Source organism: Scleropages formosus, chromosome 2 (genome assembly GCF_900964775.1).
Source record: "Scleropages formosus chromosome 2, fSclFor1.1, whole genome shotgun sequence".
NCBI lineage: Eukaryota > Metazoa > Chordata > Actinopteri > Osteoglossiformes > Osteoglossidae > Scleropages > Scleropages formosus.
Window position 1 is genome coordinate 17,094,264 of NC_041807.1, and position 66,593 is coordinate 17,160,856.

A 66,593-nucleotide genomic window follows, 5' to 3' on the forward strand; every position below is an offset into this window, starting at 1 on the left:
GCCTCAGATTACTTCTTTGAATTGATTTATAACATTTAATCCCTGCAAAAATGAACCCTTTTGTTATTTTGTACCCAGAGTTTTATTTGATTCAGGCATTAAGGTAAAACTAATTATGATGCCAGATATTAGTGTTTACCAGGTACAGCAGGAGCCTGAAAAACAAACAGTGTCACCTATTAGCTGAGAGCTGTGGAGTGCCATTGGACTCATAGAAGTCCCATGGTTTCCATGGGAATGGAGGGAACGCTCCAAACACTCTCAGCTGGATTCGAACCTTACGCTTAAACACACTGAGGCACCACTGTGACCTGTCATCGTACTACATTAACAAAAAGAATATGCAGTACTGTATTCCAGTCAGAGAATATGTAAGAGCTGAGATCTTAAGTTGTCTCTAGCGCCACCTCCTGGTGAAGACCAAACATACATTAACACGCACCAATAAAATCCACTACTGCCCTACATTACAGTCTCCAGTACTTTTAATTACGTAAATCTAAGTCACTCAAAGTTGTAAACAAATGGTAAATTAAGAGTCTTTTGTGAAAAGTAACCCATACATCTTAAGATCGCTGTGTCAGCATTCCCAGTGCCGTATCTTCCGACACTCCTTCAGTCTGCAGTCGGGGATCGATCGTTCTCAATTTCCTAAGACCTTTCTGCTGGTAAATATGACCCTTTTGTATCGCGGCCTTCTAGAATTAGGCCAATGAGTAACTTTTTATCATCAGATATTTCTCTAACGTCGTAACGCAGCAGGTGGTCCCCGTCCTTAGACGCCAATAGGCACTGAGAAGCGCTGCCCACTGCAGTGCAGCACCTGTAGTACCACTTACTGCACCAGGTGGCGCACCAAGCTTCTTCCTAAATGCTAAGCTGTTGGGGAATTTTCCAAATTGAGTAATGCGGACAAGTCAGCTGTTCGCTTCCTCGCTTTACATAATAAGTCACGGAAGAGAAAAATGGACCGTTTTTAAGTGGAACTGTATCCAGCTGAGCTGTGTGTAACAGTGGCGACGCCTGTATTGTGGTAAAAGTGAAAATGTTGAATGCGCGCGCACACACTTAACTCGTGCTACTCACTGAGGCACAAAGACTGCGACACTTGGGAAGTTTACTTGGAAAAAGGCAGAAATGTGGTGAAAATGGGGCGTAATGAATTTGATGAACCCCTGAGCTGTTACTGTGGCACAGCAGGTAGCTCTGGGGCCTCACTGCTCCTTGACCGCAGGTTTGAATGGGGTTCAGGCTGTTCAGCTCTCCCCATGTTTGCATGGGTTTCCTCCCACGATCCAGACGTTTGTTTCCAATGAAATGATTATTTTAAATTGCTCTCGTGTGTGTGTCTCTGTGTGTGTGTGTGTGTCTGTGTGTGTGTGATTGCCCTGCTGTGGACTCTCATCCACAATGAACCTGCTCACATTGTGCTTCCAGTTTAGGCTCTGGACTGCCATGACCCTTCAGTGTATAACATTTACAGTGTTTAATGTTCATGTATTTGCCCACAGCACCTTACATAAGTCAATATCTTATTGATAACACTGGACACTCAACTGGTTAACGAACCTCTTTCCAGGACATGGGGACAGTTGGCCTCCTGGGACTCTTAACTTGCACATTTTGGTGTGAAGTCCAGCTCACTCCTTATTCTGCGACGAGTCCCCTCACTTTACAAGCACGTACTGTACGCAAGGGGTATGGGTATCGCATCCTGAGGTCCCCCTGAAGGCCCCTTGATTGTTGGCATCCATTTCCTCCTCATTGGTCACCACACCACTGAAGACACAGTGGACATGAGTGGACCCATTTCTCAGCAGCATGTTACCACAAAACTTTTATATTATAGTGGAATTTATGACTTCTCTTTAGGCTGAAATGCATAATATGCGGTAACTGTTGAGAGCCGTAAGAAGAAATCCGTCAAATGAGATACTTCAGTGAGGCATGTATGAATGGTCCATGGCATAATGCATACATCCAGAAATTATTCCAATTAAAAGGCGTGGCAGTGTTGCAAAGAATGAACTTACATTTTCAATGGTACAATTATAAAAGAAACAGCACAGAAAAGTGAGAATTAATTCTTTTTATTGATTTCAAGTACCCTTAAATAACATTCTGCAGAGGTAACTTTTGTGTTGTATATTCCTTTTTTCCTTAACTGTACCAGGTTCAAACTTCTGATTTTACACATCACTAATGACTAGGTGACTCACTGTCAAGCGCTGTATTGCTGCCCTTCAGGGAAGGCAGTAGGTTGTATAGTTATCTTCTGATGGGGCAAAATCTCTACCCTGAAACCACACAACCTACTACCTCACCCCGTGCGAACATCAGCGAGTGGTGGTGCGGCACAGAACACAAGCAGCGGGTGGGTTTGGGGGTAAGAGAGATAAAACGTACCCAACGGCCCCAACGTATCAAGTGACAGTCCAAATAATGTTTGGGAACAGCCTCAAAACAGGAGCCCATTAAGTCCTGCTTGCTCATTTGGTACATTTAACAATAAATGCTGGAGGTAAATAAACGTTCAATTTTATACAGAGCACAGAACATACAAATATCCAGCAATGCTGGACACATCTCTGTTACACACATGGTGTGCAGTAAGCACACTGCTGAGGATCATAGTGTAGCAATTGTCTCCTCAAGCGATGACATCACAGCCACTTCAGGAAAGACAGTAAGTTGTATAGTTATCTGACAGGAAGGGTATCACCCTCAAACTATACAACCTACTACCTCACCCCAAAGGACAGTCGCATTCCTGCAGCCATTCCACCTTCCGGTTTTGCAAGGTCCAGTCTGCGTAAGGAGGAAACATGAACAAAAAAGAGAAGAAAAAAAAAATACCTCTCAGAGTCGACATGGTCGCACGGGGACGGCGTTCTCATCTAAATGAGCTTAGCTGTCCTGCAAAGGCTTTCATCTAGAGCTCAGATGAACCTGCAGAGGAAGAACGGTGAGCAGACGATGCCTTCAAAATCATCCCACCTTCAAATTAATTCCCAACAGGCAAACAGTGAGCTTCTGATAGAGGGAGACAAAACATGTAAACAAGTTTATGACACAGTTGTCATGGCAGTACTTACCATATGGCTACAGGGGACACGCAAGCAATTTTGTCAGCCTTGATATATAACTGCTTCCTCACAACAGATGCGTGACTTGAAGATGCACGACAGAGATGCGGAACATGTGTGGTTTTCACAAAGACCAGCGTGATTCCTCTGCAGCGACAGCATGCGTGGGAGGCTGAGCAACCATGCAAGTAAATCTGGATTTTGTTTTTAGACTGAGTATTGTGTTGCAAGGACTACACATCAGGGGAAAAAAAAGACACTAACACAAATCTAGAACTCATTGCTCCTTTACTTTCTTGTCTTACATTTCCATTCTCCCATCGCTTTCAGTTGGGATGCTTTTACTTTGACTACAGCCATGTGGAAATAGCTTCAAGGGGAACCCCCTGATCGTGTCGCTGAGGTACAAGCTGCTGTACCGGAACAGACCAGGCCGCCGTCCTCCTTGTGCCAACCGTTTTGACTGCCTGCTCCCCCAACCTGGTAGGACAGGCCCTGCACCTCCTACACAGCATATGTTGTAGAGGGAAAAAGCTCCCCTCACACAAGCCCATCTGTCACCATCACAGCCATCCCAGTTCCCTCAGTTAGTCCACACACAACCTAACGGTCTCTGCCATATTAGCGTTCCCTCCACTTCTATTTATGTGATGCTGCTTCCAAAGTTTACATTTACGTTTCATTTATTCAGGTAGCAGATGCTTCTCTAACACAACTTACAATGAGTACTCTGTAGTATTTAGCTGACACCTTCTCATCCAAGTTGCTTACAGTGCTAGTTACACTACAATGAGTACACTAAGTGACCGTGTTAAGCTACTTACAGTGAACTACCCATTTACACAACTGAGTAACAGCTACTGGAGCAACTTCGGGTAAGTACTTTGCTCAAGGGTATTACAGCAGGAGCAAGGACTCAGACCTCGGTCCTTCAGCTCCGAAGGTGGTGGCTGTATCTACCACACAACCTGCCATCAGTACACAACGAGTCTGTATCCCCCCTCGGGTGAGGGGACCGCTGTCAGAGGCGCCACGGGAGCGGAGCGAGCGAGGCCGAAAACTTTAATCCCATCTGGTCAGCCTGGGGTCAGCTGGGGGTCGGACCCTGCTCTCGTTGCAGTCCAGGCAGTCTGGGAAACTCTCTGCATTATTGACAAGGCTCTTGCTTACAGCTCTGCTGGGGAGGCGGCAGGAGGATTGGTGCCAAGCTAGAAAGTGCCATGTTAAAAGGGCCTTTCCAAAAGCCCCATTAATATTCATTTTATATGCACCGTATGCCACACCATTTGCAGTATAGTCTGGAAATCTTAAGTGTGAATACGAACCACGGAAGGAATCTTAAAATTTTAATTATGTGTCGTCTTTTTGAAGGCACAGAATACAGCGCAAGTTTTCTTTTTGTTTTACGTTAATTTATAAATTACATTGTATTATATATTTATAGTGTAACTCTTATCTAAAAGCCCTTGAGAAAAATGCTATCTATTCAGATACTCATTCCATCTTCACATCCATTCAATGGGGAAAAAAAAAAAATGCATAATTGATTTCAAGTGCCTTCATGACACGAACACACTCTATGACAGGTGAAGCAAAAAGTCAGTGAGTAGTATGTGGGCATTCCTACAACGCGTGTTTGTGCGCGCGCGCGCACACACACACACACACACACACACACACACACACACACACACCATATGCAGGCACCCTCCTCCCGCTGTTGCCAGGGCCCTGTTTAACGGGTGATCCGGTTCCGGGTGACGGTTTGCCACAGGCCCACTGTGTGACCGTAAATCTGAGCGTCCTGTACTGTGTGGTGGAGGTCTGTGGTCAGGCCAGCACATTCCTCTGTGGGAGGGCTGGATTGTGGTCTACCTCAGTCCCCACAAAGGTGAGTAAAACAGCTATAGTCTGCTGGGGTGGGAGATGGGGGGGGGGGGGCAGCCTGGCGTGCTCAACTGCCTTAAGCTTGTGACAATGATGTTACAAGTGTTCCCCCTAAACCCCATGTGAGTGGCAGAATCTTGGGTATAACCATGACAGAAGTTCATTAAGAATGAGAAACGTGCACGGCGTCACCTTAACTAATGTACAGTGTGGGGTACTTAATAGCTGAGTAAGAGCTGAACGAGCGCAGGTGGAAATCCACACATTATTGCAAAGAAATTAATGGCGGGACCTGGAATTGTTGTCTTGTGATGTCATAACTACTGATAACTATTCAATCAATGGGGCCATTTTAATGGAGTACGGGATATTTGAATAGAAACGGGTGTCAATTTTGGGCTCAGGAATGAATAAAAAGTTTTAGAAATTGGACTACAGGTAAGTACATCTTCGAGTTACAAGAGTTCACCTTATAAAGGGTTTCTCAGGAACAAATTCCCTTCATAAGTCAGAGGAAGACTATATTTACCTTAACCCGCTTCCATATCTATATTTAGTCTCTTGTCACCAGCATGTTTCTGTGCTACAGTGTATCCAAGAGGAGGAACTGGGACCAGACAGGGTTACAGAGGAGTGTAACTGGCCCAGGCAACAGGATTACAGCCTCAGAGCCAGAAGTAGTGACATCACAGGGTCCTCCGACATTGAACATGAAGCAGACAGGCATGACACACATACAGAGGTAGCTACACAATCACCATGGCAACTCGGCCGTTACCAAGCTCCTGGTCGTGACAACAATGTAACTACATGTATGAACAGTGTAGACTGCTCGTGGGCATGGGTTCGGGTTCATACCCTCGCAGGTACGAACAGCTGCTGAATGAGAACAATCATTTAAAATGCTAAGAACTATGGAGGGGAGTAAGGGAGTTAGAGTAAAGGGGGCTCAATTCTTCAAGGAAGCACAGAGGTCCAGAGTGTAATGGCACCAAGTTCAGCAGTGAACCAGCTGGATGCCACTGAAGCCAGTGACTCAGTGTGACAGATCTTCCAAGAGAAGTCCTTGAGGACAGCGGCCATTTAGGGACCTTAATTGAAGTCTGATGGCTCACTGGCCATCTCCTCACCAAAACAAATCTTTCAAACATCAGCTGCATTCAAACACTGCTTTCAAGCCACCGGGAAACACACTCAAAACACATAGGTTACAATAAATAATAAACTTTCGTAAAAAAGAAAACTGCTGCTTTTTCCAACACTACCTGTTATTTAGAAGTTGAAAGCTTCGCTAAACATGGAACGGGCATCTAATTCTACACTGACAGCCTGTACTGGAACTGGCTTTGCTGAAATCCCAAATAATCTTTTGAGATTCCTTTCACTAAAAAGGTGCATGAAAAAACAGGTACAAGAATTATGGAACGGTATAAAAATTAAGGGAGATTTGACTGGGTCCTGCTCTCCAGTGGGTCTGGGGTTCAAGTCCTGCTTGGGGTGCCTTGCAATGGACTGGTGTGTCCCCTCCCCCTCCAGCCTTACGCCCTGCGTGTTGCCGGGTTAGGCTCCGGCTCGCTGCAACCCCACCTGGGACAAGTGGTTTCAGACAGTGTGTGTGTGTGTGTATAAAAATGAACACTGTTCAGGGCGAAGGGAAACTAAATTCCTTAAACACACATGCAGTGAAATATCAGGGTGCTACTGTTACGTTTTGGTCTTAGAGAATTCTCAGGAGGGTGATGAGGCAGCACCAACAAGGTTCTTGTGACATCGTGACAGCTGAACAAATCGCAACATCCAGGGGTCTGTTCTGTGCACAGAGGGCCCACAGGAGCATTTCCAGAGAGCTGCTGTGAGAAGAGTCTCCACAGATCTTCCACATCTACTGTTCACTCTCAGCAAAGGGGACTGTGCTGCCAGTGTGCGGGAAACACTACCCTCTTGCACATTCTCCATTTACCACTTTTCTCCTATAAATAACTTTCTGTTTTCAGACATGCATTTCACCTCAGCATCACCCTGTATTTCTTTAATTACATGGGAAGGCCCCACTAAGTCCCAATTTATAAGGTAGCGTTTTATTTCCAGTCATTTGCAGTATAGTCCCAGTAAGGCCACATTCTCCTGTTTTCCCTTGTAAAGACACACTGATGGTTTCGATGCAACACGTGTAGTCCTATGTGTAACAGGTTCCGGCAGGGACATTTTTACACCCATTCCTTTCTTACATATCAACCATAACATGAACAGAAGGACCCCAGTCCAGTCGTGCCCGTCCACAGTGAGCCGGAGCAGCTTTTCCTCTTCAGAGGAGTGAGCAGCCTGTGGCTCCACAAAGCCCGGAGGCTGACGCTTCCAGGGCCGGCGAAGATGAAGTGCCAGTTTCAGGCTATTTAAAGAGCTGTCATGCAGCACCTCTTCCTCGGGTCGGGAGACATACACATTCACCGCGCTTCTCAAGACCCCGCCCCCGTCACAGCACGAGATCCGACAAGTGAGACTGCGTCAGTAGTATTCCTGCTCAGTTCTGTTGAGTGTTAACAGCGCTGGCACGCAAGACAGAGCGCTTGTGCTCAGGCACTCTTAATTTTATTTACCCCTCAGGGGGAACATGAGATGAGCCGCCACTGAACCCAGTGACCCACGCTGGAGACATAAGAGCAGAGGAGTTGCCTCTCCTCCTTAGTGGGAGCAGTACAAACAGGCGCTCCTTCCCACGTGCATGTAAGAGGAACATGGTTGTGTAGTGAAAGACAGCCTGGGGCACATATGACCATGTTCTGCCACCATCTGCTGCGTATAACCACATGCAAACACGGGCCTCCAGGAGACCATCCGATCAGAATCAGAGGCTCTCTTAAGGGGTGTGTCTTCACTAGAGGTGTGACTCCTTTTATAGAGACAGGAACGGTAGTGAAGTAAACAGGGAGAAAGGTAGGTTTACACAGTCAGCTTCAGCAGGAGATAGAACGTTTGTGTGTGTGTGTGTGAGAGAGAGAGAGAGAGAGAGAGAGAGAGTGATAAAGGCAGTGATGACAGCAGAAGCGATGTCTGCCCTCAGACCCTTGGCCTGATCCAGAGGAGACTCATCTCTAGGAATTGAATGCCACATAGCTGTGTAACCTGAAGCCTGGGGTGCAGCTGTAGGCATGGTGCCCTTAGTGGAACCACAGCCAGTCTACTGGGCCAGTGGGAGAGAGGGTACTGAGAAAGTGGTCAGTGAGGCTCACAGCTGGGGTAAGTGGATAGGAGAGGCACTAACCCTGCAGCTGTAATACAACCAAAAAAGTAAAAGGACATTTGATGGTGTCCACCTAACATGAGCTCTTTGACTGGATAACCTGGGCAATGGCCAAGGAACTGCAAAGCTGCTTGTTTGTAAGCAGTAACATTAAGCCTCCAAATAAGAAAGGACTTTGTGGTCCTATCGCCACTTAAGTGCCCGTCGGCTGCAGCTTACCCCTTTAACCCTGTGTGCACTTTGACCACTCTTGAATCCTACACCATATAACTTCTCTTACTCAACCACACACCTACCCAACAGCTGTGACAAAGAGGCACAATATGGGTGCAGGTAAAGCAGCAGCAGAAAGCAAAAGTGCAAGAATCCCATAGGCTGACATTCTCTTGACTGAGCATTCTGCTAACCCCGTCCGCCGCTGCATCAGCTGGACAACATGTGGAGAACACACAACAAAACAATGCTTCCTTTCTGACAACCCCACTGGTAATAAAGACTTTTTTTTTTTTATCCCTTTCAAATCGTGTGTCAGCAGAGCATAGCGTTTTAGGAGAATACTATGGTGCACAGAGCCTCTTCCTGCTAAAGCCACAGCACAACTGGCCATTTGTCAGCAATCCAGAAAAGGAACGATCCAAAATCTCCAGCATGGAGAGACAATTCCTGCAAGAACTGTTTAGGGTCTCCTGCGGCAACACACGTTCAGTTGACTTGATCAGCAGACAGCTGCACACCACGAGTAACGTGTGTTTTCGAAATCTATGAGTGTGAGTGCAATGCCAAACAGTGCTGGCTGGTGTTCTGTCCCTTAAGAAACACCTACTATATAAAAAAGAGTGCAACTACTCAATCAGATGGGCTGAAGATACTCCTTTCAGATGGCAGATGAGCGGCAATTTACATCGTCCACTTAGATGGGCCAAAGAAAGGGGTTTGTCAAGGGACACTAATTGCAGCTGAGGACAGGCCTTCAGAAGGGGGCACGGTGGTGCAGTGGGTTGGACCGGGTCCTGCTCTCTGGTGGGTCTGGGGTTCGAATCCCGCTTGGGGTGCCTTGCGACAGACTGGCGTCCCGTCCTGGGTGTGTCCCCTCCCCCTCCAGCCTTATGCCCCGCGTTGCCGGGTTAGGCTCCGGTTCCCCATGACCCCTTATGGAACAAGCGGTTCAGACAGTGTGTGTGTATGAGAGACATGCCTTCATTGCGAGAGTTCCTCCATGCATAGTGTTTTTTTTGGTTTTACTCTGCTGCTGTCATTGGTTACCTGGACATACTACTGATGGAAGTCAGTGTGTGGGACCCCTTGGACATAGAGGGGTCAGCAGGTACTGTAGTAGTTAGAGCTACTGCCTTTGCATTCAAACTATCCAGGTTCAAATCCTGCCTCCGGCAGTAGTAGCCTTGACCAAGGCACTAACTGTAAATCGTTACAGTAAAAGTCACTCAGGTGTATAAATGGGTGAACTGTTTTTAAGTAAGTCGCTTTGGAGAAAGACGTCAGCTAAATGAATGAAGGTGAACGAGTCACAGTGCAGCAGTTAAGCTCCTGGGCAGGGAAAGTACAAAGAAGCTCGGGAACAAGGAGGTGAGACTGACCGTTTCCTTCATGTGTGGAGGCACACAGTGCAACACGCATTTGCATGTCCCGTCTATGAGAATCCCTCTGTATCCCAGGATGGGTGTCAGTCTTAACGTGCTGGAGAGGACGGTAAAAACAGCCTCCCACTGACTCTGTCACCTTTGTGCTCTGTCCAACAGACTGACCACAAAGCTGAAAACAGCAGCATGAGCTCATTGAACACAAAGTAATGGATCTAATGGTGGGACCATCACAGCAAGAAATCTATATTTCATAGCACCTCAGAGATAAAATGCTCACTGTATGTGATTAAGCTCTTTATATGGTGAAAAAGGTGGCCAGCCCTAGTCCAATCAAAAAAATTACTTGGACCGTGGAACATAAGTGGACAGTATTGGAATACTTATGTCACACAGCGTAACTCCAAGCCCAGACTCTGGTTTTATATCCTAGTCAAACATATCATTTCCAAACCTCCAGTTTCTCGTATTTTCAATAATTGCAAGAAAAACTGCTGATAATTCTAGGGGTGCAGGGCAACAAAAAACTACACAAAAGTCTTAAATCACAAGACCACAGCTGCTGAGAAGTTAGGCACCCTCTTCACTCTGGATGAGCACAGTGCCGCCAGACTCTATCTTTCACCAAGGACAATAAACACCAGTTACCCATGTCCACTTTTGACTGAAACAGCCACCATGGTATTTCAATCCTTTATGCTCATTCCTTGATGCTTGGCTACCCAAACATGGCCCCACTGTGGGCCTGTAGACCAAGTACTGAGTCACTTGAGACAGTTCCCTACGATACAGCTTAGCCTGCGGCTTTCGGACTCATGTGCATTACAGTGCTGCCCACCTGCACAAAGGACCATGCAGCAGCATTAGCTCACGCACATACACAAATACACACACACTACCGTGCAGATAACTTTGAAGGTGATTTGCAAAGTTGACGTAACACCCCCCATGTGACTGTCACCCTTTTCTGAAGGACTGTTGCATGGAAAGGAAATGGGCACTGATGCTTCCACATATTGCAAGCCCCCAGATGATGTTTCCACAAAAAGGCAGGCCTCACTACCCTGAGCAGGGGATTTTCACATTAATTAGTACAGCTCAGTAAAAGAATATAATTTTATCAAAAGTCACTTTGGATAAAAAAGTCAGCCAATTAAATCCCCAATCCGACTGAAGAAGTCAAAGCTAATGCTTTCTGATGTACACGTGAAACCAGGAAGGAAACAGCCACATGGCTGAGAACACGCAGCACCAAATCCTTTTGCTTTGACATTCAAAAATCACTGAGCGCTTATTCCAGCATAGTGGGGACCGGAAAGCTGCAAGCTGCTAGTGCTGCAAGCATTCAGCTGAAACAAGACATAAAAGAAACAGAGAGAGCCATGACACCCACTGATGGGGTTGCCGGCCAGTAGGTGGCGCACTCCCCTGGGACGCAGTGACAATGGCTCCTTTATAGAGAGCGGGGTGCCGGACACGATGTCTCGGTGTTGCCTTTCCCATTATATTCACTTGACCTTCAAGGTGCTGGATTTCTTTTCCCCATATCCACGTTTCCACACCATTCGTACGATCTACACAAGCACAACACAGAGAAATCTCTTTCAAACTGCAACCTCTAAGCGTACGGATGCTACTTTTCGATTTTTCTCAGGCTCAATAAAATCTTGGTATGTGCATAGGTTTAATACTGTTAACCATTAGCTAAGTGGTATGTATTGGACACTGTGAGGGCAATGACCCAAAAGCATCACCGTATATAGCAGGCAGAATAACGTGATACATAAAGGTATCTGCATCGTGTGCAACTCAGCATGCAGAACTTGCGGTGCCACAGAGAGCCTCTGGCACCTTAACGTCTGTAATTTGAGAATTTACCGATAAACTTAACTGATGAAGTATGCGATTCCTCTGAAAAGACACGTCAGCTTTTGAGTTGTAGGGAAATACAGGGCAATCATTTCTGTACTCGGTGCCCCTCCAAAATTAAACTGACTTGGTGTATAAATCACAAGTGATCTCCTAATAAACGCATGTGGAACGAAGCAATCCGTGATTTACAGCGGTCAGCATCTCGAGGATGATGGTTTCCATCTGTGGAACAAACCAGGCCAGTCCCAGGGTTGGTCTGCATGTGCGCTCCCCTCGGTCCTCCACCCAGGGCTTGTGGGGAGAAGAAGCTGCAAGCATGACCAGCCGTAGCGGCCGCCGTTCCACTCTAACGTTACGCATGTCAATGGGTTTCGGGGGCAGATACAAAAAATTCTCCAGATTCTCTCCGACTGTCCTTTGAAGCACGCAACATGCACAAAGTTAAGTGAACAAAGCATCCTCTTAAAAGGCTAACATAATGAACACATCGAAAGCTATGCTTCATCTCAGCACATTTACAACATGCACAGCAAGACAATATTAGATCATCATAATCAACTGAAAGACCGTTACAAGTCTGAGAAGTGAACCAGAACTTCTACATCTATAACTGCGTTAAATTGACTGCCCATGCTAATCTTTGCAAACAGAACAGCCACTGGCAGGTGGGTACCGTCTGAAGTTTTACCTCCATTTAATCCTAGTCTGAGGTTATTTGAGCAGGAGCGAAAGCTCAGCAGTCACATTCTGTACGTGTTCCTGCCCCTGGTTCCACCTGCGTCAGGTGAAAATGTCAAAACAAGCAGCCCTGTCTTTGAACTACTGACTGGTCAGAAGCAACCCACGAACCCATGTCTGAAGGTGGGAGACTGCAGGCGACAAAATCAAATAAATACACCAATGCCGTACACAAAAATATGTTACAATTCAGGGTAGGATGGTTAAGAATACAATAGAAATTATCAAACATACTAAACCTGTAACTTATTAATATGTCCACCAGTGATATTTAAATCAACAATGTACCAACCCCCAGAACATCCAGTTCTTACAAATTAAATTAGAAAAAATAAGTGGACCACAGCACCTGTTTTATGAGGGAAAAATAAGAGGAAAGTTTAGTGGTAGGTGGTAAATCTACAAAAAGCTCCTTCTCAGAATTTTCACTGGAAATGATAAATAATATTAAAATGCTGACAGTTTATCAAAATGCCTTTCATTCCATATTTTTACATCTTCAAAATGGGCTGCATGGCCATTCTGCTTCAGTTCCACTGAATGCATGCATTTAGATACTTTTTTCCACCTTTTGTCACAACCCGAAGCTTCGATAATGCAATTACGCCTTTTCTCATTAACAAAAACGAGGGCAGCGTTTGTACAGAGCAGGGACTCCTCTCTGGGCATTCAATACAAAGAGACACTGAGATGAGACAGGAGACATTTACACACTCAGCAGACTGAGACTCAGACAGATAAATCTGTTACATCAAGTCCAACTGCTATTTAATCCCTTTATCATTGAAAAATCCAAATTTGAAAATTGTGTTCTTGTTGCTAGAAACATTCTCCAATAATTGATGCTTAAAAATATAGACAGAGAACAGAGGAAATTTTTGGACTTACAGCACAACACCAACAACATCACTGGTCTTACTCACACATACAGATAGAGACACACAAGTGCTTTTCTTCACTACTCAGTTGAGTGTTACAAATAAAAAATGGTATGGTACCTTAAATGACAGTGGGCCCGGACTCTGGCTGCTCAGATACGGAGTGTCATCATCCTGCAAAATACCACCATATTGTACGGTTAATCACTTCACAGAGCAAGGAGCATTTTTCACCCCGGGACAGCAGGACCTGGATGAAAAAAAGACATGCAATTGTTTTGTCAGGTTGTGTTTCTCTTGCGTGTTCGGGGGGTTGAGCTGGGGAGAAACTGACGTAAATAGCAACCCACGTTGATCGTGCTGCAGTTAGACAATCCCGATTCCTGCCCACCAGGCCAGAGGCCTTGGTTCCACCTCTGCATTCATGCTCAGATGGTCTGGTGCCAACAGGCCGAATGGGATAAAGTGACCTAAATCATGCCCAGCCAACCACTAGACAGTTTCTACAGCAAAGCAGGACAGCAAGGTGGACAGTGCACATGTCCACACCTCCACCTGAAAGCGACAGCAGGGTTATGTTAAGGAGATGGATTTGTAACCTGAAGCTTGCAGGTTCAGGCTCCACTCCATGTAACTGCTCCAGCACCCTTAAGAACATATTCTCTGAACTACTTCAGTAAAAACATCACACAAATGAGTGAAATGCTGTCAACCACTTTTGGTAAAAGCATTCACGAAAAAACTACTTAAAAATGGTAACGACGAAGCAAATTGTACTTGAAAACATTTGAGCAAAAATGTTTTGCTTATACTGGACCTATATTTGTCCATTTCTTCTGTTGAAATAATGCCCAAAGCTCTCCTTGGCAAGAATTTTGACTTGGAAAAAAAAAAAAATATATATATATATATATATTTTTTTTTTAAATCAAACAATGAATAATATTGCTTTAGGAAAACAGTGAAAGCTGAAATCAATGACTTTTTGCAAAAATCACTCGTTCTGGAAAGGGGAAACTATAGGATTATTTATTTTGCGTGCCGTCTATTTTGAGATGTCTAAACATCTAATGAGCACCGACTTCAGATGACGGACACTGCGGATGAAGAAAATACAAATTCCAAGCTGCACTGCATTCTTGAACAAAACAAGTTCGGCTGTACTTTCCACCAAGATGCTACACTAGTCAGTTTTACTGAACGACACTGAAGAAAAACTCACATATAAAGCTTTTACAAACAAACATCAGTTTATTTTGTTGAAATGTGACCCAACTTCATGTGTTAGTTATTCTCCAGCACATGTGTTCAGCCTTCATTACGCACAGCCTGTAACAAACTTCAAACACAAAAAACAGACCTGAAGAGGAAGACTGTAACAGCAACGTGTTGCACACAATGCACCTAAATCTCTGTAATAATAATTTAAAACTTTTTAAGATCTCCCTGCATCCTCACCAAACAGGCAGTCTTACAGCATGCAAAAGCTCTCTCTCTTACACGCACACACAAAGGAAAGTATGAGGATTTAACGAAGCATTTCAAACATGAAGGCAAAGTGATCCCTAATGCTCTGAACATATTCAACAGTTCAAAACTAGAAAAATTAGTGTTCAGACTTTCAAATTTGGGCCTCATTTATTAATTAGCTGGGAAAAATATGATATTGATAATGCTGATTAACATACAATGATGTAACACAAAAATCAGAACAGCAGAAAATAAAATCAGTTTATACTTAAAAATACAAAATATTAATATACTTCAAACAGCAGTTTTTTCCTAAAAAAAACCCTACCTCTGATCAACACCAAATATACTGTTTGGAGTTGCTCTGAATCAATTTCTAAACCAAAAATCAGTCCTACAATGTAATTGACTCAATGCCTTCATATTTTCAAATAAAAACTTTAATGTGCAGATTAATTTACACTCTTCTCTACTTTTTTAAGTTTTCAGCAACATTTCTTCTTATAAATATTTAAATTATGACTAATAACAAAATGAAAGAAAATTCACGAAAATGTTATGTAAAAAATATACATACAACAAAGTACAAAACAGGTCAGTTATGCTTAAAACTGTAGAAGTGTTTTTCCTTTTTGAAAAATTTAAAGTTATCAGAGCATAACAAGTTATTTGATACATGCACATAGAATATGATAAAAGTATTTAATAAATATCAGCCTCGAGGTTCAATTACCTACTACAAATCAATGAGTTACACTATATTTTCTTCAGTAACTAACAGGCTTAGTCAGATAATATTCTGAAATCTCTGTTAGGGACTTGTCTGAATTTCAGCATGAAATATATTTTCCAACTAAATTAAGCTTTGAGATAATGAGGTACACATTTTAGTAGTCACTCCTGTAAAAAAAAAAAAATCTAAAAATTGCTTAGAAAAAATATTCACAAACGCATTGAAATGCAACCATGGAGTTTCACTGAAAATATCCATTTTTATATTACATTGGTAAGTACATTTGTAAAGGTTTAAAATTTTCACACTTGCAATGGAATAAAATATTCATGTCATTTGCAACAATGCCGACATTTATGCGCCGTTCAATTTTTGTAACCTAGACATGAAAGATACAATTCAGTGTAAATTCAGTGTAAATTATACAAATCCAATACTAAATGTATTATTTTGATTAAAAACTTTTAAAATTACCACAGTGTTATGCATTTATGCAATTAAATTTAAAATAACAGGTAAAGGAATTGGGTAATACATTAAATAAAAACCAGTTTAATTTCCAATTTTAAAAGAAATTTGTTTTAAAATACAAGATGAAAGCTATTTATGCATTCACCAGTTTTTTTAAATTGTAACCTCACATTTCTAAAAGTCAGCTAGGTGAAAAAGCAGTTGTGCAACATCAATTCCTTGAATATCTTTAATAAATTGGGCACATTTCACTGGGCCATTTTTAGCTCAATGGAAGGCGGCTGGCAACGAACAAAATTTTCCTATCGCTTCACACAGCTGCTGGCCCTCGGCTTCACGATTGTTTTGTGGTTTTCTGCACTTAAACAATAACCACGGTCCAACCACTTTTGACTTTGATACCAAAACATGCTCATCTTTTGCAGAAACCTTCCCAAATTAATCAAGGGAGCAACAATCTCAGTGTGAGGAAAAGACTTCTGAAACATTTGTATTAAAAAAATGTATTTGAAGAGTTGGGGTTAATATTAAAATATGCATTATCTGCATATGTGGAATGACTTGTTTTACCCCCAAAAGGTACTTAAAACCTTGTCGAAATGAAAGCCATGTTTGGGGCGCAGATGGCAGCGGGGCGCTGGGGGGGGCACTGTGTTTAACATTCCGCTGCCACTTCGGAGTGGGTGTGTGCCATGAGGGGCGGTCCACTCCACGGGGCCCAGCTTTGTGGGCTGAAACAAAAGGCTGGCCCGGTGCTGAGTTTGTGGGAAAAAGGCAGCAGCATTTGTTTGTTTCAGAAGTCCGAGAACGACAACGGTGAAGAAAAGCAAGTCGCGTCACGTCACTCAGCCAGAGGGAGAACCCGACTGAATCGAGGGATGGCATCACGTTGGCAAAACGAGACGCCAAAACGACGGCATCACTCTTCCTTTCAGACTCTTCCTGGCACAATATTATTACTTAAACAATAACACGCTGCTAACTAGACGGCAGGAATATGTGAAGTGAAGTCGGTCAAACCTGAATTGAAATGAACCATTATTGTTGAAAAAACCCAGAACTGCCTGGACAGGCCTTGGAAAAGCCCTGTAAAATCACAACAAATAATCAGGTGGTCTTAATACGAGCAGGTGACAAACAGGACTAGACTGTGTGTGAGTGTGCTCGATTAGCAGGGGGTAACCAGCCCCCCTCAACCCCCCCATCCCATCCTTCCCAGGCGTGGGAAAGCATTCAAGGTTGATCACGAAGTCAACTACAGAACACACACTAACAGATGCTTCCCAGTGTGTTTGTGCATGTGCGGTTGTGTGTCGGTACCAGTGAGTCGGCACATACGTGACCGGCGCACCATTGTGATTCGGTGGACGAGTGTTTGCGTGCTGCCGTGTGTCGGAACGGAGCACTAATGCGTCCTACCGTGCCCTGCTACAGCGCTCCGTTCTGTGGTGCTGTAGGTGGCCGTGTGTGCCATTTGGGCTACACCTTTGGCACCCGACAAGGGCAACGGCTCGGCACTCTAGATGAGGCCACCTGTAGCCCCTGGCCCAGTCTGTGCATCCACACGTGTGAGAAGGGATCTATCGTGTAGCCGCATGGCTATCTGTGTCGGCGTCCACCCTGGTCCAACATGGCCCTTGTTCATACAGCGCATGAGTGTGTATAGTACAAACTGTGTGCTGCGCCTCAGCATCAACTCAGCTGCAACCGGAGAAAGGAAGGCTCATGCTTCTACGGACGTTCCAATCCAGGCCTAAGAGGATGTTATAACAATTAGGTGAAGAGAAGCAATGTACAAAAGCCCTGACATTCACTCAGAATCACTGCACAGTACAACTACAAAATACACACAGAACACAGTCTGGTATTACTGCAGTATTACATGCTCCATTGATCACTTTAGACCTTTTTCAACAGTCATACTGCTCATTTCAATATTCTAAAATGTTTTCTTTTTCTTAATTACTAAACATGGAGAATATTTTTAAAAAAAGGTTTGTAATATTGGCCTATAATGCCTAGAATTTCAAAAAAATAAACAATTTTTTTTCAGCACTGAAGAAATAATATTTAGAAAACACAAACCACATGAGTCAAAATCAACTGACCTTACGAAGCAATTTCAAACTATACGATAAGTTTCCAAGTATGTATTTTTTTTCAGATAACAGATAATGAAACTGAACATTTTATAATTTTATATCTTATAACATTGTTTCATTAATCTGGTTTTCAAACATGCTAAATATCCAGTTTCTTTCTGAAAATACTAATACACATAATTGCTCTAAAAATAGCACTTCATTGTACGTTAAGGGGGTTACAACAAAATCCTAAAATATGTCCAAAGTCATTACAGATAGCAACACAAATTTGTTTTACTCAACTTTATTTCTACAACTACCCCATTGTACTACATTTTCGCTACTATTCACTCAGAAATACACCTCAAAACATAAAACGTAATTCTGTAACTGTAAAATGCAAAGCCATTGAGCCAAATGAAAAATAAATCTTAGTTTCTATCTAATAAGATAATTCTCTTAACACATTAATTTATTAACACCAGTGCATTTATACCTGTAATTAAATTTACGTAATTAATTGAAACCTGGAGTTGTGAGTAAATAAAACTGTATGTCTGTGTGTAAGAATGTCCTTGAAGACTGTACACACGAGTATAAAACACTCCTGTTGCTACAGAAGGTAAATCGTAAAAATACACAAGTTGATATTTAGCTTAGATAAAATTGGAAAAAAAAACCTGATTTTCAAAATTAAAGAACCATGATCTAATTCCAGGGGCATTAAAGCGCTACGATTTCAATAGTGTAATAGAATAGAACGGTGTTCCACCGAAAAGGCACGGCACGGCTTCAACTGCCTGGAACACTTCCCAGACGTGCCCAAGCCTCATCCAGTACATCCTTTTCCACAAATAACTAAACAACAAATAACTAACTACAGCCAGAAAACACTTCTCTCATAACCCTACAAGCTCGGTAAAAAATTCAACTGGATGAAAAACAAGTTTTGAGTTACAATAGGACAGAACAGCTGCCGATCTGATCATGTAATTAAAAGGAAAACAAGAAAAATGTATTATATTGTCCTTCACACTTATGAGTAATTCAGAGAAAAAAGATTTTCTTATAATTTTTTTAATTTACTTTAAATTCCTAAAGCAAAATACATTAATGTCTGTTAATATACAAAATGTTACGATGAGAAGCACATTTCAAGTCCTTGTTTAAACACCATTATCTCCATGATGATCATGCCTTAGCATGTAGGACAACCACAGTTACTTGCAATCAAAAATTTATATCTTTGCGTGCGCGCGCATGTGTGTGTGTGTGTGTGTGTGTGTGTGTGGGGGGGGGGGGGGGGGGGTTCCAAATAACAGAACATGCTTAAAGCCTGTAGACATATTACACACGTACAAATACTGAAATACAGTGAGAGGGGGAGAGAGAGAGAGAGAGAGAGAGAGAGAGAAGCAAGCCCAGTCACACACAGGCTGGCAAATGCAGACACACTCAGACACACGCAGACTAATGCACAGACACACACACACACACACACACACACACAGACAGACAGACACTCACATGCAGATGTGTGACTTACACAAATTCAGAAAAAAGCTGCAGGTGCCAGCGGTCTGCGCAGGGTGTTTCAAAACCAAGAAACGCATCCTTTCTCTTTTTCCTTTCTTCCTCTGTATTTCTCGGGATGTAGGTCCCTGCTGAGGAAGAGAGAAGATGGTCAGCTCCAGCCCACAGGACGGCGAGACAGCCTCCTGCATAGCGACGAAGCTCCGGCGCCGAGCCGCAAGCCCGGCTGAGAAAGCCCCCGGCCCAGGGGCCGACAGAACGCACCAACAAAAGGAGGCCATAAGGGTGGCTGGAAGGCGCGTGTTAAGCTCGTCTGGTAGTTAACAAGTCTTTGAATGAAGAATGTTAGCAAACAGACAAACAGCATGTCTGGTGCATGCTAATGGCACTGCCAATCCAGCCTCAACACTGGCTGGGCCCATGAATTATTCAGCAGTCTGAAAAAAAAGACCCCCCCCCCCACCCCCACCACCACATGCACGCACACACACACACACACACACACACACACACACACACACACACACACTCGCACACACACAAACACACACACACCTCCCTCTTCCCAACTCAGATGCCTTCGGTGTTCGGAGAGCAGAGAAGTATTCAAACTGGAGCTCGCTCATTCTTCCCAGTAACAGACTTAAAAAAAAAGGAAAAAAAAAAAAAGAAAATGTAATACGCAGGAAAAAAGCATACAGAAGACATGCAGGAGTGGGACACGTCACTCCCTACGTTTCAACCTTTTTTCCCCCTTAACTCAATCTGCACATTTTTCCACTCCTTGCCTTTTTCTGTCTTTTGTCTGGAATTGGCACCTGTCCCAGAAAGAGCTCTACGACACAGGCCTCTCCCACCCCAGGCCGGCAAATGAGTCGACGATGGAGTACGCGACGCAGAGAAACAGAGAGAGCGAGAGAGAGAGCGAGAGAGAGAGAGAGAGAGGGCGGGCGGGAGGGAGGAAGAGAGGTAGGGAGGGAGAGGGAGAGAGAGGGCGGACATGGAGAGAGGGGTGCAATACTTCCTACAGAGGTGCCTGCACTTACAAACAGCACGTCTTCCACCTAGTGATGTGTAACGCACTTGGACAACACAGCCATCTTCTTCAGCAGCAGCACCACGGAGCAAACAGACTGACGGCAGCAAGACAACATGTTACCATAAAAAGTCCTCCATCATGGGCTGGAGAGAGCCGTGTGATCTGGGGGTGTGGGAGGGGAAAAAGTCCACCAACACCCACAACTACTATTAAAACGGAACCTAGTTCGATAAAAAGAAGAATCACAATCACTTATTGCAACCAAAAAAAAAAAAAAAAAAACGTTGGCCAAAAAAAAAAAAGAATCGCAAGCCATGATCATCAAAGCAGCAAGAGCAGAACTATTTTATAAAAAGCACACTGTTAAAAATGACTGCTGCGAAAAACAAGGTGCAGCTCAAAAAAGCCAACTTGTTGCAGGATTTTTTTGGTGCTGGTGTGCACACAACTGGAGGCAGAGAGTTAAAATCCCGGGAGTAGTAAAGGAGAAATCCCTCCTTCCCTGGCACCGCTTTCCGGAGGAAGGCCCTCGCTGTGGAAATAGCAGCAGAGTTTCTCCTTTTTTCCTCCCCCCGCAGCGGCAAGAGGGGCAATGAGCGAGTGAGGCGGGCGGAGGGGCTCCGCTGATGATGAAACGGGAGGCACGGCAGGGAGTGAGCGAGCGAGAGAGAGAGAGAGAGAGGGAGAGAGAGGGAGAGAGAGAGTGAGTGAGAGAGAGCACTGCTTTTTCATCATGCATCTCGGCGCCGCGAGGAATTGTGCTCGCACTTCATAAAAAGGGGGAGAGAAAAGAGAGAAGGAGATTGGGAGATAGAGGGTGGGAAAGAGAGAGCGGGAGAGGAAAGGAGAGGGGAGGGGAAGGGAGGGGAGGGGCGGGGGTACGAGTGACAGAGCCCACCCCTCCCGAGCAACGCCGCAGATGCAGTTGTGCACGCTCACGCCGTTCACGCTGCACCTTGGTCGTCTCCCAAAGAAAAGAAAAGTGAGAAGGAAAGCAAGAGAGCGAGAAGCAAGACTCGGAAAAGGGGCGACCGAAGGAACCTCGCAAACACACATGGCACGTCCGGGAGCTCGGCGGACACTGCTGTGTTTCGCAGCTCCACTTGCGCGGCGGGCGGACAGGAAAAAGGAGCGCAATTGCTCTCTCCCCTAAAATCACAGTCTATTAACTCATCCATGCACTACAAACGGGATTCAAACATCAGGGGGCGACCAAAGGAAAAGTGTCAAATCTGACCGACTTCATCCCTTCGATCTGCAAATGCGAATATGTCAGGTAGCCGAGAAACACCGTCCTGTAAGAGAGCTGTTCGCTCTTACCAGTTCAGCATGGCCCAGCCTTCCCAGCTATTTTGGCAGGGAGTCAAGAGCTGATAAGCGTTCGGGTGAGCCAGCTCTCCTGCCGCCGTGGAAGAAAAACAGCTGCCATGACTGCCGTCTGATTGAGAGAGCTCAAAAGAGGGGAAAAAACCTTCCCACAGGTCTTATGGTGCAACGCTGACAAAGTGCGAACCCTAGAAAACATTAAACATAGTGTCACCGAGCAGAAGAACAAGGGGATCCCAGGCCTGGCTAAGAAAAATAAACGTTTAAATAACGTGAAAAATCTAACTGTGAACCGTATTTTCAGTCGTTCCTCAATTTTTGACACCCCGCCCCATGTCCTTCTCCAAGTACCCCATTCCTTCATATCCCACCAGCCTGTTCTCCTGCTGTGATGAAGGATTCAAAACAGAAGGGACCTCAGAGGAGCGCCAGCTCTTTAGCAACACTGCGACCTCTTCACCGTCGCTCACGCCAGCCCCGCGCCACCGAAAGCCGCACAAAGCAGTCTGCGGGATACGCAGCACCGTCGCGAATCGCGCCTTCCACCGTTTTCTGCTGTTTTGTTGCTTTTTTCAAACTGCCCTCTCTCTTGCTCCTGCCACCTTCTTCAGTCCACGATCAACATTTGGCTTTTTCCGTTTGTGGCACATTACTGTGACGCTATTGTAAAATAACTTCCTGCCCCTTTTGGCTCTGCTGCCAAAAAAACATTGAGGCCAGGCGCAGAGTCTCTCTTCCCCGAGGTAGCAGGCGAGGCACAAAGGAGAGAGAAAAAGCTAGCTCTTTATCTCGGATCCAGCCCCTAGTCCGGATTATAGTAACACCCTGGTTTTACTCGTTTCTTGACCGAGGGAAAACATGAGGAACCACGCATGACCAAAACGATGGAGCAACTTTGTTTTTGCTCCGAAGCAGTTTCAGAGAGGCTCTGTGTTTAACGCTCCCGCTCGGTGCTCCGGGCCGAGGGGGCCGTGGGGGCCGTTGGCGGTGCCTTGGCAACGGCGAGACGGCGCACACGCACCCATTGCATGCTGGTTCTCTGCCTGGCCGGACAGACGGAGCCCCGGATAACTTTGCGATCCCGAAGCTGAGCGCAGACAGCACCGCGAAGCCAACTTCGAAACCATGGAGAATCAAAAGATAAGCAACAGAAAACATACCGCTTTCACAAAAGTTGTCTTACGGTCTAGATTTGGGTGTACCTCTGTTTTGGCGCCGGAACCCCATTCTCGTGCGGAGCTCCTCAACGTCAGATCTCGCCACGTCTGCTAGCCAATCGAAAAATCCATCGATGTATGGAACGTCCGCACACGCATGCATATGGTAAAAGTCTTTAAAACTCACATGCATATGCATGAATATGCAAATCTCCCCAAATCAGCCCTTTCTGGGAGAACCAAGGAACGTTTTCTCATTTAACAACATCATTTTTGAAAGCATTTTTGAAAGCTGCCGCCTGTTCGGTCTTTAACCTGCGACTGAGCTGCGGTGCTGGGCAGGCGCGGTGCTCTATACATTGCAGGGAGTTCATGCGAGGACACGCTTGAGGGCTCGGTCGGCTGCCAGCTCAAAAGAGAGCGCAGATCAACACGGCCTCGTCCCGCGTGTTGCCGCAGCGGGTTCCGTGACCCTGATCACAAGCACGTTCACTCCACACACACTTATCTCATTTGTTTTAATTATTGAAAAATCCCCCTCGTTCTTTTGGCACACACAAGTAGTCAACACAAAATTAAGTTGCGTTTTAGAGTTAGAGACGAAGAGTAGCAGATTCCTGAAAAGTCTGCCTTTCTTTTCTGTCAAGGAGGCAAAGTAACAAGGAGGCGTGCATTGATCAGGCGTGCAGTTTGCGCCGTCTACACTACTCTCTACATTTTTGGTTGTTTCTTCAATAATTAACAACGTCTATTTAACACATCACACTCCACATTAGAGCAGGGCGGACAGCATTCTTCAGCCATCATTTTAAAAAGTATGTTTTTAAAACCAATCCGGTGAAAGAAAGAAAATGCAGTAAACTGCCGTGTAAAAAATAAGTTCAGAAACGGTTTCCCATCAGCACGGCACAGAATACATTTCAATGCTCATGTATTTTACACATTAAGCATGAAAACAATGCAGGCACAAAGCCGAAAACTTGCACGATCTTGGGAAAATCTCTCTGCCTTATATAAATGTAACTATAAGAATGACGATGGAAAAGAAAGTAAAGGTGAACAAAATGGCTGCTCCACCAAGTGCTGCGAGAGCTTTGTACTTTACATTGAAACACCACTCTGCTCGCTGCAAGCACCCAAACCTACGCTTTTAAACACATTTAGAGAACGCCGATACCTTAACCCAGACGCAAGTCCGGTTTCATTCGGACAGACTTCCTGCAAGTACTCTTCTCTTGGGCACAACAAATAAATTTTGTTTTCGATAAAATACCACAGTTGTGGAAAATATAGTTTTCACTAACGCTGTCATTCCTACATATATTTAGAAAAGAAATTTAAATCCCCTTCAAAACATCTGAAAATCGCAGAGCCTATGTAGACAGCAGTCAGAAATGTTATTTTCAAGGCAAGAAAGCACTCTCTTTAAATTGTTATCCAAACAAAAACATGCAAACACTGTTTAAAATCAAATTGCAAATAAAGAATAACAAATTTAACCCTGCAGGGAAAATGCTTCGACGTTTTGAAATCACGGAAAAGGGGATTTCAGATTTTACCAAAAGAAACCCTTTTGTCAGTATTCAGAAGTCTTCAATAATTCAGACACTCTCCTCGCAAAACTCCCCAGCTACTGAGGTTCTCAGTACTATGAGCCCTGTCTTATAAATAAAGTGCATTAACGTTTTGCAGCAAAACAAAGTTAAAGACAGAACGAGGGTAGCGCGCTGTCCTCTTCCTTGCACTACGTGGCAGCGCTTCACCTGGAGTGTAACAGAACTAACAGCTGCCTCAACTTATGCATTAACACAACCACATGGTATAACAATATTTTACATAACTACTTAGAGACGGTAACAACTGCACACTCACCTGCCACACAGTTTCAAGCATTGTGCAATATTCACACATGAATTCACACACACATGCACAAAAAACATAACCATTTAGGTTTCAAATGTGTAAGCGTACTGAATGCTCTATTACATTCCCAAAAATTACAGCACGTAGTATTACACAGAGGGAAAAGATTTCTCTGCGTGAATTTCCTGTAACTCTCTAAAACATTACATTTTGCTCGACGAAATCAGACCACCACAGTAAAGCAAAATTTAATGAACCTAAGGCCATCATTTTTAATCAAAGGAAAATCCTATGGCAGATATCAGAAATTTGTATTTGATTTCTGAACCCCCCCCCCCCCCCGTTTTCACAACAAGCACATAATAATACACGGAACACTGAGCAGACTCGCTGCATGTTTGTCTGCGCAGAGGTGCGACACACTCATATGCTCTGTCCCTCAAAGTGAGCGAAAAGGACCGGCTGAGAGCTGACGTGGACCAACCGGTCAAAACGACCCGGAGAGGAGAGGGACAACGAGCAGTCGTGCGAACAAATGAAAAACGGCATCAAAAGAAACGATGGACAAATCATTGCTTGGGTGTTTCAACTGTGCCTCGCTTCCCAAGAAAAGCAGCCCAAGGTCGACCCGGTGGTCCTGCCGGAGCCCCCCGCACGTGCCTCAACGACTTCTCTGTTACGCCGGAGACCTCAGAGGGCACTCCCCATTGAGTGCGGAACAAAGGCCATGACCCTGGGGTCGGGAGAGCTGCACCGGGAGCAAGGCGGCTCCATTGACGCGCGCGGCTCTGTTTGCTTTGAGTAGGTAAAGATCACTAACACATCAACTAATGCGGATTAAGGGGTCATTCCCCCAGGGATGTCACTTAGCACATCATACATCATTCCCTACTGACACCCTGTCAGCGCCACTACGCACAGACACACGTAGCGTGCTTCCACGTGTGTACGTGAAACGTCTGCACCCATGCTTACGTAACTGTACGCACTATACATTTTTTTTTTTATGACAAACAAACTGATGCACGGACAGACATTTGTATACAGATGTTGGGAAAGATAGCAGAAGCAATAATGAAACATACGGTTTGCCCATTCATCACGAAGACAGCTTCAACAGAACAAACCACCTGCCAGCGACACTGAAATTAAAATGATGATTCTCCAGCACGGCTCTTCCGCCAGCACAAACTCACATCGACACGAGCGGGAAAGAACGGTATTCGGTATAAATTCACAGGCAGCACCGGTGCTGACAAGGATCCAAAAGAGGACAGCAATTCAAACCGCACCGGCGAAACCTTTGGACAGAACATGTATAAGTAAACTAAAGAAGAACCTTATATGCTTGAAGAAAAATTAAGGTAAAAACAGTGTAAAACACCTTACTGCACAGACTAACAAAACGTTCTTTTGCTTAAAGATTTACACCTGTCTTTCGCCAATATGAAACCCTAACTTCGTACATGACTTTATCACGTACAAAGCACAAAGTTCTTACTGTATTATGTACAGTGCTCCAATGCGCTGACTCAGAAAATGGGGGCATAAATGATCTCGATCACAAAATGGAGGACAGCGTAAAGAAGGAGACGGGCAGTCCTGAGCAACATCACAATACACCACACCCAGGACCAGCAATAATAAGTAAACATTTCCAAAGCTCAAAAATAGTATAATAAATCAAGTACCTTTCAATGTGCTTTCTCACTGACTTCAAGTTTTAAACATCCACAATCGTGAAAAAGGGGTTCTAGGGGTTTCAGGAGGAGTTTCTAACAGAATATAAAAATTAATAAAGCAGGACCAACTTCAAGCTCAAACAAAAAACAACAAAAGAAATGAAAATACACTCAAGAAGAAAAATACATTCATTTACAGGTTATCTTAACAGTTATGCATTTTTTTTAAAGATACTGATTTAAAGGATAAACGAAAGAAAGCAAAAATCAGTACAAAGGCACAAAATAGAATTAATAGAAGGTTTAAAGAATAAAAACAAAACAGCTGGAGTAAAACCAACCACAGCCCGAATATTATTAAACCCTTATGAACTGTTCATCTAGTTATTATCAATCTGTACCTTCATATTATTCAAAAAAGAAAATGTCTCTGTTAAAAACAAAATTGCACACAAGTCAAATAAAGCTGAGTACAAAGTGCAAGGAGAAAAATGGACTTAGTAAAATACATTCTGATAAATGAACAAGAAACATTTCACTCCTTGAATAAGAAATAATTTTAGGCATTTAAAATTCTGTGTTGGTTGGTGTAAAAGTAACATTGCTGGGGTTAGTATCAATCCAAAACCCAAGTATTGCTAGAACCCGCAGAAAACATGCTTAAATATATATGCTTGTGAGTAAATGTATATTAAAAAATACATAATAAATCTATTCATTAAATCTGTGTTTAATATTGGGTTGCTATAGTAAGCATAATTCTAAGAATATCTGAATACTTAATTTAATCCACTTCATCTGCAATTGCCACCTCTCTCACTACATTTCACTGCACTGTACGCAGTAAAAAAATTACATTTATTAAATACTTTAGTCAGCAAGATTTTGCTAAACTTTTATTATTGCAATTTCACAGTTTAAACTTAGATAAACAGAACATATTAATAAAGGCAACAATAAAACTTTTCTACAGTCATTAGGCACCTTTCTTTGATCCAACTAACTGTATATGTAAAATTAACAAAGAACAAACAACAAATTTACCCAAATCTAAATTACAGTCTATACATTGACACTAAACTGGCATATTTTTACCCTGAAATGTGTAAAAACATCTACACAGTCAGCAAATATTGATGTAGAATATTTCAAATTATTTTGTTTTTCTATTCGAGTATTATTTTTAAAGAGAAATTGTCAATGAGGTCATTTAAAATTTTAAAAGTTACATTTTCCAGTATAAAATACTTAACATAATAGCACTATATATAGTCTTGTGACTGAGACTGCATTTTGACCATTCATCAGTATAGTAAATTAATCTATCTAAAGTAATATGTAATGAAATGAAATTTCAGGCACATTAGACTGTAAATATTTAAATTTAAATGATTAAAAAACATTTATTTTCATTCTTAAGTTACTGAAATTGTCCACATGATAGTAAAAATGTGTTATTGTAACTTCATAATATCTAATACTGGTAAATGACTTATTAAAATATTAAATGACAACTGTGCATTTAATTTGTAAATATTTAAAAAATGTTAATCTATCATAAACAGTACATAAAATGCCACATAAAGCTACAAAAAAAACTATAAATAAAATATTAAGAAAAACTCACCCATTATAATTCACTTTAATGAAATGAAATTATACCTGCTTTTTAATTTTTTTCCTGCAAAAAAAGTTGCAGATGATTAAATTCAATTACATCTTAACTGCACCAATTAAAAAAGTGTGGTTTCACTGCATTACTTAGTTTTTTTTTTTTTTTAATCAAACACAAATAGATAATAACACTATTATTCTTTATATACTATAGTCTAAAAGTAAAAAAATATATATTTTAGAAAGTGGACAGTGTTTTTCTCTTGGATGTTCCAGCTTTTGATAATCTACTGATTGAATATACCAACTGTACATAATTTTGTGTCTTGAAACATTTACATGCAGTATATTGTGCTGAATAGTTACAGTGACAGGAATGTACTATGTATCAGTGCTTTTTTAAAATAACAATGATGCAAATAAAATGTTCATCAAACGTCGGTAAACATAGATTCATGTTTAACGAGTACATGCAGAATTTTTGGGCAAGAGTTTATTATATCAAGTTTGGGAAAGAGTTTGGCCATGAGTTTATTATACCATTACAGAAAAATCTGTAACAATCAATATTTAAATAAGGAATTTCCAAAAAGCATTTAAATGGCAGTACTGGCAACTGAGTTTATCAGTAATAAACATCAAATTTATGGTTGATGTTCTAACAAAATTTTTACTAGAAATTTTTATTTGACTTCCTTAGAAATACTGCATTAGGGTAAAACAAATGATAACTAATGCATATTTCATACATGGACCAAATAAGGAAAAAATTGGAGGACATTTTACCTGTACATTTTGCATGTGTAACCAAAAGGAAATCATACATACTACTTCAGTTGTAGGAAATAATATAAAGTGGTGTGTTAGCCATGCAAGACTGGATTTAAATACTGAAAAGCAAAGTTACACTATGTTGGAAACAAATATACAGAGCTTCGTTGGTTCAATCACAGTCATCAGAGAATATTATTCCATTCATATTTTAAATACTCTTATATGTTTTCCTAGGAAGACACTAAACTGGTAAGATAACAATGACATTTCCATCTCGGCAAAGTATAATGAACACATTATCTAAATCACATCAACAGTATACTTTAAGAAATTTATCATACATCATTTTTTAATGTACTAATTGAAAGAAGTCCTATCTGCATTTACAGATAGCTGGAAAAAGTGGTTCCTATTTGGTCACTGTACAAAGCAAACGAAGACATCCGTCATCATTACACATTAAACATTTCAATGCAGCTTCTTAAGTTAACATTCAGTTACGCACCTGCAATATTTAAAGGAAAGTGCATCCTTTTGGGTGAAAAATATTCAGAAAAGCTTTCTCTTTTTAGTAGAAACCATAATAAATTCTACTCGGCGAACAAGGTATTGACAGTGCCGAAACAGAAAGCAACTAATTAAAACCTGACACTTTTTTAACTTGCAGGCAGAGACAGGAATACAAAACCAAATATATCAAGACCCAAAACATATTTTAAAAGAATTCATACCTTTCATTACATTGCTTTGGAGAAAAGCATCTTCCAAATTAATAAATGTTAATGTAATTATACTGAAAGTATTCTCAATTTAAATGTAATAAATGTAAATGTAAAAGCAATTATCCTCAAAAAACTCTAAAACAGTCAAATGAAAAAGCAGACTGTGTGAACAGACGATCCTTTCAAAACAAATTATTGTCTCAAGCAATTATTACACAAAACTCACCTTACTGCTCCTGTGGGAATTCCAGCTGATTTGAACCAGCAGTGGGAACGCTGCTAAAATCTGCGCTTGTCTGACCTGCGGACTGCAAATCCCTGGACATGGTTCGACTCTTGATAAACCATCGTTGTCACTCTCCTGCCACTTTTTATACGTAGCATATTTTACGTGGCAGATTACTGAGAAAATAGGGATTTATACCTGCCATGCAAGGGAGAATAAGCAAATAAAATGATGACCCCCTTCTGTAAATCTTCTGTACATTTTACAGTTACTTAAACCTTTCCACTATTTGAATTGTATGCATCAGCAGACATTTTTACTATTATTCAAAAAGTAAAAGAAGACGTGGCTTGTGAAACCAACCTGAGTGCTTTTCTCACTGTCCTCATAATTAATTTGCAGAACTGGCAATGGTAAGTAATGCAAATATAGACTGATGAAGTGATGGAAGTAGCGACAAACACCCAGGATAGTTAGTAAACACCTTATACTTTTTAAGACTTTCTTAAGAGCTTCAAGTCACGTCATCACATGCTTTTCAGCAATAAAATGATAATATGATGCATTGTTTTGTTTTAAAGATGTTCTAATTAAAGAAAATATATTTCTCCAGTGAAGGAGCAAGTTAAGATTTGAATATGGTGAAAACATTTAGAATTAACTTAGAATATGATCTTCAATACAAGTCTTAACTGAATGATAAGAGTAAGGTACAATTCAAATACTTAAACTATGAGAAAGTTTGGTAACAGATTTAATTATTGTCCTCCAAAGAGTTTATTAGAAAAGCATTTTCCAAAAGTACAATAAGAATAAGAAACACAAAGGTAAAACCTGTCTTATACCTGGTCTTAGGGAAATTTGATTTTAAAGTACAAGTCTAGATGCGGACACATACACAAACATTAAAATGTATAGCGTAAAGCAAAAAAATGGTAAGGAGAAAAACATTACGCTGTGTCCTCTTAGTCTATTTCATCTTCTTAAATTATTTCCAAGTTTATCGTTGTCATTATTCAAATATTAGGCACAACAGCTTATGTACAACTCACACAGATATAAAGTTATTAATAATCATCATTCAAAAAATATAGCTAGCTATCCTAAGTACCTTAAAAGAAAAATGGTTCATATTCATTATGTCTATTTTATTATGTATCTGGCTGAGTTCGCTTACCAAAGAATGAGATTTCAGTGCTAAACAACCGTGTTTCGGAACTGTGTGTTCTAAGTGCTGTGCCAGAAATGGGGTCTCATCTACACTCATTACAACTTTAACCCGATTCCCTACCCTATTCCTCCCAATGCCGCGCCAGGAGGTACAGGAGGCCCCCCGCAGCGGGCCAAGGCGTCGTGCATTATTTCCACTTCCCAGCTGAACCCTTCACACCCACGCTCACAGACTTTAGAGGAGATATAGATGGTGTTCTGGCCGAGGGGAGGGTGCCGTCATGCCCATCGTTCACATAGCATGTCACATATCTGCGAGAGCGCCTGCAACAGGCAGTGGTCACACAGTCACTTGGACTCTTGTTCTGGGACAAACTTTTTGTGCCGTAAGAACAACATCATAAAAAGTTTAACAAATGCAACTGACAGATGCAAGTCTTTTACGTTTATTTAGCTAACACTTTTCTCCGAGGCAACTTACAACGTTAAACTAATTACAATTAATTACCAAATTATACAGATGGGCAATTTTTACTGAAGTATTTTTGGGGTAAATCCCATGCTCAAGGGTATTACAGCAGGAGGGAGGATTTAAAACCTGGGACCACTGAGGCCAGAGGCACTGGCTTGAACCACTAAGCCACCTGTTGCACCATTTGATAAAAATCAAAATAGCAATGTTACAAAACATGACTGAAAGACTCAAACTATATTGAAATAAAGCTACATAGCCATATTGGAACATGTACACTGTCAACTGATGTGCTTCACAACATTTCAGACTGGGTGGAGAAGGACTTATGAAATGGGTCCTTTCCTTTCCTTGCAGACGATTATGTCACTGAAGTATTTCAAGCCGTTCTGATCATAAGTCATAGTGAAGATACCGTGTAGTTCTCCTCTATTCCGATTCCATTATTCTTTCCAATTCCATTATTCAGCAGGTGGTATTGTAGTGAATGAGCTGGTGTTTGAACTTGGTTCAAATATTTCCAAAGAAGAGCACTGCTATTTCACTTGGTGAACAACGTAGTCAGACAGAGAACTACATCAGAAAAGACTGGGCTGTATGAACGGATGAGCTCCGCATGCAGCTGGGCAGATGTGCCCCCTAAACAATGACACTATAGGAAATCGAAAATAATTGCATTTCAGTTTGTAGTTAAACTGCCCCTTAAAATCAATACAGATGAGACTGTCAAAATACAACACCCCTCAATAAATACCAACAGAAGGGTCCCAAACTATTAACGTACGAACATGATATTGCCAAGACTCCTGCTTTTCCGTTGGTCAGTGATGACGTAATGCATACCAGACAAACTCGCGCTCACCCAGCTCATCTGCTCACAGAGGTTTTGGGTGGGTTTCCTGCTGACCCACACAAACAAGGAAAAAATGGAAGATCAGCAGCCAGCTCTGTCCCTGTATGAAGTTTATCATCATCATTTGCACACTCGAAAGCACAGCCCACACCAGTGGGGTCGTTTGGTCTCTGCCCTATTCTGACTGGCAAAGCCTGCAACTAATTCACTCTAAGAGGCAGTTAGGAAAATCGGTTGTGCCTCAGCAAAAAGGACAAGAGAAAGCGCCTTGTTGTTCAAAACTTGAAGACATTTTCATATGGTCCTTGATTTCTGCTGTTATTGTTTCCCTTTGACTGCCTTTGAAGCCCATGCCACTTTCCAGGACCTTCTTCCTTTTATAGGAAATGCTGAGGATAGCAATATAGGCCCCCTCCCCCTCCAGTTGGCAGAACGCTACCACGCCTCTGTCTCCCTCTCCCAGTCCCTCCACAAAGTATCTGTCAGGACGCCATGCCAATCTGGCATCAGGCCACGGGTTTAAAAATAAACAGAAGAATTTTGCCTTTCCTTCATTTGTCATGCAGAGAAATCTGCCCTGCACCCAGGTCTGCACGTGGGCCATAAGTATTTGAACAGAGAGCAGTGTTTCAAACATGCCTGGTGACTTCTGCTTTTGGGAGCATTAACCATTGACTTGATGAAGCAAAAGGGGGGCCAGGATTGTGGGGCAGCGGCCCCCAAATGAGCAGCGTCTCCATAGGTGGTCTGAATCACACCCTTGCTTCTCTCGTCGAGTGAGAGACTGGCATGGTGCCAGCTTCTGACCTTGCAAGTCACATATCTGTCAAGGACAAATACACAGGAGAACAAGGAGCAGACACGACGAGAGAGAGAGAGGGAGAGGGGAACACCAATACCAAAGAATACCGCTCTTCATTTCTTTTTCCCAGTCAGGGTTTTTTTGCACGGTTCTATCCTCAGAAGAAACTAAAAGATGTGTTGGTGGGCAATGCTGAGGGGGTGGGACCAGCTGGTTTGGGCGGGAGTGGCCAGGAGTGGGAGGGGAGCTCCGGGGGGGTTGCTGAAATGCAAACGGTCACGTGTGCGCAGGCTGCAACAAAAGGCTCTTTTATTAAGAGCATATGCAGATAAGGAGGCTTCTTTGTGTCCAGAATTTCACACATCACAGGCGGAGGACCTGTCCCACAGACCAGTGACACTCGCAGCTTTGCCGCTAGAGAGCCGCAGTGTGACCCAGGCTATGTGTATGTAAGGCAGGGTTGAAAAAATACATACATCTGAACACAAACCTTAGGACCTTTAGCAGAGTATGCTCAGCAAGCCTGGTCGATGTGCTTATGTATCCTGTTTGCTTTAAACGGAGCAAAAAAGGCACAAGAGAACAGGGGAAGTGTCACCTGACACTTCATTTCCAAGCTATAGCCGAAAATGTTTGACTCCTCATTCACCCAAGTATCGGGCAGATCGGACGTGTTGGCCTTTCACCTCTGCCACAGCGGCGTCGAGATCAAGCTGGCAGAGGGGCACAGAATCGTCGCACATGTGTCAACAAATGTACCGCATCGCTAACAACAAGACCACAGACAAATTACACGACACACAAACTCGAGCGTCATCACTTCAAGCGAAGTACAGCCATGCGTAAACTTTCCATAACAAGTATTAAAATTTCTGATTAAAAAGGATGACCAAAAAAAAAAAAAACACTGTCGGTGTACTACACAGACAACAGTGCGTGACAACTGGAGAGAAGAATCCACACACCTGTACATACAGTATGACCTCACATTACTATTAGTATCGTCAAGATCATCGCTGTTATCTTTTTTGCACCCTTTAATCCGATCACGTTGCAACTCCTTCAGATGCCACTTCATCGCAAGAAAATTAAATGGCTTCATGTCTAATTAATCTGCTATTTCATGAATGACATACCACAAAATATGATTTCGCACATCTCCGTTTTCTTCCTCAGAATTTGTAAAACTTTCTCTTTCTTGCTATGATTTTGCAACTGATTCCGCATAAGGCCATAATTATACTTTCATTACGCAGCAAGAGACATTTAATAAAATCTCTTGCGCTAGCCTATTTAAAAATGTGAAAAGCTACAAAACTATTAATAACCCCGGCTGAGGAAATGAGAGTGTGAAAGAGCCTTGCTGGAGGACATATTAAAATGAACGCCTCGCCAAAGTGTCACAGGGGCCCACTGTGGGATTAATTACCCAGCCCTGACGGCCCCGATGCTCAGACGGTGTTGCACTCGTGGATGTGTGGGTGTCCGAGTTCATGTGCACGCACATTACATCGCATAGCACATCAAATACATGCGTGCAATCACAGTGCCATATTTGCTGGTACTCATACATGTATGTTCTCAAACACACCTCACAGACGTACACATTTATACATGCGCAAGGGTGCATGTGAGAGACAAAGAAGGCAGATTATTAAAATGATGTTCTGATGTTCAGGGCAGCAGCCTGGTAGCTCTTGCCAAACACCATTATAATGAGGAGTAAGAACAGGGGGTGCGAAGGAAACAGTCGGCCCATTTCCACCATCTCATCCCCAGCTGGCGTTGCTCAGTACCCTCTATCACCCGGCCCACCCAGAGCTCAGCAAGGAGGCGAAAGTGGGCACTGGGGAAGAGGACCACAGAGAGGTAAAAATGGAGGGAGAGAGAAAGCTGCGTGAGAAAAGAAAGAGTTGTGCACACCGAGGTGGCTGAAAGCTAAAGTGGGTGCGCGGGGGGAGCGGGGTGTCGAGGAAAAAAAGAAAGAAAGAAAAAAGTTCCTTGGCATGTTGGGTTTTTCAGGGCGCCTCAATTGACCTGTAAACCTTTGTGACTGGAACAAATGCAAATGGGCTGACTTGCTCACACAAAAATACCAAAAGGCTATTGAAATGAGCACTGTCCAACAATGTGGAGCAGCCCGGACCCCTCTGAATGTACAGTCTGGGACTCAAAGCCACCGTGTCTGGAGAGCCCCACTGTAGCCAGGGTCCTCGCCATCTAAGGCCGAGCAGCCTGCGAGGAGGGCTGGCCCACTTTCAACGATCCTCCTCACTGGGTTTAATTAAACACGTCTACCCTGGGCTGCCTTCCCTCGCAGCCGCTCCTCAGAAGGAGCGCACCCCGCACTCTGAGGAGTCAGCTCATTTCATATCATTTCATGTCACTCTGGATACTGTTTTGGGTCTGCGCAGATTTCACTGATCATTATTTTAACCTTCCCAAAAAGTTCCCCGGATTGTTCATTCACTGACAAACATGGTAAAGAGGCACAAAAATGTACACTGTACGTAAAACAATAATAACATTGCAACCCTTTGCTCTGTTTTACATGTGGATGTATTTGCAATTTCTCAATGTACAGTTTTGGTCTGCATGATGCAGCAATAGTGTTGTTCATTAAATTCATAAATAAAAAAAATTAAATTAAAATGCAAAATGAAAATGCTGTGCCTGCCTGAACTGCAAACTTGCAATTGAAAACTTCTTAGTATTTCAGCCTTCAAGTAATCATTTTAGACCTAATGTAAATTCAAACAAAAATGTATAATAACAGGAGCGCAGTATTCCCCACCATATAAGTGAGATTCAGATGAAAATGCCAAAGGTCAATTAGTGTTATTTTCTATGAATTATTCCTATACACAGAAAATGTTTAATGTGTAACTTATATAGATATTTTAAATGGTTGTTATCAATTTAGGTATTTGTAGATGGCAGTCACTGTCACGAGTACACTATAAATGCAGTCCAAGCTTAAATTTGTCAGATTAATAAACTTGTGACTGAAGGGTTCCACTGTTAACTTCAGATTTCAAGATGGAAACTTGAGCTGGGACCCTGAGCACAAAACTGTAAGCTATGCAAGTTCGTTTGGGAAAAACTGTGTGCAGAATGTGACAGTCGGGGCCTCATGGCCATAGCATAGCAGGGTACCCATCTTTTTGCAAGGGGCTGGTCTTCCATCTCTTAATGAGGATGTTACATGTAGTGACAGAAAACGTCACATGACAAACGTTTTTGTTCATCCAGGTCCAACAGACCTGTAAGTTTCATCACAAACTAGCAGTGTTTATAGCCCTCACTGTCTCACTACTGTACTCCTCGTAGTGGCTAGTGGTACTCAAAAGCAATGCCAACAAACAATGCCCACTTAGCATCAGGACTGGACCTTGCAATTTGCAAAATCACTAATCCCCACTTCACAGTAACAATTTACTCAACATATTTAAACAGTAATGCTCATTTCATATGGCTTTTCTAGGTGTATGAATGGAAAAATAAGTTTTGCCCCCATTTATTATACACACAAGTAAATAACTATCTCTCACTGCACATCTCAAAGTTAAAATTTAGGCCTAGCCTTTTACAAGATGGTTGAACAGCTGAATTATATCTAATTAAAAGTGAACAAAATTATACAAAACTTACTCCTATTCTGATAAAATATGAGAGAACTTGTGACTACATGACAAAACAAACGGATTCCATTTTATCCCATGACAATAATACAAATTCAAAGAGTATATGAAAAGAAAAACATTATCTCTATCAAGACTGGCACAGTTATTTCTCCACACAGAAAAGTGTAACTGCTACAGTATTATCAGTAGTTTTATGTGAAAGACTTAATACTATAATGACAAATTAAATAATGTACCACTCAACATCAACGTCTTAAGAAAAATGAAAATTTACAGCAGTAAACATCTCACTGAACATTTGGCAAAAATGTTTAACACAACTCATACAAAACCACACTGAACTTTACCACCTGCATTAAACAAAGGCTTCAACTCATGGAGTCAAAAACATTTTATAGCACTTGAAAGAAGAACCTGAAACCCATTGTCCAAACTTGCCTAAATACTGCAACTTCAGAAGAAAAGAGCCCGGACGTTTTCCCCTTGTTCTTTGGTGTACTCTGTCAAGTATGCAATGCAAACAACGTAAAATGGCAAAAATATCCTTAAACGTGTAAATGGGCAAAGTTCAAGGAATTTTAAAGAGAATCACAAGATCTCACTGGAATGATTCAGGATATATACAGACAGGGAATAAATACCGATTGTCAAACCTGCAGGAAATCACCTGCTATATTATAGTATTTGTCAAGGCTTAGTCATGGCTTTTGCTAGCTCTTATGCATATTGCTGCACTTGGCAACATTATTCATTTTTGTCAAGTTCTTAATAATGAACAAAATGATTCTTAATATTTTATACAACTGCAGTGCGTGAGTCAGATCAATACGAAGACATAAGCAAAGAGGGAAATTCTTCCTGCCATGTCTACTGACATACTATGTTAAATATTTAATTGCAGAAATATTTCATCATATCATATTTATATGGGTTCAGCACACAGAAAAATCAACTTTTGGCTATGTTTTATGATGTTTACAGGGGTTAATACTGACTGTAACTGTGTGGTGTTTTTTTGTAACATTTGTAAATGTTCCAAGAATGAGCAAATATATATAACACTTAATATTTCCTGTATATGATTTAGCAAACACAGAGGACCTAGCCACTACGCTCTTGAGTATGACCTCCTTTGCAGGATTCCCTGTTTCGACGAACAGACTTCAATTTCCCACCAGTGCCAAGTGCCTTTGAGCCACTCCATAAGTTAGCAGACTTGTGAGACAGCCAAGCTACCCAGAATTCTCCTCGGAGATGACAGCCTCCACGTTCTGCGTTAACTGTTGAGCTGCAAACTCGACACAAGATGGAACCCTTAATCGTGCTCCCAGACAGAGCCCTATGCAGAGACGTGCTCTATTCTGCCCCCAGTGGCTGAACATTGAAAAGGCCCCCCAGCTCGCCGCACACAGACACAAACGAAAACACGCGTGTGCAGAAAACGGACTGTTGGTCACAAACAGAACAGGTCATCTGAAATTACATTTTCAGTAGTATTTTCGGTAATGGCAGTATGTCAGTGGCCGTTTGTGCTTCGAACAGCAAAAGTGCTCCCACTGAATTTCACTGACAAAGGAGGGACCTTCAGCACTGTGTCGTCAGCCTGCTGGGCTCACACTACAAGGTCAGATTAAATGTCCTACAGGTGTATGGCACAGCGTTTTATCAAACTAACAAAACTCTCGAGAGACAGTTAGAATCGAGTCCTAAGAAAAATACAAAAACATTAGGCCTCAACCTCATTTACAAGGGCAAGTGTTTAAAAACATAAGTGATTTAACTGGGGAACGCTTTTGTTGTACTTGACTTTCGATTTGTCAAATGTAACAAGTTTTCTATTACATAACTAAAAGATGTGTTTTCAAAAATGACAGCCACCTGAAGCACTGGGCAGCTGGTACTGTAGTGGTAGAACTGCTGCCTTTACACTCAAAGGTTGCAGGTTCAATTTCCACCTCTGGCTGTAGCACCCCCGAGCAAGGTACTTACCCTAAATTGCTCTAGTAAAAATTACCAGCTGCATAAATGGGTAAATAATTGTATGTACCTTAACACTGTGAGTCCCTTTGGAAAAAACCATCAGCTAAATTAATTCATGTGAGTGGTGTGATATACTACTGTTATGTTTTTAACAAGCACAGACAATTACAGTATTCCAGTAGGTCATATGGCACAGTGCACTGACATTGTTTTCAATTAATGTGACTCCATAGACTATTGTCGGTCAATAAGTAACTGATCCCTGAAATTCTTTTTTCAAACTGCAGAGGTTGGGCCACGGAGTCTCTCCAACATAGCATGAGCTAGCCAGTCAAAAAGTGACTGTTCATTACAATATGAAAAGCCCAAATGTGGGCAATCACTCAAAAAGATAAGCTAACAAAGATCATTAATTACGTTGCGCTTTGAACCTCACCAACAACAGATCTTGTTATGACTCAAGAGTCTCTTTTTTTTGACTACTTGGACGAATGGTTACTACCTCTGAATAGCAACCAGGGATAAAAATCCTTCAATTCTATAAAATATGTAGAGTACATCCTTCACTTTTTCAAAAGTAAGATAATTCTACTGTACCTAGGTTTAGGATTTACAAGAATAAGTAACTTCTAATGTAATACATCACATCTGCATTCTATTCACAGAGCTCACAGGGGACATATTTCTCTTAGATGACAAAAGTCATTCTTAAAATACTGCTCTATTAAAATACACTGTAATAAGAATTTCACTACGGCTATGTAAAATATGTTGCTATAAGAGTGCTCGTGTGAACATCATTGCCTCATAATACCTGGTTGAAAGGGGTTTACTTTCGGCTGACAATGAGCATTGTAGACTAGTATCAAGTGGAATAATAGAAGGGAATAATTTAAATTCCACACAAAACCCATGTATAGGGCAATCATGAGTCACAAACTCCATCACAAATAATTTTCTCAGGGATTTGTGCAGTACAAGGACTTTTAGTAGGGCTCTCTGGGAAATTTTAATTTTGACAGCTCATGGCCAACAACACGGCAACGACCTGCTGAGAGACCACCCTGTTCAGACCCCTCCCTTGTCTCTCACTCCTGCTGCTTCGTCTTGCCACTCGAACTCACTTGACACATTTGAAGGACAGTGTATGAGGTCACAAGACACCTGCAGGCCCACAGAAACAATAGACTGGGTGAAGTTGGACTAGAGTTTCGCAGAAGGACATCTGCCTAGCCAATCTCATACCGGCTTTGGACCTTACACTTCCAAGAATACATATCCAAAAGCACAAATGTCTGCAACACAAAAGGCTCTTCTGAGAAAACAAAAGCATTTAAATTAAAGATCTATATTGTAATGGATACTAATAATTGTTCTACAGCCTAGTTCAAAACCTATAAAAACTTTTCTTTTAAAAATAGTACATTACATGATACTGATGCACATCTATGGTTATTATGGAGCTGTATATCCCTTTGGAGGAAACTATCATATCACTGAAAAAATGTAATGGAAATGTGTACTTTACTTGGATTTACAATATGATGTCTATACCCACATGGTAACGACTACTGAAACAAATACATGAAATGTATAGGTTATGAATGCCCACAGTGCTGTTAATCATTGTCTTCCCCATTAAAATCACAGATGAGCAAATAACAACAAATTTTTTCACCCAGCTACTAGCAATGCAAGCTTACTTACTAAATAACATACCAGAAGGCAGATTTTGTTAATTCAGCTCAGGTCCCTGGGAGAATTCACTGCAAGAAAGGTCTCTGATAAATGTAAGACCAAGCCCATGATTTAACGTGGCAATGACTGGCTCATCTTTCCTCCGACTCACTGTATCATCTTAATCCTTCACCACATCTCCTATTTTAGTGATATAACAAGAAAAGTAAAATCCTTAAAAACATGTCTATGTTGAAAATAATCCCACTTCACCGAAATAATAAACAGGAGAGCGATATAACACAGAAAGGTTTTGGGTTTCTTTCCCACTATGCAGGGAACGACGCATCTCGTTAGTTGGACCGCTCCACGCACAAAACAAAGGGCCCATTGGAACAGAGCAGTCTGATGGCAACACCGTCTACGTGAGCAGATTGCTAGAACCGAACCAGTGGATGCTCCACAACGGCCACAGTCTGGCCTCTCTTTTGAACAGAACAGAACTATTAGGTCACGCAGCAAAGCCCAGCAACTTCAGCACATATAAATGAGACATTTTTCTGTGTTTATTTGCCACACCTGCCTGTCCGTCTTGCTAATTCCAGACTCCTGTATGGCAGAACATATTTCTGAGAGCTTGGAAAGAACAGACACACAGCATTAGTTGAGTTGTAGCTACAGAGACCTCTAACTACAAACCCAAGGAAACAAATTTGTTGGTGTTAACATTCATATACCAAAGACAGCACATTTTACATTTGGCCTGGTTTAATTTGCAATCACTTACAGCAAACATTATTGTTATGTTTCTAAATAACTGAACTTATAAACTCTATCGAAACTGTCAAATATTGTTATGCAGTTTTTATTTTAAATTGTTCACTATGTGTATCCCCTTCACCCAGCTGGATTCTTTTGAGTAACAGCTTTCTGAAGTGCTGAAGACCAGAACACTACCAGGCACAAGAACAGGCCATTTTCAGGTAGCTAGCATCTGTCCTGAGCCACTATGCAGGTATGTATTAAGAAACAACAAAGGATCTATCAGTGATTTATTAGGTCCTCAGCCATATTAAATTTAAAAAAAAAAAAATCACCACTGTCCCAGATGTTTATAATGAACTTTGAACATTGTGTTAAAAATTAATTATAACTTCATTTAACCTTCTTAAAAAGTGCTCTCTAAAATGAAGACCCACTTGTTGTAGCAGTATGGAGAACACATTTGGAAAACCCTTGAGGGAACACACAGTGCTTATAATGAGGCCATGTGGAAATCTCTGGAGAGCTGCTGACCTAATGCATTGGTGAGGAGACAGTGTGGGACAGGCTGAGGAAGGACAAGGAGTGCCAGTGTGGTCGACGGCTATAAAACCCACACCCTCACAAGACGACTGTGGCTCGGTCAATTTTTTCATGTGGATCTTTCGCTCTAGAGTGCAGAGGGAAAGCTGCACATCAAAACGTCAAACACAGAAGACAGCAAAAACAAAACAAACCTTTTGTCAAAGACCAATATGGGTTTTTTTTATTTTTTAAAATATACTTCAAGCTATACATGATGTGCAGAGGTGAGGACACATTTCAAAAAACAGACACCAGGCACTGGGGAAACTTATGAAACTCTGTGGGGCAGTTTTTAGAAAGAGTTCTAAAGAGACATCAGGTGGCAAGCCTCAGGGCTTGAACTAAAAATTAAATATAAATAAAAGAACAAATACAAAACAATTTTAAACTCCCAACTTCCTCATTCCTCTTCCAACATTTTTTAATGTAAAATTTAATAAAAGATAAATGTGGGGAATAAATCAAAGGGCCCTTCTCCCATCACACTCTCCAAAGGCCCTTCTTGCATCACACGCTCCAAAGAGTTCGTCTCTCGTCATAACCTCAAAAGAAGCCTTCTCACGTCACACTCTCCAAAGGGCCTTTTTTGGAGTACACACTCTCCAAAGGACAGTCCTTGCCCTTTCAGTGTCTCTGCACAGATAATACCGTGATAGAGATGGTCAGTGTAACGTGCAAATACACAGCATTTTAAATGTGAACAGCTTGCGTTGTGTTCGTGCTCAGCAGAACTTGTTCCACACCAGTGGAACTTCACTTGCTATCCCAATCATGTTATCCTGAACACTACTAATAATAATCACAATAATTACAATAACAGCAAACAATAATAACAAATGTCTAACATATGATGGTTTAAAAAACTGGAAATTGCAGCTAACTTCTTGAGAGCAGCCTTACCTTCACAACCTCCAGAACATCAATCATTACAAGAAAAACTTTTCTCATACACCTGGAAATCCTTTAAAAAGTGTAAAGGTGATTTGTGTTGTCAGGAATTCCCATTGCAACTCTTGCAACAAAATGATGAGAATCAAAAATCTTAACTGAAAAAAACATTTTATAACAGCTTACTGCCAAGCCTGTTTCATCATTGACTGAGGTGGTCTCATGGGCTACAGACTTGTCACTAAAAAGTTCACGGTTCAAATCGCCAAAGACAAGCAACCTGAAATTCTTCAGTAAATGCACAGCTGCATAAAGAAAACCATTAAACTGTAAGACGGTTGCAATGTAAATGTGGCTTTGAGACAGTGTTCACTTTCTGCTGCAGTACCAGTAGGGACTGAGTTCTTTACTGGGGCTCTTTGCTGAGAGTGGCTGAACCCAGCAATTGTCATACACAGTGATGCACTATTAGTTGCTAGGTAACCAACCAAACAAATGACCTCTTTGGGAGACAGTTAATGGGTGTAGAGAAATGAACATCATTAAAATAAAATAAAATATAATAAATTAAAATAAATGCTTTACTTACTGCAAGAAAAAAACTAACTGAAGTGTATTCCTTTTTATAGCTTTGTTAAGCTGTTCATTTCACTTAAATAGAGCAGTTTCTCCTCTACTGATAATGAAATAGAACAGAATACAACACAAATATGAACTTTTCCTCCACTGCACTGATATTTGTGTGAAATTATATTATAATTTCACACTCCCCTCCTTGTGTCGACTGGTCTCTTTGACAAAGTGACATGTGATCTGCGGCACTGCTCAGCAGAAGTTGACCTATTTTCAACACTGGCTCCCACGCTGTGTGAGTGTCGCAGGCGTTTATGAGCACTCCGAGCTTGTCACCCGGTAAGAAGGGCACGCCTTAACTGCTAGCTGAGAATCTCCACCTTGTCTGTGTCACTGCATCAAACTGCATCCGCCTCTCCACACCAGGGCCAAGAGAGACCCCTCAGAGAGCCAGGCCTAGGCTACCAAAGCCAGAGCACCCAACCTGTTCTGTAGGGGACTGTCCCCGTAACCATGGCAGTAGACAGGTGGTGTCTGGGTCAGAAGGGTAAATATGTGAAGGAAAAGAGATGCCAGGCCTTACTGTTTGCTGACAGCTTGCAGGAATCTGCTTTCCACGCTCCTCTCCTTCTTTAGGTTGCCACAGCCTGATTTGCTGTGAGACAGAGAAATGACTGACTACATAATACCACATTAAATACAGATGATATCTGCACTGAGGATAACTTCTAAAAGCTACATCATCACATCAAAACAATGACCAGTAAAGACTGCTGGTTAAAATGTTACAAAAGGAGTTGTTGCCCAGTTTTCTGATGTTGACTTCCGTTATATGAAATTAAATCTCACATGGCAGGATTTATGGAATTGGACGTGTGTAAATTAAATATTTACTTCCAGGAGGCTCTGTTGAAATCTGTTGAAAATGGGTTTTGCATTCCATTTTTACAGTGTATGAGAGGGGGTCTTCTTATTACTGCAATTTGCCTTTGGCAAAATTCGAAAGCAATATTATACATAATGACATCACAAATTGAAGATAAAAGCTGTTATATAAACTTAAAATAACAGGTCAATACTGAGAGGGCGCTGGAGAGACAGAGAGAAGCAGCAGCAGCCAGTCAAGGTTAAACTGCAGACCACAAAAAAACACCTTCTGTACACACTGTGCAGGCTTGTTTTGGCTGGATTAATAATTGACAGGATCACTTCTATCCAAAAACAAGGTTTGGTTGTTAACTTACCAAGAAGTTGAAACAGCAAAGCAACATGCGTGCCAAGCTGCAGATATACACAGTGTCCCCGGGCCAAGGGCATTCGTAAGGCCGCGTCCGCCCTGTCCTCTACACGTCATCTGCATACGCTTCATCTCCTCACTTACGCCATCCTCAGTCTCACCCAGGCTAAGCGCGAGTCCCTCAGTAAATGAGCAGTTCATCTTTTATACCATATAATTTATCCTGCTTTGTGCTATACAAAATAAACCAAACCGACCTCTTCTGTGTGACTGCATATGTAAAACTGAACTATAAAGACATACATAAAAATGTAACAGTGGAAACAGCTGGTACTGTAGTGGTTAGAGCTACTGCCTTTGGACCCACAGATTTCAATCCCACTTCCATCTGTAGTACAGCACAAGGTACTCACTTTAAATTGCTCCAGAAAAAATTACCCAGCTGTATAGTCACTTTGGAGAAACGTCAGCTAAATGAATAAATGCAAATGGAAACAGAACACAGAACAACGGGGCTCTAGTTCTCCACGTCGGTAAATGTTAAGTATTACTGGATAAAAAATTGTTGGAAAATATACATCAATTTCAGGAAAAAGAAGGATTTCCTTTGTACGCTATCTTCAGAGTTCGGCCTTGAGCTCAGCGACAAGATGCCTTTTGTTTCCCCGTCGACAGGCTCTTGACAAGAGAGCGGCAGGGCCACTTCTCCTAGACACCAGCAGGCACCCTTAACTCTCTCGCTCTCCTTTTCCACCGCCTTGACTGTCTCCCTGTCCAGTTGCCATGACGCTGGACAGTTGTTTGTGATTATTCTCAACCCGGAGGAGGAACAAACAGGGCACAGTTAAAAAAGACCAGACCAAGTTGCACTTCATTGACAAAACAAAGCATTCTAGAGTCTCAAAAAAAAAAAGATTTATGCCTTTGAATTACAAAGGGGCACTCCGTCCAGAGCTCAACCGTTGGATAATTCAGCATTTACTTTAACACTCGCCAGAGTGGATTTTGCCGAAATGACCTGATGCTTTCCTTACATTTAACATTCTATATGAATTATGTTCCCAAGAATTTCACGCATTACATTTTTTCAATATAATATTACAATATTATTAAGATTTTTGTAAAAATGACTCCAACTCAAAGAAGGCCCTTAATCTTGTGTGCTGAGATGTAGATTAAGCATTCAAAAGTTCAACTGACGCATACTGACCTGGCAAAAAATGCAGGCCTCAATGTTGACGCGCCGTATTTGAGGCAGGTTGGCACAACATTAGGAGCCCGCCTCACTGAGGACACAATGGTGATGAGCATCGAGCAGCAACACAACGCTGAGGGACGCGAAGGGCACAACTTGATCAGGAAAAGGAAACAAGAATACATTATTTGTCTGCATACTGTATGTGTTTCCTCTTCTGCTTGAAGACCATAAAGCATGTTCTTTTACATTATCTCATGTCTTTGTGGTTGTACTTCAACAGTTCCAGATGAAGCACAAAACCAAAACATGACAGCTCTGGAGTTGCAAGTCGTCACACAAGCCTACAATAGTCAGGCAGGTTAGTCAGAACTGACAGGAAACATAACTGGTGAAAATCCCAAAGTGACTCAACTGTGGAAAGACACACCAAATGCCCGATCCATATTCTTTGCACTACTGGTTATACACATCTGACAACAGAGATCAAAATTTAGAACACAAAAGGAAAAAAAAACACGTTTTCAAAAGACAAATGAATGCGAGGAGCCTGACAACGGGGAAACAATACGACCAAACAAACAATGGGAATATTTAGCATCAAAACAACTATTTTACAAAGGAAATGTAAATGCGGGGTGGCCAGGTAAGTCAATGATATTTCCAAGAGCTAGGGTTATTAATTCCTGTTGTTTTCAATCATTTTTTTGGGAAAATAAAGCACGTGAACGAAACGTATTGCATGGATGCATCATTTTCTCGATCCACTGCAGGCAGCTGAGACACTGGCAGAGGGGTGGAGTGCACTCTTTTCACCATTTCAAAAGCCAGAGAAAGCCTTGCCAATAATTTACTGAAAAATATCTAGCCTGCAGGACCTGTATTGACATGCAAGAGGGCAGCTGAAGTCAAAGCATCAAAGCTACCATAAAAAAAAGAAGTGCGGCACCAGTGTGACCGCCAAGGAAACGTAATTAAGTGTATGAAGCATCCCTGAGATGCCATCGTCCTGAACAGGCTGTTACATATTTACAGTGTGTTCGTTAAGTAAAGTCCATTGTAACAGAAGGGTCTGGATTCAGTCTTACTAACGCAAAACAGCTTAAGACATTCTCAGCAAATTTTTCTACGCGGGACAATTCTCACAGAAATGCGCACACGATGTTACCTGCTTTGGGGAGCATCGTTTGCGCTTGTTTAAACAGTAGGAAACTGAAGGCTGGGGGAATCTTCGTGCTAAAATACTGTACGAGGATGCCAAGCTTGGGGAGGGGGTAATTTCTGAGTGTGACAGTAAAAACGTCTGTCGTGAGCACCACGGTTACAGCCCTTGGCTAACTCGTCTCCTGTTCCTGTGTGTTCGGCCTATCAAGAAATTCACAGCGCGGGCGTCACTGTGACATCACTCCAGGAAATCTGAGTCTCTTTGGCCAGAACCGGGGTGGGGAACGCACCCTCTCCTCTTCCCCTCGCAGCCAATCAGAAGTGGAATTTCAGCTGCTCCCACCGCAAACAAGGAGGTAGACAATCAGCACGTTTCCATTTTCATTTCTCCTCGCAGGACGATCGAAGCCTGCACGTGCCCGCTGAGAGAAGGATCATTCATTATAATTAGTCCGCTCGCCAACCCAGCGGCTGTCCTATTTCAGACTCGCTCGCAGACGCTGTAAAATCCCAGCTGCGCTGCAAGCGCGCCGCCTCATCGTTGAAAACTTCACAAAAAACCACTACGCCCTGTGGCTGAGGGAGACCAAGGCATTAATTCTGTAGAGAAAGAGCAAGAGAGCGAGAGCGAGGGATGATCAAATGCCTGTTACTCCCTGCCCGGTAAACCCTTTGACCCCGCCCCCCCACCCTTTCAACAATGGGACAGTTTTCTTTTCCTGCTCCCCAAGACGCAACAGAGCTGTGCAGATTTGTTTGCAAAACAACTGGACTGCTGTATGCCTGAGCAGATAGTCTGAGCTTTCTTGGCAGATGTTGCCGGCCTGACTGCGGAACTTGCGGAAAACCCATTTACTGATCCAGCGAGAATCAAAAACACTATTCGACTAAACAGGGACGGAGCGACAAGCAACTAATTTTCGTCCATACACCAGAAACATATGTAAAACATTGCTCAGACTGCTTGTCGGCTTCGCGAAAATTACGCTTTTCTGATCTCCAAAAACACCACCAGGCCCCTTTAGAATTCCAAACTGAACAGGAAGGAATGGCAGAGATCTGCGGAGATGTATTTTATTTGCTAACAGGACGCAGTTGACTCAGGAACTGGCTTTGCTCGCTGTATCTTTAAAGGACCTGAAGTTTTCTTGGCAGAAAACACAGAGCTGCAAGTTCAGCCAAAATAGACAATAAAGCAGTACGGAGGAACATGCCAAAATGCAGGCCAATTCAGTCCAGAGGCTCATTTTTCCGAAATGATTCACACTGGAAAGAAAAGCACTGCCGTGTCCTGATGTGAACCCTGCGAGGCAAGCGTCAGGGCGCAGCAGAAAACTCGCACAAAACCGGGCCATGTGTGCAACTGCCCAAATAACAAGACACACAGATAAAAATACACGCAGGCTGTGTGCAGGCAGCCATTTACAGTAAGCTCTCTGAGCTCCCGATGGGACGTGCACTCGGCACACGTGACATCGGGCCTTCTTCGTGGCCCCAGCTGGCTTGCTAACCGTGCTGGGGGCTGCCATTTTTTCCTCTTCCTTTTTTCCCTGCACCTCAGCCTGTACTGCTAAATTTCCAGCAGAGCTGAGCTGGATGCCCGTGGTTTTGAAAAAGACACCATTGTTGCAGTGAGTCAGCCTTCAGTTGACACCTGTAATGTAGTACCTAAGGCCTGATAGCGGAGGGTCATTGGAAGGAAAAAAAAAATTCAGTGTTCAAAAACAATGCAATCCAGTGACAGATTCAGGGAACAGCAAGTCCAAAGGAGTTTAGGAACTGAAGAAATAAATATTTTTCTAACATGCATCTGTAAAGCAAACAAACGGCATTTATATTGTCTTAAGGCCTGCAGAGATGTTTTTGTTACATCACATAATACTTCACCTACCGCTTCTGCTTGAATTATGTGAGTTCATGCAATTAACAAATAATCTGAATTGGGTATCACTACTTGCAGCGCTGCACACTCAACCAAAATAGGTGGCGTACTGGTTAGAGCGATTGCTTTTGTACTTTAAGGACACACGCTCAAATCCCACTTCCTGCAGTGGTTCCCTTGAATGAAGTACCAACCTTAAACTGCGCCAGTAAAAAATACCACGCTGCTGCTTTGGAGAAATGCGCCAGCTAAATAAATCAATGAAAACGGACAATTAAGGCAATAAAGGTCTAAAAACCAGAAAAAAAAAGCTGGCAATCTCATGGATTTAACCACTCCCCACCCTGGGAAGTTGCTAACCATGGTTAGCAACTTTCAGCAAGAAAAGGTTTTCAGAAACCTGTATATACAAACCAATTTACACAGCACACAATTGGCAACCACCACCACACCTGACGCTCCATTTCAGAAAACAAGAAAATAATATATTAGCCTCATTTATGAGGAGCGAGACAAAAATTCAACATGCCGGCAACTCTGGAAGACATTTTTGAGACAAAGACCACTTGTGCGGTGCTCCCGATTAACATGCGCGAGCCAATTTCATAATCGGCTGTTCAGCTGTGCCATGGGATCAGCTAAAACTGCAGGTGAGCGCCGGGAGCACACTTGGCGCCCATTTGCAATGCCGTGCTTGCACTGTGTCCTCCAGGCCGACTGCTGTGCATTCTTATTTCATGCCTGATCAGCAAAGCTGCAAAGCTGCAGGATGACCAGGCCCAAGGGGTGTGTCTCTTTAGGTGCAGCCCTTGCCATGCAAGTGTCAGCGGCCGGGGGACAATTCGGCCAATCACACAAGCAGGGTGCGTCGGCCAATCACGGGCCTCCTGGAACACCACAGGTCCCACGGCACAGGAGTTCGGGCGTTCCCGCAGCTAGGCAGGCCACAGTCAGCATACTGGACAGTGCCGTCTGAAACACACCGCACACTTTTAGCCAGATGTGTTAAGCAGCTGTACGCTCTAACGCACTCCGTGCCTGCCGACCTGGCGAAAGTCGTGGCTGCGAGACACCCGCAGGCAACAAGAACACGACGAAAACTTTGCAGCCAGATTGCGCAAAGAAACGAGTCCAATGGACGACGGTGGTGTACGCTTTCCTATGAGGTTTAATTTGAAATAATCAAAATAATTACAAAGCTATCAAATGCAACAAACACAATATTGCTTCCACCTGCCAGACGATGCATTATCTTAGTAAGGAAACACAGAAGTTCTGCCGAAGGCTCTCCTAACTTTCTTATGACTGAAAACAGCCCGTTCTTCAAGTAAAGTTACAGTTAATATCAAATGTCAAGTGCTGCCCCAGAGAAATAATTAAAAAGATACACTGAAACTCCCAAATTATCACATGGAAATAATAAGTTTAAAATAAAGTTTAACAGTAAATTTTTTGAGAGTTGGAGCCCAGTGACTATTTAATTACATTATTTAGACTGAAAAATGTGTATAATTTACAACTGATGTTCCACAAGTCTTAGAATTTGTTATAAAGGTGACAATGACAGTGTCCACGAATACACAAAAATAAAGCTACAGTATAAAGCATAAATGATGAACACTGAAACTCAAAGTCTAATAGTTTACCACAGAGAAAAACTTATGTCAACACCCAGAGCAAAAAAAAGCTAAATTATGAAACACTAGATTAAATACCACTCCATTTTACCTTTGATTTACAAATGTAATCGAATATCAAGATGCACCCTTACAGCTGATATGTTTACCTACAGAAAATGATGAGTTATGTTAGTTGGAATAAATAAAATGCAAAATACCCTTTATCATTTCTTTTCAAAAGAGGGGGAACATACAGGACATGGAATCTAGGCCTAAATAAAGGGCAATGTATTAATAATCCAAGACAAAACAGGGGAAGTGGGTTCCCCTGTTCAACTAAGGTAACTGATTTATGACCACAGGGGGGAAAAAAAAAAATATTACAACCTCTGACACACAAAAACACTGGACTCATAAAATTAGCTGCTAATATTGAAACAAGACATTACAAAAACATTACGATGCAATCCAACAGTCTTTGTAGTCACTTACAGTATATACACTTAAGTCTCATTACTACGAATATTTATGATTATATACATTAATTTTCCCTGCAGTAAAATGCACACAATTTACGGTATACTGACAAATCTACATTAACATCTTGTTATGCTAGACATGATTCTTTCGCCTCTTGCAAAAGGCCAGTAAGAGCCTCACCGACACGAAATCATACATCATATTGGCACTTCCAAAAAAAATTCATAATGCTAAATTGTACAATGTTAAATGTTAATTTTGTAATGTTATATTATATGAGCTCAATTTAATATTTATTCCTTTTTGTGCTTTCCTCCTACCTGTCTGTTCTGAACTGGAGTCTCCTCACCAAACTGGTCGGCAGTCAATGCCTCAATTATAGCTCTGAAATTTAAAATAACACCTGAATTAGTTTCTTATTACAAATCTGTCGGTTGAAATTAACTTAAGCCTGAATGAATATAGGAAGTAAAGTAAAAGAATATTATGTATATACAAGAAGAGATATTTGGAAAGCCTCAAGTTGAGCAGAATGAATGATCCGAAGAAGTGTAACCTGAAGTAATAACATGACCAAAAAAATTCTTATGTGTTTGTTTGGGTGATGGTGATATTTTGGAGTATAATATCGGGCATAAATAATTTGGAAAGGAAGATAGAAACAGAAATTTTACATATAATATACTAGTAGGAAAATTAGATAGATAAATAAATATCCAGTTTTTGTCGGTTTGCGACGAGGCTAAAAGCTCTTCTGGGCAAAAGGTTTCTTTTGTTTCAAACAGGGACAACAATGTGTCAAATTAGTATGAAAATGCAACATGGGACATCTTAAAGTTGTTTTCAATGATTGAATAAAACTTGAAAAATAAGCTGTGAATGTACTTTATTTAAAGCATCCCTAGAAAAAAAAAGCTAGAAGTAATGCGTTAAGAAGTTCGCATGATTACAGCGTCGCGGAGACGCTTTTTGTCGGTGTGACTTTCAAATTCAGCAACTTCGACAGTCACTTTTCCGAAAACTTTTTAATGTCGCCATTTGTCACTGTCACAGCCGCACGAACACGGTGACTAACACACTTACAACTGCACTGGTCTTCTTACCAGTAAGTTTTCTGTTTTAAAATTCCTCTGAAATGAACTGTAATTTATATTTTCGAAAATTTATAACGACGTGAAATTCGTTGTCACAGACACAAACATGACAAAAGGAGCTCTCAGAAAAGTCTTGATGAAAATTCAAAAAGGTATTCCACGAGACGAATCTGACAGGAGAAAAACAAACTCAGCCGTAAATTTTAACGACATACTGCGTTAAAGATATTAAAATTCAGAAATATAACACCAACACAGCCTATTCTTCTATTCTAATGACGTTGCCAAACTAATAACTTAACTTACGTTGCTACTGCACTGCAGCTCCCATTCATGAGCGCACTGTAGTGCGTAATGTCTTCATTAGAGGACGGACGCGTTCGCTAAAAAAGCCCAAAAAGCGGTTTTAATCCCAAAAAGCCGTTTGAAGTTGAAATTTGAATGCGGCTCCGCGGTGCGCAGTAATGTGTCACTCCCGGCCGTTGGCGGCGTCCCTCGAGACGGCCTCTCTCGCGCGAACGCCGGAGCTCGTTTTGTCCCGCGTCCCCGCGTCCCCGCTCCGGCCGACACCGGACACCGGGCTCTCGAGCACGCGCACCGCCCGCGTCCGCTCTATCCAGGTGTGGAAGGTCCTTTTTCTCTGTTTCTGGTTGCAGTTCCCCTGCGAGGCTGCTGGTCCCGGGCCACAGCAAACCGCGCTGCGCCGCTCCGGAGCCACATTACACGAGTTCATTTAAGGTGAAGGGGGACTGAGGACGGGGAGGCGCTCGCGCCGTGTCTCATTTACACTGTCAAACACCATTAAACGCCACCAATTTTTTATTACCCTTCAACGTCGGGCTGCTCTGAACGGTGGCTTGGAATTTACGACACGAATTAAAATACGTTTCTTCTTGAAACGCTGCCGAGTCTTTCCTCTCTACCCAAACCTAGTAATTGTGCCGCTTAGTTTATGACCGCAAATGTTTCTTCCCGCGTTAAACCCATGCCAATGCTACGTTGGATATATTATAGCGTTATATTTTCTAACGCTTCAGCACGCCTTTGGTGCCCTTGTTTTTAGTATTTAACGCCAAACAAAATGCAAATGAAGACGTCGTCGCATTTCGGAGCTGCGGACGCGGCCATGGCGACCGGACGCGTTCGTCACACTTCGCGTGTCGTGGAAGCAGAGCGGCCGCGCGCTCCTCTCCTTTAAAGACAAAGTTCACGAGTTCAGAAGTGCAGTATTTTCGAGGGACTTAAAACTGTCCCTTGTCTGCGCTGCACGGTACTGTACGGTACGGTGCGGTATTGCACGCGGCTGCTAGAGCGCGCCGATGGGGCGCGCGCGCCCGAACTGCCCCTTCCCACGGTGCGCGCGACGCCCTGTCAGGGAGAAGGTTTTTACCGCGTGGGCGCGCGCTGCCGCTGATAAGGCCGCGAGAGATAAGACACGTTCAAGATATCGGTGCGCGTTGCATGCGCTGCACCTGTTGTTTACCTGCAGCGCACGGACTGCAGCCACGTGTCCCTGGCAGTTGTTGCAGGAATCTCTGCCTTCCTTTCATTTTTCTTTCTTTCATGTCGAGACACGCTGGTGCCCGAACCCCCTTTTTTTTTAAACTATTTCGCATGAGTTACTTTATTATTTTGTTCTGATTAAGTTAGATGGCCTTCAGTGTTTTAATATCTGGATCCCTTCTAGGGGGAAAAAACAAAAATACTGTTTTATTTCTTTTAAAATTCAAGATTGATAGGCGGTGGCGCATTGCCTTGCCAGGTTTGGGTGTACCAGATATTACCAAATAGTATTGCGTCGAGTCATACTTAAATTTTGGGTGCCAAATGTCATCAGTAGCACTCAGTGATGTACACAGATATTGAGGGACACACTGTGTGCTTGCATGAACTTTGAGGGGCTTGCCCCCCTTTCCACTTTGTAAACCTTCATATGTTATTCTAGTGGAATATTGCAAAGCATAATCTATGATTTAATGTATGATTTCTAGTAAAAATAAACAAATCAGAATTGTTTGTACTGCAGAATTTTTACAAGGCAATCATTTACACAGTCAGGTCAGAGCAGTGGTTGCAATACGGTACAGTAAAGTAGGTGTTTCACTTCACATGCTTTAAATAACAGGCATAGGCCATGGACTTCGAAAGATTTTAGTTCTGTTGGACGCGTAGAAATAATAATCTGTAGGACAGGACACCAGATCTGATTTTGTAAGTAGTAACTTTGTAAATAGTGTACCTAGCAGTGTAAGTCACCTTGGTGAATAAGGTGTGTGGGCTTGTAACACTACATAGTATCCATTGTAAGTCGCTTTGGAGAAAAGCGTCCGCTAAATTAATAAATGTAATGTGATTTACATTTATTACTCACATTTATATACTCAGCGTAATGCTGTTTGTTTATCATTCTTGGACTCATATAAAGAAAATCTATGACTGGGTGTGCCAGGTGTGCTAACAGTTACAAAATTGCAGATCAGTTGAACAGTGTCTTTATGCTTATCTCAATGAACAAAGGCTTAATAGGAATCATGTGTTAGTTAAATATTTGTCATCCTGTTTTCACCAGAGTTTCTAATGTGAGGTCGTTGCAAATTTGTTTCTCTTTGTTCAGGACAAGCAGTGCAGAGTTTTCATTGAATCTGGGAGTTTGCTGCCTTGAAAAGTGACATTGCTGAAGTCAGTGCTACACTGATGTGCTGCTATGTAATTTATTCCCCTTTCAACGTATTTATAAAGATTTTGGTTTGTTTCTTTCCGGCTTGAAACCGTATGTGGGGAGCCCTTGGGGAGACAGAGCTCTCCAAAGGAGGATTTTTTAAGTACTAAATGTGGTTCTCTATATATAAATGTCTTTCCTGGATTTATTAAAAGTCAGACCCCTAAAAGATTACAGCAGTATATTATGTCACCAGTTTAAGCACCGTTGGAGCCATGTGGACAAAAACTGATCTAGTTCACGAGAACAAAGAGTTTCACTTTGTTATTACAGCACAGCATTGATTTCAGCGTTGTGAACATCGAAGACCTAAATACAACTTGGGCAAAAACCCTCCTTTTTATACTTCTGCATCCGTGATTTTAAAGACTCTTTTTCTGTAGTGTCAACAAATGAAAAAATCTGAAATCACATGGGTTTTAACAGGAGAAATGATGCATGGCATTGTGAGGAATATTGCTTTTTGGGATTCCCGTGAGTAGCTTGTATTCCCTCTGTCAGTATCTAAATAAAATTATCCTTTTTTCTCTGAATTTTTTTTCCCCATTTGTACATAGCTGAACGTAGTTCATGCATTTGAACCCGGTTTTGCTTATTAAGATGTGCCACTTATCCGTTAGTGATACATATTAAGCTATTTAAAAGTACAATGGCTGAAAATATGTAGAAGCAAATGGATGTACTTACTAATAATTATGTAGTTACAAACATTTCATGAAATAAAATAGCTTATTTACTATTTAAGCCTTCAAGCCTCAAAGTGATAGTGTTGTAAAAGTGCATTTTAGGAGAAAAATAATATTAAATAAATGGATCAGTTTTACTTCATGCAGACTTTGAATTCGTCTTCGACTTGCTTTGAAGATGTCAGTGTCTGCAGGGGTTCTACAGGTCCTGAATAAGAGGATGCCTCGATGGGCTTTGGGTTCGCATACAAAGGGTGCCAGCAGAGGGGGAGCTGTTTCCTTTAGCAGGCAGAGTAAATGGGTTTGGGGCAAAAGGAGGTGCACCACCCTTGTGGACATGGGGAGAAGTGACATGGACAGAACTGTGAACGTGTTGGTGAATGTGCAGGTCCCTTCCAGCTGACCATACCATGTATTCATGACCCAAAAACAAAGAGTCATGTGGGTCAAAGCCTTGTATGCATGTTGCAAACTCAAAAATGATTAAAAAAAATGCCTGAGAGCTTCTTAATTTCAGGCGGCAGCTTGCCTAGCATTTAGGACTGTGGCCTTCCACTCTCAGAGTCCTGGCTTTGAATTTTTGCTCCTGCAGCTGTACTCTTGGCTAAAGCGCTTGCCCTGAAACAACAGAGTTAGAATAGCCTGCTGTATGAATTGGTAAATCGTTGTAAAGTTCATTAATATTGTAAGTTGCCCCGGATAAAGGCATCGGCAAAATAAAGGTTAATGATAATTTTAGTAGTTGCTTCAAAATGTTTAAATTGCTTTATTATGAAAACAACTTTGGATTACTCACGCTCATAACCATGATCTCACTCATTTATGGACAATGGTTGTATTGTTGTCGTTCTTGTTTCAATGCGGAGCTGCAGTATGGGAACAAACACCATGCATCCTCTTTCCCCTCTCTTTTCCCATCAAAAAGAAAGGTTAAGGAGATTATAGGGCTGGGAAGTCATGGATGCTGACTGTCCTGCAGAGCAGTCATGTGCCAGAACCAGTGAGGTCAGGACCAAAGGGATTAGAGGTTGGGTCACTGACTTCATGAGTCACAGCAACCCAACCACCTGTCATACTGTGTAAAACATGCTGGGTCTTCCTACACAACAGCATCACCTTTCTTTACCATTTTTTTTCTGATTTAATGACTTGTAATGCAGGTCAGTTCCATAATGTAAAAATCATATGTTTTTTTAACAGTATGACATGTTTGGATTAACATATTGATAGTGTAGTTTAATTTTTTTTAAGGGGAGATATGTTCATTGACTGTTCACTTTTTATAGACCTTTGCAATAGCTTTACACATTAATATTGCTTGTTTGATTGACGATATTGAGGAACATGCTTTCACCGCAGTGTTTGGAAGACACAAGTATTTGCCCCCTTTCCAATTTCCACTATGTTTGCAGCATTTTAACATTAAATTTGATCAGATCTGCTTCTCAGTCCTAGTTGTGAATGAATGGAGCTTGAGTGAGAAAGAATTACACCAGTATTGTTTTTTGCAGCTGTCTAGCAAAACATATTTACCCCCTTCCTTAGTTATTCACGCACACTATTGTTGCTGTTTTTCACACTAAATGTTTTCAGATCGCATTTTTTTAATCTCATTTAATTTATTTAACGAACAAAGTTATCCAACAATGCAATGTTTAACGTGCTTTGATGAAAGATGCAACAAGCATGAAGCTCATGACAACGACAAAGTTCACAAAAGTTCCTGAAGCTTATCAGTCTTTACATAGTTACACAGACATGTCCAAGGCTCTAACGCTGAAACCACAGTCAGTGCCGTACTCATCAAATGGAGAAAGTTTGGAAGGGGTGACTCTACCTAGGAGTGGCCATCCTGTCAATATCGCTCTGTGAGTATGGTGTAGAATCATCAGTGAGCTCAAAAAGAACCACAGAGTATCATCCGGGGAACTGCAGACCTCTTGCTCCAGCCCAAGTCAGTTTTCATGTCTCCGCAGTAAGATATTGTGCAAAAATGAGATACTGTATATGGGAGGGTATCAAGGAAATCACTACTCGCTCAAAAGAATGTGAAAGCTCGTCTACGGTTTACCAAAGAGCACCTGGATGTGTCCGTGGACTGTTGAATCAGTTTTTGGAAGACATGGGCTCCATTACCTCTGTTGAACACCAGGCAGTTCAGTGTAAGGACCTTCTACCAACCATCAAGGATGGTAGTGGCAGTGTGATGGTCTGGACATGTTTTGTTGAAGAGGAATGTCAGGCCATCTGTCCACCAGCTGAAGCTGAAGCTCACTTGAGGCATTCAACAAGACAGCGACCCCAAACATACTAGCAAATCAACAGCAGAATGGCTGAAAAATAAATGAAACTTATAGAACGATTGAAGTCCTGACCTGAATTCGATAGAGGTGTTGTGGCAAGACCTGAAAAGAGCTGCTCAAAGTTGAAAGACTGCAAATGTTGCTGAGCTAAAGCCATTCTGCATGGAGGAGAGAGTCAAAATTCCTCCGCAGTGATGTGAGGCCCATCAGCTGTTTAGTTGTTCAGTTACAGACGCTGCCGTTACATTACATTTATTTATTTAGCGGACACTTTTCTCCAAAGCGACTTCCAATGAACTCTGTGTAGTGTTATCAGGCCACACACCTTAGTCACCAAGGTGACTTACACTGCTAGATACACTGCTTACAATGGCTCACTGATCCATGTATCGGTGGAACACACTCTCTCTGTCACACACACTATGGGGGAATCTGAACAGCATGCCTTTGGAGTGTGGGAGGAAACCAGAGCACCCGCAGGAAACCTGCACAGACACGGGGAGAACATGCAAACTCCACACAGACTGAGCAGGATTCAAACCCTTGTCCCTTCACACCACCCAGGCGCTGTGCGACAGCAGCGCTACTCGCTGTGCCACCATGCTGCCAAAAAAGGCCGCTTGGACAGTTACTGAGCGTGAAAGGGCGGTTACTTTTTTACACCTGTGATTGCACATTTTGTTTTCTTCCACAGTAAGAAAATGACATACTCGGTGCAGTCCGTAAGTTCTCGGGCTGGCTGCCATGTGGCATAGCTATGGTTGCAAGCCATCATTACATGCGGCACAGCTACGTCGCATGGCTGCCATTCTCAGAACTTATTGACCGTACCATGTTAAAAACAATACCGGTGTCATTTTATTCCTCTCAGTGTCCCTTCATATGCTCCTAGAACTGACAGAGGACCCGGTGTCAAAAGCAGACAAAATTGGCTAATTTTTTTTGGCACCACCGTATGTGCACTGGGGGTCTAAAGCACGGCACGCGTCGCGCACTTGTCCCCACTTGACCTTTGACTGACAAGTGGGTGAGAATGTGTATCTCAGAGCGCTGACTTGGGTGCGGCAGTGAAAGTCTACTTTGGGAACTCAACGGGGCTTCGCTCTCCCCCCCGCCACCCAACTGCACTCTCCACCTCAGACGTAGATGTCCCAGATCTCCTATACCAGTGAGCGAGAGGCGAAGGGATGAACATTGCTCTCCGCTGACATTTCCACAGCAAGAGCGCTGTGAGTGTCCATTGCCAGAACGTGACCGATTGCAGCTCACTTGCACACGCATTCTTGCTTTTCTTTCCTTTCAACAGCAGAGAAGCTGATCAGGGCCCTCAAACTTGAGGACATATTTCTCTTTGATTACATCATTCCATTTCCAATAGCGCGCTTTCCAAACATAACCTTCAGCGGAGCTGAAATTAATGAAAATGTCTAAATTGTATGTTGGGGATATTCTGGGTCCAGGAGGTAAAATAAAAATGTCATATTGTATTTACACCCTTGTTCTTTCATTCAAGGAGATGAATTTTTTGCTAAAAGTGCGGAGAATAGTTAAGCAGAAGTTAAGGATGCCTTTCAAAGGTAAAAGATACTGAAGGTAATGAGTCTGTCACCGTGGCAACCTCGGGGCTCTCATAAACACTGTTTCCCTGGGTCAAAATGATGCCGCAGCTCCACACGCAACATCTCAATCCAAGCAAACGGTGGCTTTGAGCTAAAAATAAAATCTCCCGTTAAATCTGTCAGTCGGTTTTAAACGGAGTGACAAGCTTGGCATCGGCTGCGGTTCCATCATTGTCCGCAGACAACAAGCTCTTTATTTTTCCTAATGAAGAAGCCAGACACAACAGGGCACGCTACACGAGAAGCGAAACATCGCCTTACGTGCCGTGCGAATTGAGATTTCGCTCGTCGGGACATTTTTTTTTCCCTAACTTATTTGAATGTTGTCCAAAAGCCAGCCTATCCGAAAAGCCAAAGGCGAGGAATGAGTCAGTGTCAGAAGATGTTTGCTCTGGTTGGTCCCTGTTCCAGACAGTCGGGGACCTCCATTTCACACGAGGCTGTGCTAATTTGTAATTAGACATCCCCCCCCCCCCCCCCCTCACTTCTGCAGACAGTGGAAATGGCTGCGCAGACAAAGCTGCCATTCTCCAGGAGGGAACGGCACGCCTCTCGGGCCAGCAGGCTTTCACAGGCAACTCCGAGGTATCCAGCAGAAGGAAGGCAGAGCTCAAAAGGCTCAGTGACAGACACCCCCCCGTAACCCCTCCCCCCGCCTCCCAAACCCAGCAGCTGGCATCTAGCGGGGCACCCGGCCAACACGCCACAACATCAACGTGCCGAGCGGTACCAGAACCCGTTGGTACTGAGGACCCGCCCAGCTGCTCTGCCTAGTTTGAAAAGCCGTAAATAACGCGAAGCGAAACTTTACCACGGCGCACGGTACATAACAAAGAGCTTTGCTTTAATGTTTACGTGGATCCGAAATTTTCCGCAAGTACTGCACACGCGTAATCGTTCACTGGGGCGCGAATCCGTCGTCGCTTAGCGAGAGGCGCGCCGAACGTCGTGTCCGAGCTGTCCTCGGAGGCGGCGTCGGAACGAACCCGAGATAGATTCAGGGCCGTTCGGCGAGCCGCGAAAGAACGGGTCGGCGGCCCTGGATCCGTGACCTGCGGAGGCTTAATAAACACCGGCGACAATGGCACGTACACAAAAGCAGCCAGAGCCCGGATCCCAAACAAAATCTTATTGTTTCTGTTTTCCAAAGCTGGGGCCTTCTCCCAACCCCAACGCCTCCCCCTCTACCTTCCAGACTTTCTCTGCCCTCTCTCTGCCCCAGCCTGTACGCCACTGCAACCCCCAGCCTGTCCCGCCGCTCCCAGCTAGCCTGTACCCTCTGTCAGTGTCAGTCCGACGTTCGCAATTAAACGGCGAAGCCTCTCGGTTTCTCTAGCGCGGTCGTGAGGGGGGGCGGTGGGGGGGGGGGGGGGGCGGTGCTGCCTGTAATGGACCCCCCATTACTGCCGGAGACGGCAGCTGATGAGGGATTATCCTGTGGCGGGGTGCATGGCGCTCTCTGCCGCGTAATCTTCAATTATCTCGATTCAAGGCGCTGCGTCGACGGAGCTGCCCCTACCTTTCCCACGGCTCGCTTGGACCGCCCCGCTCCGCCCCTCTCCGCCGTGTGCCAGGGCTCCGGCACAGATGGCCGCCTGGCTGGCTTGCCAGCCGTCCGCGGCGCGAGGCCCCCGTCCACCCCGTGCCCGTCTGACAACAAAGAGCCGCCGACTCATTTCCATTAACAGCCGATATGGGGTGTGGAAAACAGCGCGATGGGACCAAAACTTTGTGCCGTGCTTTTTGCAATATCTTTGGGGGGGAAAAAATGAAAGAAAAAAAAAAAGAAAATTAAGCTTGTTATATAATTTAACCGTTTATAAACCTTATCACTCCTAAAAACACTTTGTCCAGAACCGTGTTGTGGTTACTGAAGGTTCCCTCGTAGCGGTTCCTTAACTACTGTAAATACACCCTGAAAGCACCACGTTTTCCCTGCTTTAGAGTCAGATGCGAGAACTGTGTCTAGTAAATGTACAACAGGGTTTACGGCGAAACACGGAATCATACGGAGCTGCTCGACCTCCGGCGCGTGGTGTGTCGCTGCCGAGGTGCGCGCTCACGTTCGCACTTCTTTCTGAACCCGTGGGTCAGAAAAAGAAAAACAAATCAAGTAATTTCAAGAAAATTTTGCCCTCTGGGGGGCGGTGTGTGGTGGCACGGTGGCGTGGTGAGCTCAGCCGGTCTCCACTGTGTGGCGGGTCTGGGGTTCGAATCCCGCTTGGGGTACCTTGCGGCGGACTGGCATCCCGTCCTGGGTGTGTCCCTTCAGCCTTGCGCCCTACGTTGCCGGGTTAGGCTCCGGCTTGCCGCGACCCTGCTCGGGACAAGTAGGTGCTGGTTGTAGCTGACCTTTGAACCATGACTCGCTACCATAAATTTTGAGTGTAAATGGCAGCTGCTGCATCCTGTAAAACGGCACTTTTATGCTATTCGGCCGAGGACTCTTTTAATGTAGAGGCTGCTGAAATTCCCAAGCGGTGGCCAGGTCCAGATGTGTGTGGGGTAACGCTTACCATGCAATGGGACGTCTTTGTGCTCAGCGGAGCCCAAGCAGGCTGTCATCCTGTCTGCAGCATCCAACGTGAGTGTGACTTGGCCCAGAGGACAAGCAACAGGTGAATGATTAATCTGGCTGCAGGTGTCTTCGCACCGGGGTCACGAACGCTGACGGGCGAAGGACAGCCGGCAGGACCCCCCACCTTCAGCCCGGAGGAATTGCACAGACGGCTGGTTTGGAGCAGGAGGAGTCCTTGAGGCTGTCCGGAACTGTAGAACAATGTGAGGTGAGCAACAGGTGTGACGAAAAACCTCGCGTGAAATAGGCCACGCGCACGAACGCCTTCGGCCATCGGGTGGGTTCATGTACGTATTCGCTCCGCGCTTCTGGTGCTTTCGGGTCTCTGTTTTCATCCATAAGTGCCTATGTAAGGAGGGGAGAAAAATAATCTGCGAATGGAAAAAAAGAACTGTGGCATACGTGCTGTCTCAACTATTGAAAGAGAATACGGAGGGAATTCAGGAGCGAAGAGGGAACACGAACAAGGTGACGTGACTTTGTCCTGGAAGGGGACACCGCTCCGATTTACTTCAGGGATCAGGGCATATCAGGTCACTGTGACTCCTAATGCCTAGCTTCTGACCTCTGCACTTTCCTGGTCTACTCTGGCGAGAGAATTCCACGTCTTTGGGCGTGTGCCCATGCACGCCTCACAAGGTCATCTGCTCTTCTCTGCCCCTAGACAGCATTCAGAAGGATCATTTTTGAAAGACTCGGGTACGGAGCCCATTGACCAGGTGCGGCTGGAGAGACACAAGCGCGACAAGCCGCTTTTTCGACATTGCGCAACGTATGACCAAATCTGAGGACACTTATAGAAAGCGTGTGTGTGTGCTGCCAGCTCCTTCGCTTATCTGTTTGCTCCTCCTTGAAACACAACACAAACTTAAGGGAGCGATGCGTTTTAACAGGAGAAAGGGCAGGTCCGGAAATATTTTGGTTTAACACCGGACAGTGTTGGCAAATGCAAGTAACAGGGAGAAAACAAGAACGTTCATATTGACGCAGGCTTCATTGCACTGGAAAGTCGATGCTTCGTAAGTAGAAATCTGACATAATCACTGGACTGGGTCACACCTGGATATCTTAAACTGGAGAATGGAGAATTTAAAGTCTGAATGGCTTGATTCCCTTCTCCACCGCCCCCCTTCCAAATTCTTCCCGTGAAGCAACAGGTGGACAGCAGATGCTACAAAGACTTACACCCTGAAGGTCACGGGTCCACATCACCCAAGGTGTGCAATGAGCATAAGCTGCTGTTGCAAAATGTCCGGCAGCATAGCAGGTAAGGCTGCTGATGATTCATGCCAAGCACGATTTCTTTAGAAACGAGCATCGTTTACAAGAGCACTGTCTCAGCATCACCTCTGCAGAAGCAGGAAATTAAGTGTTTCATACACACACACACACACACACACACACATTTTCAGAACCGCTTGTCCCATACGGGGTCACGGGGAACTGGAGCCTAACCCGGTAACACAGGGCGTAAGGCCGGAGGGGGAGGGGACACACCCAGGACGGGACGCCAGTCCGCCGCAAGGCACCCCAAGCGGGACTCGAACCCCAGACCCACCGGAGAGCAGGACCGTGGTCCAACCCACTGCGCCACCACACCCCCATTTGTGTTTCATACAGTTGTACATAATTATCAATTGAGTGGACCTGTCCACAAAGTCCAGCCGGTATCTCTAAGATGTTCTAGCAATGTCATCTGAGATCAGGAAGTGCCAACCATCATCAAAGAATACAGCAGTGATTTTTCTTTGGCTGATCCACCTAAAGACGCTGGCGTTGATGGACGGGTGCTGTTAGTGGGCCGGGTGGGCGTGTATCACTCTCCCAGAAGCATGCCAGCATCAGTGCGTTCATGGCCTCCTTCAAAAACGCTGATGTCATTGTCGTGAGCTGCGTGCTCATTACATCTTTCATCAAAGCACGTTAAACGCTGCGCAGAACCAGTGCGGACAGATATATGGCACCTGCCCTCATAGCCATAAAAAAAAATGCAGTGGTACTGAATGCCTTCTGTAGATCTTCTCACTTGCACAGGTAGCATGACTAGAAATAACGTGGTTGATGGATACAGCAGCTGTGTTTTGATTTCCACGGAAATCCAATGTGTTGCATTTGTCTTTAATAATGGATACATAATAAATAAATCTGAAGCTGTAGGTCACGTGCAGTTATGGAAATGGACTCTCACCTGTAAGGTTACTGGTTCATGTTCCAGGAAGAATCTGCTGTAGAATAATTTATAAAAGTACTTAACCTGAAATGCACCCTTATAATATCCAGCTGTGCAGACTGATGATAACTGTTGACATATAAAAAGGCTGATGACTGAGAGGATGAGTTTATAAATGAATGAATGAACAAACAAACAAACGAATGAATGAAATTCACATTAATCGCAGATGGAAATTCAGTTTGGTTGCTGCTCCATACGATATATAATACATACATACATACACGGATACATACATGCATGCATACGTACATACATGCATATAGTACTTCCAGTGAAGAAACGGAGCTAAATAAATTAGATAAATGAATAAGTTTGGTTAATAAGTAAGCAAGTGAACTTACACAAGTGAAATGAGGTCTTACTAGGGGTATTGAACTTGTCTTTTTTTACTATTTTTTTCAAACGCGGCAAGCCAAATAAACATCCGATACAGGACATGGTTGACCGGACTGGACAAGAGCAGATGAATTCATCTTTCAGTTATTTTTGAGGAGCAGGATTAATAATTCTGCAGTGGTGTTATGGTAAAAATTACTCTCTCGCACCACTTCCAATATCGTGTTTCTGTGTTCTTCCAGGCCCACGTTGTATTTCATGGGTGTGGCCCATATACATTTCCTGCATTGGGCTTCTAACTGCAGAGGTGAAATGAGGACAGCAGCAGCTGGGACTTTTCCCCGGTAGTGCCTCCCGACACCACCCTCCGTGCGCTGTGACGCCAAGGCCGCGGGACTGCACCACCTCTCGAGAGTCACGTTGTCGGGTCCGTCTGCTTGTACTGCGGAGTATCCCAGAGTGTGGCTTCTTCCAGGATGCCCCCTGAACGTTACAGGGATACCCTGTACAATTCCTCTTGTCCTGCTTCGCTACCAGCAAGACCCGGTCCCAGGACCAGCGGTCCCGTATCCGGACGCTATGTCCTGGGATGACCCTCCGCCTCCCATGCCGCCTTGCTGTGGACGCCAGCTGACGGGGCATCTGCCGGTGGCCCGTGCCAGGGTTTCGTGTGACATCAGCACCAAAGCCTTTGGCTGCGTGTGTGTTTCTGTGTTTCTGTGGTGGGCGTGGGCCTTGAGAACAAAGCCAGCCACAGAGCTTCACCGCACAAAGCTACGCGTCTTCACACAAGCCTCCGCCCACTCCCACAGCGCATCGCCGACACCAGGGGCCTTGAGGGCGGGAGGGCAAAACAACCGACCACCGCGAGGGGCCGTGGCGACTGAGGCCACGCTGGGAAGCTGCAGACATGGAAATGGACTTGATAGCTGTATGGGACTTGGAGTCCAAAGCTCAAACCGGTCTCGGTTTCTGCAGCTGTATAATTGGGAAAAGTGCACACCTGCAAACTCAAAGTGAGCACGAAAATGGCCCTGTTGTGCGACCAAATTGCAATGAGGAGTTCCAAGCTACCAAAAACACAAACGTTCCTTAAGATCTGAAGAAAAGGCCTTGTGTGTAAATGAGCTGACTGGCTGTAAATGCAGAAATCCCCCGGGTCTCGTACGAGGGAATACGATCCGCCTGGACGGAGGGAAGGAGCTCTAATGCGAACACACTTGACAGAGCAAGCCTGCTACTCATCTGAACATGTTGTCGACCTCTGTGATTTAAAGTAAACTGTCAGACGGGGTCAGCACCGGCACAGCATGGGTTTTAGACATCTGTTCCGGGAGTCGTCGCTCTGAGACGTGCTGTAGTTACCGTCACCGGGACAGGGTGGAATGGGCTCGGAAAACTCCGTAGAGTTTGGCGGCACGGCCCCTGTAAACCTTCTCCATCTCACGAAGTCTCGTTAAAGAAGACTTTATGTCGGCTGAAATTTTCGTAGAGGTTGAATAGAACGTTTTTCTGGACAGGTTAAGAGCACGAGATGAAGGTTTAAAACTGTTACCCCCCCCCGGGCGTACTTGTGAACAGGAGGTCGGGTGTCCATTAAAAAAAGAATTCGGTTTCCTGCCAACTGATTATTTGCCATAGGAAATTCAAAGGGTTTTTCCGCCGCTCGCCGGACTTAATCCTCAGGTGTCTGCAGCCGAGGCGGAAAGCTCCGCTTCGGGAAACGGACACGGGGCGGAGAGCAACCATGTTATGCTTTAATTCAGCAGACAAAAGAAATACCAGGATAGCGTGTCCCGGGTATTTTGGGAAAGAAAATGAACGTTGCGCCGGCATTGATCGTTCCTCTTCTGGAGACAAACATTGGCATGAGAGCAACACCAGCGGAGACCTCCTGGTGGAGAAGGACAGCTCCCATCATTTACAGAGGAAATGGTTAGTGGATGTGTTCCACGGACCCCCAGCTGCTCACACAACCAAGCCCCCCGCCCCCCCCAGATCTTTCCAAACCGATACACTGCCCTTTGGAAGCAGCGACCGCTAATTAA

At 43.3% G+C, this 66,593-nt stretch overlaps 1 long non-coding RNA gene across 4 annotated transcripts; it reads right to left on the reverse strand.

Annotated features, from left to right (window-relative positions):
• Positions 1-2,074: 2,074 nt before the first annotated feature.
• LOC108931557 (uncharacterized) lies at positions 2,075-53,333 on the reverse strand. 4 transcript variants are annotated; one of them, XR_001965919.1, is made up of 5 exons: positions 52,378-53,333; positions 51,298-51,361; positions 19,605-19,722; positions 13,421-13,474; positions 2,075-2,949 (listed from the first exon to the last, which is right to left on the reverse strand). It is a non-coding gene; the product is annotated as an uncharacterized LOC108931557 (long non-coding RNA). The 4 variants fall into 4 exon arrangements; XR_001965921.1 differs by lacking the exons at positions 51,298-51,361; positions 52,378-53,333 and adding an exon at positions 29,995-30,153; XR_001965920.1 differs by lacking the exons at positions 51,298-51,361; positions 52,378-53,333 and adding an exon at positions 20,638-20,874.
• Between the last annotated feature and the right edge of the window lie 13,260 nt (positions 53,334-66,593).